We start from the raw sequence: 72,089 nt of genomic DNA on the forward strand, positions 1-72,089 counted from the left end.
AGAGACAACTCCTGGAGAAATCATACTGTAGTTTTACAGAGTAGTGAGCAAGAAAGAAAAGTGAGTGGAGAGAGTGTGTGTGTATACACACATACTAACGTGAATGTGTGTGTGTATGTGTGCATATATATATATATATATATATTAGTGTATGTGTATAGAGTGTTTATGTGTATGTAAGTGTGCTTGTGTGTGTGTATGTTTGTGTATGTGTTTGTGTTGTATAAATGTGTGCATAGTGTGTGATGTTTGTTAACATCTGTCTATATGTGTTTGGAAAGTTGTGTATGTGTATACATGTATAGTTTATGAATGTGTGCATATATTTGCATGTGAATATGTATTGAGATGTGTGTGTGTATTTATGTGATGTATGTATGTTTATGAATGTCCATATGTACTTATGTGTGTGTGGCGTGCTGTATGTATGTGTATATGTGAATATATATGTACATATTATATGTTTGTGGTGTGTATGCATGTGTGTATATATTATATGTGCATATGTGTGTAGTGAGTGCACGTATGATGTTCACATATATGAAGGGCATATGTGTGGAAGTGAATGTGTGTGCGGTATGTATCAATCTGTGTATATATGTTCATATGTGCAAGTGGATATGTGGATATGTATTATATGTGCTTGTGTATGTATATGAGCATATGTGTATATGTTTGTAAGCATCTGTGTACAGATGAAAAAACATGTACAAAGGCCTTAAATAAGAAAGAACATAAAATATTTGTGGAAATGTCCACAGTATAAAGGAGGCTTCCACTGATTCACAAATACACTGAGGTTTTTGCCAGGACTGTCGACAGCCTGCAGACAACTTAGAGTATGGCACACATGCAGTTCTAGTGGGGAAGCATGACAGAAAACAGATGCACTAAGATAATCTAAGGTGTTTATAGGTGTATTCAGTAATGGAGCAGTGACAAAGCCATTTAAGAGCAGAGCTGCTGGGCCCATCTTGTCAGGGAGCTTCTTTCTGAAGTAACATTTGTGCTGAGGTCTACAGACTGAGGAGCAGCAGCCATGGGCAGGTTTGGGAGAGCAAGAATATGGAACGAAGATGTCACCATGAGCTTTGAAAGTGCTTAGAAGTTCAGGCCACAGCTGCAGTGATGGGATAAACAGTGGAGACTTTAGGGAGGTGTGACCTTGTGTGTTTTAGTGTAGAAATGATTGATTTTGGTTTTGGTTGGTTGGGTTTTTGTTTTGTTTTGTTTTGTTTTGTTTTGTTTTTGTTTGCTGTGAGACACAGTGTACTGGATGGATCTCAATGATGAGGAAGGGTTTGACTCTAAAAAAACTCTTGAAAAGCAGAACTGATATGCTTGTTGGTTGAAATGTGGAGGGGGTGAGAAAGAGAAGGGACAGAGAGAAGGCTTGTTTTGTCCTACTTTGTACACCAGGAGACAGGTGAGCTCTTTCTCTTTCTCAGATATGGTGGGTTGGAGGTATCAATCGTTCTTCAAGAGGTGCTTCTAGAAAACAAAAAAAAGCCAGAGACAGAAGTCTGCATCTCAGGAGAAAGGTCTGGTTTAGGCATTTAGACTTGGGAAATCTCAGTACAGATAAATGAAGCCCAGAAAATGTGTGAATCATATAAACAGGGCCTTGGATACAGCCCAGAGGAAAGATGGGTGGCAGTTACTTGGAGGATGATGACTTCTCATATCTAACATTGTACCCACTAGGTGTCCTTTAAACCAGTGGTTTGCAACCTCCCCAATGCTAAAACCCTTTAATACAGTTCCTCATATTGTAGTGACCAACCATAAAATTATTTTGTTGCTACTTCATAACTGTAATTTTGTTACTGTTATGCATTGCAGCATAAATATCTGATATGCAGGATATCTGATTGGTGAAGCCAAAGGGGTTGTAACTCACATGTAGACAACCGCTGCTCTAAACACTCCTGTAACAATATTTGATGATATTCATCCTGTAAGAGTTACTGACTACAAGCACAAACGTGTCTTTTGTTAGACAGGGTAAAACAAACATACATAATTTTTAACGTGTGTTTTGTGTAAGAACCAAAGGTTGTGAATGGTGTCAGAGAAGCCAAGGATACACATTTTCCTCACACAGTGGTTAAAGGGTAATGTCTTTATGACAAATATTAGCCAGATGTTGGGGAGCAAATTGTGAATGAGCTTCCTTTCCTGAGTCTAAGAAGTTCATGAATTCTGCTGGCATCATAAGGGAAATAATAATAATAAAACTTAGATACATGGATAGATATTTAAGGAGATTCTGGAGATCGAAGTATATTAGACTTTTTGTCCCTTGACAGATACTTGGGAGAAATAATTTAAAAGGGAGAAAGATCTATTCCGGCTCCAGTTTCAGGCCATGACCAGTGGCTGGGCAGCTGTTTCTACATGGAAGCAGCAGGCATACATTCTGCAGGTCACTGGTTTGAAGGCTGACCCCTGCTGTGACAGTACTCACCAAGATGGTCCTATGGCTATTGTCCAGCAGACACTAGCATCTTCCACTGACTTCTTCTACTAAGCTCGGGGCCATCTTTCCTTCCTAGGGAGTGCATTCAGAGGAGGGGTTATCTGTCTTCAGTACCTGGTTCATTTGATAAGAGATCCAAACTTAGCAATGGAATTACTTCAATTCCTCCCAAGTCCTAGGCCTGTTCTTTACACCATCCTGTGCAGAAGCTCGGGACACACATAACTGGCAGCTGACACTTTTTGTTCTAAGACATTAAGCAACAGGGCAACTGCACATTTTACACACTACAAAAATGACTCTGAAGATTTTACAGTTCCCTTCTAAAACAGGTTTGAGAGTGGGTTCCACCAGCCCTTCTAAGGTTCACACATTTTGTAAGCACTGAAGCCATACACTGGGGGCAGGATTTTCTCCTAGCCCCGACCTTTTGAAAGCTGACCAGATCCCCCCGCCCCCCATCACCATACAAATCCTTATTACCAAGTAATGCCAATGAACCTCAAAAATCTGGAGCAAGCCAATGAGATTAGTACATTTTAAAAAAAATAATTCTAATTCATTACCATAAAAACGAGCGTCCCCTCTGCCACAGCCTGCAATTCTCCCTGACACTCAACTGATGGATCCGCAGACCTGTGCTTTAAAAGCAGGAGATGCTCGACTTCCTCTTTGATCTGATCTCCCCCTATTTAATAGACAATTACAGGCTTTTTAAATTCCAAAGGTTCAGAGACAGCAAATAATCACCAGTAGCAATTTTAGGATAAAGCCGATCTAAATGAGTTCGGTTAAATTATACAACATCAAATAGTGGCTTTTTTTTTTTTTAATTTTAAATAAGGACAGCTAACCAAAACCCCCAAACAATAGTTAAGCGGCCTCAGATTCCTCCTGACAGACTCCTGTTAAACTTCTGACCTGTTTGTGAAAATCCGCACAAGCATCTACCAAAGGGATGCTCACATGATTGCAAACTTCTGTTCTAAGGGCACTAAATAAATTATTTCCTTAAGATCATATGGCAGATCTATAATTAATTAAACTCGCCATGATATTATCACAAAATAATTTAGCTTTTTCTAAAAAAAAAAAAAAAAAAGGTAAATGTAATTTGCCGATCTGGTATTTAGAAGAATGCTTTGCCCAAAATCAATTCCTTTAGCTTCCAGAGAATAGAAACTAGAGGCAATCTCATTTTAATTATATCTCTTTATTGCTAACAAAGGAATGATTTATGCAATTAAATTAACTGGCTAGAAAATTATTCTCAGCTGGGCTGTCCTAATTCTTTGCTTTCTGAATTGCGGGCTCTTACACTTTGCTGTGTAGATTAATTTCTCTGATATGCAAACAATGCCTCCTGTGTTCACCTCTTCCATTTTTCTATTCAAAAATCTCCTTTTCTTTTTTGCCAACGACATGAGTAATATTTGTTGAACTGCTGGGCTTTTTGACTAGCTGGTGCTCTCCTCCCCCCTCTCTTAATGTTAAAAAGATGGAAAAGATCTTTTCTTTTCCAATCTCATTATTCCAGAACAGAGCGAGATTTGAGGGTTCCTTATCTATGGTGCCGGGACGGCAGTAGGAACATGGGAAAATTGCAAAAATGTCAGAGTGCAAAACTCGAAAGCCATTTCAGCAGCCCCAGGAGTTATAAATTAGCCAACGCTTGCAGGGTCGTCTTATTAGTTCCCCCTCCTCCTTCGCCTACACCACAGCCTCTTTCCACACCTCAAGTCCCTCTCTGTCTGCCCTAGTTATTTCCTACAAAGTCCAAACAGGAGAAGAACATACTGTATTATCTGAAGCCCTGCATCAAAACTTATGGAGTGACGTTACTGAGTGAGAAAGGTGGGGGAAGGTCATAAAGGAATTCAGAGAGAAAGTTCAAGTGCTTGAAGATCCCGGGGACTATTTTGGATAGAAAGGTCTTATAAAAATTATCTCTGTTTCTTTATTTGTGAATTAAAGACAGAATGATGGCAGTTGAGGAACTGGTGGCAGTGTGTATGTAGACTGAATTTACTCAGTTGTTTATTTAAATCTCCCTGCGGACTTTGTGATTTGCTCATTTTTGATAGAATTAGGCCAGGGTCTATAAAATGAATGACAAAGGTCAAGACCGTGACTGAGGAGAAGTTTGGTAATTTTTTTTTCTAATAATATACTTGTTCATTCACACGGTGTGTGTCTTAGGGTTTCTATTGCTAGGAAGAGACACCGTGACCATGGCAACTCTTAGAAGGAAAACCTTTACTTGGAGCTGCTTTATGGTTCAGAGGACTAGTCCATTATCATCATGGTGGGAAGCATGGTGGCACGCAGGCAGACACGTGGTGGCACGCAGGCAGACACGTGGTGGCACGCAGGCAGACACGTGGTGGCACGCAGGCAGACACATGGTGGCACGCTGGAGCGGTAGCTGAGAGTTCTGCATCTGGGTCTACAGACAGCAGGAAGAGAACTGTGAGCCTCTAGGCTGGATTTAAGCTTCTGAGCTCTCAAAGCCCCCTAGTGATTCACTTCCTCTAACAAAGCCACACCTCCTAATAGTGCCACTCCCGATGAACTTATGGGGCCTTTTTATTCAAACCACCACCGTGTGCCTCCCACTAGGCTTTGTCATCTACCACTAACCATAGCCTCCCTGTGTAAAGGGCAGAGCAGTAAGTACCTCCCACTTGTAGGACATATGGTTTTGTCACAACTAGGCCGATGTGACACATTCACTAGCACAGATAAAGACATAAGCAAATACGTGTGCCAGGGTTGAAATAAAACTTTATTTGTAAAGTCGGTACGAGGCTGTTCAGCCGTGGTATGTAGGTAATCACCACCCGTATTCACCTTTACGAGCTTTTATGTTGCCTGAAGAAGAGAGACACGGAAATGGAAGGTAAAAGTAAAAGTAGGGTTTTAAGGGCCTGGGAAGAGCAATGACAAGTAATTTGTCTAATGGAGCTCATGATCCAGTGGATTGGAATGTTTTATCAATACATGCCTGTGTGTATACGTGTACCTATGAATATGAGTGTGCTTGCGTGTGCATGTATATGTGTGTGCAGGCACATGTGGGTCATAGTGTGAGTGAGAATGACAGCGTCTAGGGGTTAGGTCTTCCCTTCTTCCATGTGGATCCTAGGGACTGAACTCCAGTTGTTAACTTTACCACAAGCGCCCTTAACCACTGAGCCATCCTGTTGTCCCCATGTATTCCTTCATACGTTAAATAATAGGATGTGAATAAGTCACTATATTTGGAGTAGACATTAGTAAAGGAAATGTATATTTGTGAAGGAAAATCTTTTCATTCAATCGTTATGTATAGATTTTGATCACTACATATGTCAACCAAATGTCGAAAGTCAAACTAAAGAGTCTGGTTGACATTCTGAATATTTACTTCCAAGAGAAATATTTAACTAACCAACCCCAGGTTAAATATATCACACAGCTTTTATTGCACTCAAACTAGTGCTGGCGACAATGGTGTGCTTGAATATCAGTTCGGGTGCAGCTTTTAGTTAGATTGTTAGGATTTCTAGACCAGAATGCTATGGACTGTGCTTAAAAATCTTCAGACATTCACCTCTCACTACATATATACTCCTCTGGAAAAAGAGAGAGCAAGGAATTACTGCAGCTCGAAAAACTTGGGAAAACCTCACAGTCAATACATAGACGTCTGGGCTGTGATATGCAGCCCTCTTCTACAACAACAAGGTCCAGCCTCACAGGACAATGAGCTGCGACCAAGACTCTGAGGCTGTATGTCTCCTATGTTGATGGAATCAGGGCTATCTTGTAGGGTCAACTTCTTTATGACTGTAGTCACCTTTGAGAGGAAAGTCAACTGTTGTGGGTATAGCCCACAGATATTAAATCATTGGAACTACTGTATATTAGTCTTGATTCCTTGAAGAAAAATTGCAGAGAGCCAAGATATATTGGGCAAGGAGATTGGTAGTAATTCCCAGAAAGCCACAATAGAAATGAGAGTGGGAAAGACGCACATTTATTCTCATGCGAGAGCCAAAGCACGGCAGTCAGACTGGACTTTCCAAAATTTTTCAGATTTATATTTCTGGAGTTACACAGGGTTCCCTGTTCAGGCAACGGGCTACTAAATTCTGAAAATGTGGGCAGCAAATGTCTGTTTGGTTTTTATTAAAAAAATCAAGAGAAAGATCTTGTTTGGAAGCAACTCACGGCATTCTAAGAAATGCTTGAACCAATTACGGAACTATCTCATCAAAGGTCATAAGGTCCAGTTTTAAGCAGGCTGGAATGCCAGCTATGTAGTTCAGAGCAGAATTAACTGGGGCACTGGCAATCATCTGAATTTTTTTAGACGAGTAAACCAACTGGGTACCACTAAGAGCCTCCCAAAGCCAACGTTCCCCATCTGTTCCACAGGAGATAATGGGTCTTCTACTAGTCACCACTGTGATAGCAGCACACAGGTGTAACATTCCAGTCAGGGAGGAGGCAGGTCGCAAGAAAGACACAGTGCCTTGGAGTGCTCATGGAAGTAACCAATCAAAGGAGCAGGACCCCTGACTCACGGTGGCCAAGCTGTGTTCATCTGAACCATCCAATACAGGAGTGGGGAGGATGGTGGACAACCCCACAGGCACTCCTAAGGGATTCAATTCTCAATAATGGCCATGGTTAAGATGTGGTTTGTTTGTGCCCTTCTAAGGGGCCATACTAGAACTGTAGTCCCTAGTATAGCGATGTCGACAGGTTTAAGGTGATTAGGTTATTTGGGGCGTCACCTTTGGGAGGGATCCATGGAGTTCTTGGGCAGGGAGCCATCCTAGTTCTGAGTGTGATGTTGAAAAGTGGCAATCTGTTTGGTCGGTCCCTCTCCACACTTGGGTTTCCTAATTTACCATGTGCCTTCTTATGCACGTGCTTCTGCCGCTGTGACGTAATCTACCATGAGGCCCTCCGCTGAAGCCAAGCGAAGGCTGATGCTAGTTATTAGAACTCCCAGGACTATGTGAAAAAAAAAATCAAACCTCTTTTCTTTATAATTTACCTACCCTCATATATTTTATTACAGCAACAACAACAAAGACGGAGCAATGCAGAACTCCATGCCTTTTCATGGTTCCCTCCCACATTGCACGAGGGATGGGTATGTGATCCACAAGGCATTGTGGAAGTGACATATCATTTCTAAGGTTGGGTTACAATCTGTGCAGATCCATTCTGCACACGCTTCCTCTTGCTTTTCCACCATTATATCTCTCTCTCATATATATCCAGCCATTTTTTTCTCAAGGGGCAGACAGCTCCCCAAGGAAGCCTGGGTGGTAAGGAACCAAGGCTTCCCAGTAACATTCACAGGAGTGGAGACTTCTTGCCAAAAGCGACTCAGTTGAGTCATCTCAGAAGCAGAGCTCCTTCACCACAGCAAGCTGTCAGGGACTGAAGCCCTGGCAGACAGAGTAGCTGCCATCTCATGGAAGCCCCTACACCAGCATCCACTCCATGAAACTGCTTATGGATTCTTTTTGCCTCGAGAATTCTGTGCAATAATAAATACAACTTTTGTTTTAAGCAACTAAGAATTGGAATGGTTTGTTATAGAGAACTGGATTACTATTACAGGGATTTGGGCAGAAATGAAGACCAAGAATAATTGGATTCATAGTCTTTATAGTGTTAATAGTATCCATAGATATTCCTTGACAGCAATGATTATATCTATCTATCTATCTATCTATCTATCTATCTATCTATCTATCTATCTATCTATCAATCTATCTATCTATCATCTATCTATCTATCTATCTATCTAGTATGTAAGTATCATGTGTGACACATATGTTCATAGTATGCATAGTATATGTTCACTTGTGTGTGTGGGCACACCCTGCGCATGATCTGAAGCCAGAGGGCATCAAAGGTCTTCTTCGATCACTTAGTTACCGCCAAGAGCCTCTCTGAGCCAAAGGTTCCCCTCTGTTCCACATGAGATATTGAGTCTACTACTAGCCTTTATTATTCCTTTCATTAAATGTCTCTACCCAAATCTGGAGCTTGATTTCGTTTTCAAGCAGGTGACCATCCAACTCCAGCAATCCTATGTCTACCCTACCCAGTGCTGAGATTACAGGGCCCCATGGGATCTTGCACAGGCAGTCACATGGTGTCGAGATTCTAACTGCACTCTTAATGGCTGAGCCATCTCTCTCCAGTCCCAGGAATTACCTTTTGGCCTCAACTTCTAATGTATTAGGACTGGCCCTGTGCATAGAAATATCTTAGTAAATGGTCACCGAGTCATTGAGTGGAGAACAGGCCTAAATCTGACAGAGGAATAAAGAAAGCCCAACCACAGACATGGGGGAGGAGTGGAGCAACATGAAGCTTTGTATAAGGTGTATACTTAAAAAAGGACATGGTTCTGGTTTTCACTGACTAAAGGGAAGAGTTCCTGTAAAGGGGAACATTCAGGGCTTAAGTCGGGGCTGTGAAGTAAGAAACCTTTTAAATCATCTTTAACAGAGAAGATGGGAGAGCCCAGAGAGGGACACCTAATACACATTCGAATATGAAAGCTTTCCTGACTTACTATCGGATACGTTTGCGCCTTGCTCCTATTACATGCTAAGTCCCACCATCTTGAGAGATGAACTCACCTTGGTTGTGGGGGAATCTGACTTCCTGACGCAGTGCAACTGTTCTCTGAGAACATCTGTAAGACCATGCCTCTGTAGCTTTCCCTACAGCAATAGCCTTCCAAGATGGCTGTAAGCACTACAGTGTCGCAGGAGTCCTTCCTTCTTTGCCCAGTGATACCCCACACAGCAATAAATGAGCGTGAGGGGCCCTACAGGTGGGTCATGATCATGGCTGCCACTTTTTTTTTTTCTGGTTAGATTCTTTTTCCTTTCAGACTGCAAAAGCGCAAATAACATCTGCCACAGCTGCTCATGTCGCCTCTGTTTCTTGGGTTCCACTAGCAATGGCAGCCATTTACAGAGGGCTGAGTAGTTCATCATCTGCTTTAACCTCTGCAAAAGCACTGCGACGCTGCAACTGGTAAAAGACCCGAGTAGCATTCTGTTTGGACCTCGGTTGGTGAAGCCGATTTGCAATGGGAATGCAGGATTGTCTCCCAAAAGTTCACTCTCCACTACTGCAATAAACACCTCAGAACAGAACGTGTGAAGGTTCGGGATGCCTCGTGGCTCATTTTACAGGCATCCTGTGTCTTGCAGGGCAAAGAGATGCAAAGACAAGGCCAATGGCGGGAGATAATGAGGACCATGTCTTGCTACTGCAAGACCCAGGTACCTTCTAGCTGCCTGAAGAATGTTAGAAACGGAGGCAACCAGTTTGCAGGTTGACAAGATTGTCAGGTGACCTGGAAGCATATCAGTTTTAGAAGTCCTGCCATCAATCTGTGGCGACAGCCCCACCTCAGCGAGCATGCTTCTCTAGTATCGTGCTGCTCTAATGGGAACCCTGGAGCTGGCTGCTTCACCTGGGAACAACTTGACTGCAACGCAAACCCTGGAGCCCACTGCTGCAGTGAAACACCATGACCCAAAAGCAAGTTGGGGAGGAAAGGGATTATTTGGTTTACACTTCCGACATTGGAGGAAGTCAGGACAGGAACTGAAGCAGGGCAGGAACCTGGAGGCAGGAGCTGATGCACAGGCTATAGAGCGTGCTGCCTACTGGCTTGCTCAGCCTGCCTTCTTATAGAAGCCCATGGATGGTCCCATTCACCTGGGCTGGGACCTCCCCCGACTGACCATTAATTGAGGGAAGGCCCTTACGGCTCGATCTCACGGAAGCACGTGCTCCACTGAGGCTGCGTTCTCTCCGATGACTCTAGCTTGTGTCAACTTGACGCACAAACCCAGCAGGTAATCCACCCAAACCTACCTACTCCAACAGGCTGGATCTAGGTGATTCTAATGAATTCTAAGGTTTGAAGATTCAGACTTAAGGGCCAGGGCAATCCTCACACCTCAGTTCACCCGACAAACAGTCCACAGTGATATCCTCTCCTGTGGAGCCAAGCAGTTTGCAGCCCCATGAGCTGGTGAAATTGAATCACCTGTCCTCTGTTCTTTGTATTAAAAATTCAGCGCCACCCTACCCGGAAAATAGCTTCTTTGGACTCTTGTGTCAATGTGGGTCGTGCAGACGAGAATCTTTCAACACATATTCATTCATTCATTCATTCATTCATTCATTCATTCATTCATTCCTTCATCTAGGACCTGGTGTAAAAGGACTGTCACGGAGGTAGTGCCGTACACGGAAAGGTGAAACTGGCTCCCAGAGATACCTAGTAAGTTTGATCCTAACAGTACTGGCTGCCGGTTGAGTGTTAGCGTGTGACAGTTATGTCCCAAAAGCCCATCCATCCTTGCATGCTTGACACAGATCTGCTATTGCCATCTCATTAAAAAGGAGTGTGAAGATGGTAGTTCATGCTCTAACCATATAGGTGTTTCTTTTTAAAAGCAATCTCTGAGAATAATTATTAAAACCACTCTGGGGTTGGGGACAATGGCTCAGTCACTGAAGTGCCCACAGTGCGAATCTGAGTTTGGATCTCTAGAGCCTATGTGTTGCTGTTTATTATTATTATTATTATTATTATTATTTTATTTATTTATTTATTTATTTATTTATTTATTTATTTATTTATTTATTTATTTATTGCCAGGGAGACAGAGCCATGGTGGTCAGCTCATGAGGAGTGACACTTGCAGATGACCTCTGGCTTCCAAATGCACACGAGAACACACACCTGCACAAACATGTAAACACATGCATGCACACAGACTTGCCCCCACATGAACTGCCCCCCCAAACACATGCACACACACACACACACACACACACACACACACACACACACTCTAAAATCTCTTTGCTTTACCTATAGAATAAACTTGCTTTCAAGGGGGGAACTAGATCCTATAGACCCCAGAGCCCTGCACCCGATGGGGTGGCAAGTTTAACAACTTCAAACTGATTTCTGCACACCCTCAGGTTGGAAACTATGGTATTACCAGGCTGTACTGCCGCAAACACTGCTCCTTAAATGTGGATAGCTCTGGTCTCGGAATGGCTTAGCATCAAGGATTTGTGGAGAGAATTATTTGGACAGGATTGAGTATTTTAGAGACATTTTTGTGCTTGCAGAAAGAGTAGATTTGAAGAAACTCTTGGTGGTGAAGGTTGATGGTATTACCAGGAGAAAAAAAAAATCCAAAGCAAACAAAGCTATCAGTCTGAGCCATGGATACCAGGTCTATATTCTGTCTATATTCAGTCCCTAAGACACTTGGTCATTGCACGGAGTTTCAGGTTCTCATAGGAAAATTCAGTTTTTAGAGTTGTATGAAATCTGAGTTAGAAACTCTGAACCACTTATAATCACTTAGGTAATTTTAGAGATAGACACTAGGGTCAGAATTAAGACCTCCTGGTAAGAGTTATCCTTTTAGCAAAAATACTCAGCTACTATTTAGAACCTATTTCAACTAGGCAGAGTCCGAGTTCCCTCTGTCACCTTTGGACTTCGAGTTGTCACTGTCACTTTAAAACTTTCGGCTCTTGCTTTTCCAACCTGAGAATCCACAGCTATTTTCGCCTTGGTTATGCAAGCCGTGTTGTGCCCCCTGGTGGCAATCTGGATAGGAAGATGGGAAGCATATTTCAATCAGGGGGAGCGTGCCGACTTAATTGAAAAAGGTGGCAGGCCTGAATTTGAAATGGAATTTCATATCAAACTTTTCTGTTCTTACTAAAAAGAAACACCCAGAGAAACTCAAACCGATGTATTAACTTCAGCCTGCGTAGGTGCATATTTCAACTCCCTGGCTTTGTCACAAAATGGATTAGCTTCCTGAAATATGTCAGTTCAACGTGAAATTAAATATTTGATCCATCCAGCTAAGGAGCTGAGCTCACAGAAGACGACTGCAGTCTGGCGGTACAGCCTTCCTTTCCTCGGCCATCGGGGCGGCACGTGCCACAGACACGATGGCACCTGCTTCTTCAGGGTATGCAATTCCCGTATTATAAAACTGTTCAGGCACCAACAATGTCATTTTCAAGACGGCTCGAGGAAAATCTCTAAATTTTAGAATTTATTCTTCAGTCAGAAGGGCCAAATGGATTTGAGTAGATTATGCTGAGGGCCTTTGATTAAATTTTAACTATTTGGAGGCAGAAAAGAATGATTAAAGATAGTCACCAGGAAATGTATTTGGTAGGAGGACGTCAGAGTTCTCCTGCTAAAGTGATGAGCCTACTTCTGTGGCTGTATTATTTAGACACACACATAGACAGACTCACACACACATCCGCACACATGAAGAAAAGAAAAAGAAAATAGATTCTTTCTTAAACACTAAAATATGAGCATGTATACAAAAACAATGATTCGAAATTTGAAATGCTTAAACACTAGTCCCAAGCCTCCAGAAAAATGTGCAGCCATGTTGAAAATGTATATAAGAAAATACACAAAACGATACAAATGATAGCAAAAGTAGAAAAACATTAAACAAAGGGAGCGGGTGAGATTGCTGGGCAGGCAGAGGTGCTTGTCACCAAGCCTGCACGTGTGTCCTTGGTCTCCCTTGGTGGGAGAAGAGGATCAACTCCAGAGAGTTGCTCTCTGCCCTTCTCTCTCTCTCTCTCTCTCTCTCTCTCTCTCTCTCTCTCTCTCTCACACACACACACACACACACACACACACACACACACCCCTTCCTCCCACATACAAGTGAACAAATGTTATTAAAATTTTAGGGGCTGTGGAGATGACTCAGTGGATGAGAGACCTTACTGTTCTTGCAGAGGACCTCAATTTAGTTCCCGGCACCCACACTAGCAGCTCACAACCACCTGTAACTCCAGTTCCAGGCATCGCACACCTCTGATCTCTGGAGGCACCTGTACTCACATGCACACATCCATATATGTCTCTTGTCCCCAACTAGGTTGGTAAGGACAAGCACACCGGAAAGACTCCAAGTGTGAACGCTCTGAGCTAGCGGTTTTCAATGGTGGTGCCAGCTAGCAAGGGCCGCTGTGTGTCTTTCAAAAGTTTACCAGAGTCCTTGGATCCTGAGAGTTCTCTATGACATTCTGCCAGGACAGTTTGAGAAGCCAAGATATACTGCCCAAGGCCACAGTGAGGCTAAGCTCCTGTAACAAAGTCCTCAAGATAATAAGATTATAAAGAAGGGAGAGCTGTTTTGGTTCACTTTGAATTTTCTGTTCACAACTGTCTTATTTCTACCTGAATCATGCCAGTTGCATCAACGAAAAAATGAAACTCTACAAACTTAGTTTTTTAAATAATTACATTAGAAAATGTGGTATATCAGGATTATTCCAATTTTGGTGCCAGTTCAAATTTTTGCTATATAAGACTTGAGATCATCATAATTCTCTACCTACACAGCAGCAGTAAAATATCTAGGGAAGGCTGAATGAGTACGAGTCAAATGAGCGTGTAATCAAGATGTGGAGGGCACAATCAGGCTCAAGGATACAATGTCAACAAAGAAACAACATCCAGGACAATGTAGGAAAACCCACAGACGTCAGTAACTATTTGTTTATTCCAACCAGCACATACAAAAGGAGACAGAGTAGGGACATAAAAGCTGTACACGTCACTTTAACTGTAGCAGAAGCCTACATAGTACATGGTACATTAGAGCCTAGGGAGGCAAGTCAGTGTAGCCTGCAAGGCCCTGAGTTGTATCCCCATCACCAAGAAAAAAACACAGGGAGCACACGGTCATAAAAGGACAGAGAACCAATGGTACCCACGCTAGTTAGCTGATACTGCGGTCCTTCTATTAGCTTCAATATAACTACTCCAAACAGAAAGCGAAAGGCCGTTTTCGGGTGGCTGTTGATCAGGGTGGCATTTTGAACATCCTCCTCTTCAGCTCGGCAGTCTTCCCTCCTATTCTAGTGCAGCACTCCTCCGTTGTCTTCTCGATGCCCTCATGGTACTTCTCCAAAGCACTTTTCAAGTCTACCAAGATTTCCTACGGACAAATGATGAAGAGTCACTCCATGTGACAGCCAAGCCTAACCCGAGTTGAAAACATTCCAATGATCACTCATATTATTCTACTACACGGCTGGAAGAGCTTAGCTCCTTCCTACGCAGGACCAACGACTACAGCTGAGATAAACTATGAACCACCTAGGAAACAAGCCTCTGAAAGCGTTTACTTCTCAAATCCTGTCAGAACAATCAGGTCATCGGCGACTGGCTTGTGTGAACGCCAGGTTAAGCAATCAGCACAGTCAAAGGCTACAGATCAACTTAAGCTCCGCGCTCTACTAGGTAACAGGAAGGCTGAGTAAGTCGGGCAGAAAGAGATCACTTTCCAGAAACATCAAAACCAAGTGCAGTTAAAAAAGGAAATACAATCTGCAAATACACACCAAGCATTTCAGTACATGAAAAGCAATGTTCTTCTCCTGAGAATAAACACACTTCCAAGGAGGAACTAGTCACACAGCAGAGGCAGGGTAAATGGAACAGGAAGCCCAAACCTAGCAGCACAGCACCAGAAGCAAACACATGGCCATCGCCCTGAGCACACCCTTGGGTGTTAAAGGAGACGGGATATAGCCTTCTCAATACTATATATTTTAGAATATCTTAGTAAATGTCTACACACAAGTGGAAGTTTATAACAGTTCATGACAGCTGGCATATAGAGTATAACTGTGAAGTCATACACTTCTAAAGTCAAAGCAGAGGGCTGGGATGTAAGGAAAACCCACGTCCAGCCCAGTGCTGTTCAATACAGAAGTACTAGCCACATGGTGCTAGTTAAAAGTACAAGGATTTAAGATTATAATCCTAAAGCCATTAGCTCCTCTGGTGCACTAGTCTCAGGGCACAGTGCCTATCGAGCCAGACTGGAAAGGTGTAATACAGGATTCCAGAAATGTTTCATGTGAGTGTTGGTCTGATATTCTCATTTTTGAAATTTGAGAAATTTAAAATTTTATAATATCCATGGACTTTTACACCCAACATCATCCATTGATTCCAGAAGTATTTTAATCCATGGATCAAAAAATATATTGTTGGAAACCAGCCACAGTGGCAACTGGATCTCTGTGAGTTCGAGGCCAGCCTGGTCTACAAGAGTGAGTTCCAGGACAGCCAGAGCTACACAGAGGAACCCTGTCTCAAACACACTGTTGGTATTTCCCCTTCCACTCTGGTATCGTTGTGTTCTATTGCCCTACCAGCTCTCTCCCCTAAAGCTTCTTTTTTCCCTCTCATGGACTCTGTTCTAGTCCCTGCTATCTACACACACTCACTCCACATAAGTACACACATTTAACACTTGGAATGTGGTGTTTGTTGTTCTGGGCCTGGATCACCTCACTCAATATAGTGTTTTCCACTAAACTTATACTCTTACAAGTTCCATTTTATTTATGGACGAATAACAACGCACTGTGTACATGCACCACATTTTTACTGTCCGTTACTTTGTAGGTGGACATCTAGTATGATTCTTGGTGACTTCAACAGAGTAAGCATGAGCATGAATAAGCAAGTGTCAACTACAGTAACAGCCTGTTTTACATATGACCAGTACCACACAAAGGGCTGCTGTGTAAGCCTGGTGACCTGAGTGGAAGAGTGGGCCAACTGTACAAAGCCGTCCTCTGGTCTCCAAGCATAGGCAAGGTACGCGCTCCCACACATCAGTAAAAATAAGAAAGAAGTAAACTCTTAGAGGCCTGCTTCCATCCATACTCTGGCCAGCTATTGATTGCAACCATTCTCTTAAAGCTCGTCATCCTGATTGGGTAATCCATCCATTGGGATGGCTTATAGTTTTAATTTGCATTTCCCTGATGGCTAAGGATACTGAACCCTTTTAAAAACATTTATTGGTGATTCATACTTCTTCTTTTGAGAGCTCTGTTCATTTGTTTTTGGCTTGTGGATTTTTTTTTCTTGTCCAATATTTTGAATTCCTCCTACGCTCTAGGTACCAGTCTACCAACAAAGTTAGGGTTTTCTCCGTTTCTGTGAGCTGTGTTTTGGTTGGTGGACAGATCCGCCCCTCTGTGGAAGGTCTCTGATCTCACAAGGTGGTATTTGTGGACAGTCGGTCTTATTCCCGAGCAAGCAGAATACCACACAAAAAGGCCTCGCCCTATGTGTGTATCTTGAAGTATTTTCTCTAGTTTTCTCTCTAGCACTTCCAGAACTCCATGTCTTAGGCAATGGTGTTTGGAGTTTGTTGTTGGTACTGGATGAGAGGCAAGGGTCTTATTTCAGTTTTCTACATGTGGATATACAGTTTTCTGTGCACCTTTGTTAATGTGGCTGACTTTTCCCCATGGACTATTTGTGGCATTTTTGTAAAGAAACCAGCTGGCTCTGGCTTCGAGCTCTGTGTCCAGCGTCTGCTTTGCTTACTGATCTGTGTGTGTGCGACAGTGCCACACTGGTTTTGTTGATTCTGCAGTGCGACATGAAGTCAGGTACACTTCCTATTGGACCCGAATGACGGAAATGATCTGCTCACCTAAACAGTCTTAGAGGCAGGGACAACGTCCTTGTCCTCAGCTTGACTCCTGAGCCAACTGGGACCCTGTACCCAGGGGTGCGTATGCTACTGTTAATACTGATTACAAACCTCAGGTAATCCATTCATTATAAACAAGAACATGAACGACAAAAGCATTACTTCAGAGAGATGACATGGGCACTGCTTAGTACACAACACAGGGATTTAAAACAGCAAAAGTGGGGTCGAGGAAGAAAGTTAGCATTTTGCTACAGTTCACACGACTTACAAAATTATGTTATGAATGTGTGAATAAAATGGGTCGGACATGAATAGTATCACTGAGGACAAAGAAATCATAAAATTAACTTTGTGAGTTTGACAGCCAGGGTTATCTTCAGCAAGTCTAAAATGTCAATTCCCTGTGATACAAAATGATGAGAAATATTAGAAATTACATCATCCCGAAATATATCAAATAGTCTAAAAGAAATTTATGAAGACACTGAATGGAAGAAATTAAATGTGAAGAGGGGTGAAGAAGAGGAAAGACAGGGACGATTTGGAACCTTATGTAATTTTGTTGTTACTGGCTGGAACAGGAAACAGATCTTTAATGCTGTCCAAGAAGAAGAGGAGCCTGAAGCTAGATGCAGGACCTACATGAGCAAAACTTTAAAGCAGGCAGTGGAGCCCTGGGTGACGAGCACACTGACAATCTACACCTTGCTTCTTTGTGAAGGGTGGCTATGACAAGGAGGAGAGAACTCTGACCAAACGTGGTGAGTCCACCCTCGCATGCACAGCCTTCCTTAGGCTTCTGAGGGTTAATGGACATGAGTGGGCTAGGTAAGAGAAGGACAGCATAGCAAGCCGCCCTATGGACCTAAGCTCTGACCACACATTGTGTGCTCTGGAGGAGTGCTACAGCACAGCCAGGGTCCACTGACACCATACAATAGGAATAATTAGTGCAGATGAGATTTAAACTGACCGTGGCATTTTGAGAATCTAGGCTGAAAGAAATACAATTAGGCCTGCAGGATGTTATACTAAGATCTTGAGTTGAGAGCAATCATTTCATCATAGTATGGTATGGGGAAAACCAACTTGGCAGAGCCACCCGTGAGGAAGATGTCGTCTTTAACTGATAATTTGAACATTAACAGAAGGTGAGACACTGTTGCTGACAACCCAGCCTCCGAAACAAGGCTCTGTGAACAGAAGCTCTGTGCTTCTGGGGCCACAAGAGTACTTGGGAAGACTGTGGTTAGTACTATATTCTACAAAGTAAATAATGACAGGTATGAATCAGTAACAATAACAGGATAACCAACAAATCTGAAAAGTAAGCATGTAAGGAGTGGCTGGACACCCGGGCTATTAAACCCAAGGGGAGACGTGAAGGCGGGCCATTGTCTTACAGGTCATTCCACAGGATGGGGCATGGAGTATTCCAGACGGCAGATACGAGCCCACTGGAGTACAGACACTGACTGTTTTAAATTCAGAATGAGAAATAACATTTTAACAACTACATCTGTAGTAGAACAGCTTGTGTGGTTATGAGCTCCATGCACAGAAAACAATTACAATTACACAGAGCCCATTGGTGGCTCTCAAATGCCATCCTATTCTAGAGATAAATAGACAACTCAATTAAGCTGTGGGACCCATTGTTTCAAATTTAATTCAATGTATTTGGAAGAGGACTTGTTCATTTCAAAATTCCTCACTGACCTGCAACACACAGCTAGCTTTAAGACACAGTACTCAGTGCCCTTTCAACTTTATAAGTATTTATGGAAAGTAGACGATACCCAAGGCCATTCTAGGAATGGTCTCACTTGCTGGGCTGAGTTTTAAAGCATGGCTGATTGCCAGGAAAGGTCTAATATTACTGGTGAGACACATGTGCACAGAGCTAACAGAAACATGAGATAGCTTGGGCAGCTTTTACGACTAACGAAGATAGCACAAATTCTAGCTAGTATCAGTTTGGATCTGCTAATAAATAACTCAACATCCACACCCGGAGCAAGCGCCAACAGTCTGGTCTACTTAAGGAGGTAGCACGGAGTGTCTCAGATCTTTCGTCTCAGGTCTTCACAGACTGTGTGGACAGTGAGGGGCAGTGGCAGCGAGGGTGCAGCTATCACACGTCAGGCAATCAGAGACAGGACGAAGGAGAGGAGTGAGAAGAGGCTTAGGAAAGCTGAACAAAGAGTGCGCCTACTTTTAGTAGCTTCTGGCAAAGTGTTTTTAGTGATATTACCTAAACAGCATGAGTAAAGCCCACCTACCTAACGACCTTTACTGAGCAACTAACTACTTTTGTCCTGAACAGTGATACTCTGTGATGGGTAAAAGGCAGGCAGGGACAAGGCACAGAAGATGCGCCCGCAGATATGCATTGCAGAGTGGTGCCGGGCATGGAGATTAAGGAAAGGGCCTGCGAGGGTAAGTTCCACTCTGAGAACTCAAACCCCTGTCACAGGCAGCGTCATCTACGCTTTAACCTCACGGACTCTATCTCCTGGGAGCACCCACCTGAGACTTCAGTTTCTCCCGTTTTTCGGCGTCTCTTAGCTGCTGAATCCCAGATTTAATCTTGTGGATGTCTTGATTAATGGCGGTTACTTGCTCGCAGACAGCATCTCTTTTTTCTTGAACTTTATTGCAATCTCTAAAAGGGAACAGAGACACCTGACGTAACCTCTCTTAACCATTTTAAAAACCAACGACTGATAGTGACCCTGGAGCCATTATGTGTCAGTATTTGTTCAATAAGCTCAGAACCCTTCCAGGTATTAAAGCAACTGGACAAATTCACGGAACCCCACATGCTGTGGTACACTGTACTTACACCACGGCATGGTGAGCTACCCCATTCGAGAATGATTCTTTTTGTTCCCTGTGTAGAGCTGAAGATCAAAGCCAGAGCCTGGCACACGCTAGGCAAATGCTCAATCACCACGTTACACTCCAGCCCTCACAACCCACTCTTTAAAATGAAGGCTTGGCTTCAGTGCCTCAGTGTGCACATCCAGACACTGTGAGTGGGGAAGTGCATTAGTACAACTTTTCAGCACATGTGGCAAGAAATAGACAATCCCAGCTTCTGTCGTTTGCTTTCATATACATGGAAGTACTCAACAGTCCCAAGGCCACACTAAAGGGCTGACATCCTAGACATCTGTGGCACATATTCTAAAGGCACATTCCAAAGATTGACAAGGAGACTACTGGTGAAATAGCTTACACACTTCACAAGAACTTAGTAACACATTCATGTTTAACTGAATAATAGGAAGATTTTTTTTTTCTAATGCACTTTTTTCCCCCTAGGTCACTATGTCTGAAGTGCACTGAAATAAATACTAGTGTCCCGATCCCTTCAAAGATTACCATGAAGGAATTGGAACTGTCTCAAAAGGCATCAAACAGAAAAACACCAACCAACCAACCAATCAACAGATAAATGAAAAACCTGTGCTTCTATCGCCACATACAGACAGAATTATACATATCTCAGTCACTAAAACAGAATTCTTTTTTGAAAACATAAAGGAAATCGGAAAAAAAAAAAGCAGAAGAAAAATTAGTGATTTTAAGTTACAGAATTATTCCTCTTCCATGCTGGCCTAAGATTGAGACTGTCAGGCAAACATTAAGCTCATATTTCCTAAAGAAAGCCTTTGAACGTAGCCATGCATCTAGACCAGAACTTCGCTCGACAGTGCAGAGTCAGTTTGTGACAATTATGGAAGGCAATAAAAACAATTATTGGAAATTATGGAAATAAAAACAACTATTTAGAATAAAAATAAACAGCTAGATGATAGACAGACAGACCGACAGATAAAGAAAACACAGTGGTTTTGAAAGCTTTGCTGAGAGCTTTTCTTGGTGGCACCCTCGGCCCCCACACTGCAATCGGTCATACTCAATCATGGTCCGCTTGTACTGTTTCACATCCTCCTGCTTCTTGTTCATTTTGAACTGCATGGTAGCAAGTCTCTCCTTCTTCAGAGTCATCAGTCTTATGAGGGAGTTCTCCTCAGTCTTCAGTTTCTTTAGTTCTGATGAATCACTATCAATCTGGCCCTCCAGATTCAGGCTCTGTGTTTTATGAAGAATATTTAAAGTCAACACAACCAGACAGGATTTACTATTTAAAAAAGAAAAGAAAGGTTTCTAGAGTGAGATAGAGATTAAAACACAGTTATGAAATGGAGTTAAGTCTTCTGGCTCGGAAAGCTCAGTAGAGAAACACAACTGTACCAGGGGAAAGAGACTGGCCAGCAAAGAGGAGCTTCCCTGCTGGTCTACTAGGACTGACGAATGACAGGCACACAACAGCCCTCTCTTTTGCCCCCTCTATCTCTCTCTCTCCCATTCCCCTTCTCTTCCCCTTTCTCAAAAACAACAAACTTTTACTGTAATGTTGGTGATCCTGGAAGTGGCTGAATTAAGATCTGAAAATGGTTTCAAGCTTCCGAGACACCAAGATGACAGTGCTACCTCTCGTACCCAGAGGACGAGCTTTACCTCTCCATTAACCCGAGGTGCAATGTTAGGAACTAAGCTGGGACTTTATACCACTCATGATGAGTGATCACATGTTAGGATGAGCTAAAATACTCATTACTAAATTCCAAAAAACATAAACCACCATGCATTATGTTAATCTGTTACCTTCATCTGAAGGTTACAGTATGTCTTGACACCCCAGTGCTTGGGGGAAGATGCCTGACTCGTCAGCACAAGTTTAGATTTTCTTAGGAAGGTAGTAAACAAGATGAAAGTGACTCCAATGACGTAACCGCCCATCACACGTGACAAAATACTGCCCAATACAAACCTCCTTTAAGATACTGCTTAGTTTCTCCCTATTATCTGCAAGGTCCTGTGATTTCTTTTGATATAACTGCACCTCCAGCTGACAGGAAGGCAAGCAATCCACAGAATCTCTATAGATATCATACTTCTCCATCACTTCTTCCTTTGGGAGGTAAAAAAAAAAAGAGCAGTTTAATACTCTTATGAAACCACAAGGTCGATTCATTTGCTCTTCAATAATTTCAGTAGCATTTGCTACCGAAAGCTCAGGAACACACAGCAATTAATAAGTTCCTAGGTCAGGAGCAAGGTGCCACTCCCAACACATGTCAGACATATGACACATTTACTTACTTATTTAATGTGCATGTGTGCTTTGTTGCATATGTCTAGGCATCGTGTGCACACCTAGTGCAGGAGACTAGACAAGGACACTGGATTCTCTAGACTGGAGTTACAGGCATTTGTGAGCCCCGATGCAAGCAGTGAGAATACAACCATCTCCTCTTGAAGAGCTGCCAGTGCTCTTTAACGGTTGAGCCATCTCTCAATTATGCTTTTTAAACTCAAAAAATCCCTAATAAAAAAGCTGCCACTACTTCACCAGCTGACAATTCACTGTAATTTTTCGAAGATTCTCCATGTGGAGGGAAAGGGCTCACTGTGGCTGGGTAGAGCTTAGATGCAAATGCTTTTCTAGAGCCTACGACACCCTGTGGCTCGAGTCTAAGCATCACCAAAACAATCCGAAGGTTTGCTCTCTTAGTTCTCAAACTACTTCTGAATACTACAGGGAAGTCATGTTATCTATTATAATATTTCTGTTTGTTTAAGTACTATTATTAACACCTAGTTCTTTAAAAAGGTAAACTCCTTTTAAAATTACAGAAGAAATATATATTCCCTATAACCACACACCAATGCAGACATTTTTCCTTCTCCTGACTAGGCTGCTACCTGCCTTATCTTACTACACAGTTAAATTTCTCCTGATCAAAGACCTAATCGTATTGCTCAATTTCCATTTCTTTCTCTAAGTGGATTTATGAACACCCTTTGTACATAACAGGTCAAACCCCTTTGCCTGCAGGTCTTTATTTGCTTCCTGTTGCTGTGGTGAAGACTAGGACCGAAACCAAGCTGGACTGTCTGGGGAGATGGCTCAGTGGTAAGAACACTAGCTCTTCCAGGACCTGGGTTCAATTCTCAGTACCCACACAGTGATCTCGGCTGTCTGTAACTTCAGTCACTGAGGATCTGATACCCGCCTCTTTTGGCTTCCAAAGGTACTAGCAGCACATGATATACATATATGCATACATGCATACATGCAGGTAAAATATCCATACACATAAAATAAAAATAGATAAAATTAAAAGCAAAGTAGGAAGGAAAGGGTTTATTTAGCTTACATCTTGGAAGTTATCATGAAGGAAGTCAGGGCAGAAACTCACATCAGAAACCTGGAGGCAGGCCCAGAAGCGGAGGCCAGGGAGCACCGCTTATGGCTTAGGCTTGCTTAGGCTGCTTCCTTATACAACCCAGGACCCAATCTTGTCCAGGGTGGCACCGCACACAGTGAGTTGGGCCCTCCCAATCCATTATTAATCAAGAAATTACCCACAGATTTGCCTCCAGGCCAACCTGATGGAGGTCAAGTTTTCAGTTGAGAATCTCTCTTCCCAGATATGTTTAATGGCAAGTTGACACAGACCAACCAGAGCACTTCACAGGCACAGAAAATGTGTTTTAGCAGGTCTTTTCTCTGAGCTTTGGGTTTTCATGTTAACGTAAAGACATTTTCTCTGTAATCTAAGCCCTCAGGAGGCTGAGACAGGAGAATCAGGAGTTCCAGGTTAGTTGGGCTACAAAGTCGGGCTGTGGGGGTGGGTATGTGTGTTCCATTTGGGCAAAGATTATATAAATGTTCTAACTCTGTGAAGAATTTAAGTGTCTAATTCACAGAAGGATTTCTTTTCAGAAACAGTCCAGCTGTTTTCTCCTAGAGGAACAGCTAACTAAACAGAATCCTTCTTAATAGAGGGTGGGTTCAGACCCAGGACCTCCTCACTCTGAGCAAGCATGCTACCGCTTAGTTAGACACCCAGGTCCACCAGAACTGGTTTTAAATAAGCCAGCCATTCCATAAATTCTCAAATCTCTTGCTGCACTCCCGTTTTGGTTCTGGTGGTTTTTTCTTTATTATTAGTGACAATTTTTATTATCAGGAATCACCTGGATAACAGGATAGAAATTCTTTATACTGATAGGTTTAAAACCTTGTTTGAACAGAGAAGCCAAGCTGTCTGCCCACCTCATCTAATTTTGTCCCACCCCATCTCAGTCCACCCCTCAAAGCAGCCCCTGGCCTAGAACACATCTCTTCTGCCTTGAACAGTCAGATACTACGACAAATTTCCACTGCCTTTCCTATCCAATTCCTCCAAATACCAACTGAATTCTCTCATTTTGTTTTTTTTTTTTTAATGCTTATTTTTAAACTGATTTAACTTCTCTACAGAGGTTTTATATTTGAAACAAAACCCATCAGGAGAAAAAAAAAAGGTTTCTCCTAGTGCCCTGTGCTCACCAACACACGTCATGAATTCATATTCCACGTTGTATTTTTAGTTATTTTTTGTAAAATTGTGTAGTATGTATAATCCTTTCTCCTATAGCACTGCATGGTGACTCTCCCCATGCAGTCACCGCATCTCCACTAGATCACCAGGCCGAGGCCTCAGAGCGGCAGTGGGAGTCCAGGGCTGTCCTGAACTTGCATTCTTCCCGTCCACCCCCCCACACATCACAGACGAGCATGGACACTCAAGAGAGAAGTCTGCACAGACACTAAATAATTCACAGAGCACACACGGCAAAGGCGACTGACCCTGGCACTGCGGAGCTTCTGGACGGTGTCCTTCATCTTCTCTTTATAGTTCTTCAGCTTCTCTGGAGAATCCACAATTTTGCTTTTCAAACTGTCTTGAACTTCTTTCAAAGAAACTACTGACAACTTTAGCTCATTCTGTTGAGAAATGTTTTTCCAATCAGGTAAGACAATGAAATTACCATTTCAATAATAGAACTTCGGCTCATGCCTGTTGTAGCAGGTGAACTGACTTCTACTTACCACAGCCTGCTTCATTCCTCAGAGTGGCACACGATGCCCTCGGTGGCATTTCTGAGACCAGTATGGTCCTCCTAAGACACTGGAGCATTCATCCCATTCCTAACAACATCACGGACCCCTGAAAACTCTCCCCATTTCCTCTCGTGCCTTGTAAACACAAGTACTTACTAAAATTATGTAGTTGACGGCTTTACACTACCATGTGACCTAGCTGGAGTGCTGAAAAGGTACTTTGTTCTCCTGGTACCCAGAGTAATAGCACTTAAGGTGTGTGTGCAACACAAGAGGACAGGAGGAAGCTAAGATCCCGCAACATGGCTGAGAAAAGGAGGCCTTTCTCCACATTTGAAATCCCTCTGTGTGTGATTTTAGTATTTTATGACAAAATATATTATTATATGTAAGGCTTGTATAATTCTTCTAAAAATTTTAACTTAAAAAAATGTTCTTAGTGGGGAGCGGGTGATTTAGCTCAGTGGTAGAGCACTTGCTTAGCAAGTACAAGGCCCTGGGTTTGGTCCTCAGCTCCAGGCGGGAAAAAAGACACCCCCCCCCCGACCTTTTCTTTAAAAAAAGAAAAATGTTCTCGAGCTGTAAAATAGCTCATAGGTAAGGTTGCTGGGCTCCCTGAACAAACAGCACATCCAGCACCCAAGAGAACAGTGACATTAAAACTGTCACTAAACAATTTAAAAATACACATATAAAAACAGAAAGCCTACAAACAGCTTAATTTACAAAATAAGACTCACAAAGATAGTCAAAAATCACTAGATTAAAAGAAGTCAAATTAAAAGGCGATTTTCCCCATAGAATAGTGAGAAAAGTTTTAAAAATGAAAAAACTGAAAACATTTATTTTTAGCAAGAGTGTAGAAAAATGGACACACCTGTATTTTGTTACTAAAAATAGAAATTAGCATCCTTCTAAATGTGAGTTTGGCAACAGGAGCCGACATTAAATGTGCATTTCCTCTAATCCTCATATCCTGAGTTAGTATTTTAGTATAGGCTGATGAAGAAATGTATACATTTACAGCATATACATAGCTACAAAAGTCAGAAGCAACAGAAAGAGAGGGAAAAGACGTATAATAGAAATCATCCACACGCATCCGACTGTATTTTGCAGTCATCGGCGAGATGCAGCTGTCCTGAAGCTCCTGATAACGAACCACACTGCAGTATTAAGGACATGCGTGAGCCTGAGACTCACTGAGGATAATATTCGTGTAAAATTACACAGATAGGTGCACAGTAGAAATAACCCACTATATACACATATCTATATCTATTCATCTCTATCTACATATAAATAGATAGTAGATAGGTATGTATCCGATTGTATGGTTCACTTTGGGTCCTTTCTGCTTTCTTCATATATTTCTGAATGTCAGTCTTGTTGTTTTCTTTCATAATAGTTTCTGTATTTAAGTTGAACAAAAAGTTAAAACTTTGTTTCCTTTTTGAGGGGAAAGCTGACAAGCAACACACAGATAACTGCACACAGCTAAAACACTGCAGTACCCTCAGATGTTAAATGCCAGGGAGCAGAGAAGATACTTACAACATGCTTGGTTTTCTCTGAAAAATCTGATTTCATTTTGGTATATCTCTCCTGCAGCAGTGTCTAAGAGAAAAGACAACTGTGTTATAATGATTCAAAACATGGAATTAAACCACTAGCTACTTCTTCATGTGATAAGAAGAGGAGGAATTTCTTTCCTCAGTAAGAAGTCTGAAAGTCCCTTTCCTCGTCTGGTATGAGCCTTGTTAATGGAATAAGGAACACCTTGGACAGCGAAGGCCGCCCATCAGTGTACCTGTGAGGGGCATTCTGGAGACAAGTAGCTCACCAGGGACTCTGACCTAAGGACAGACAGTCTAACCTACTGATGGGCCACAACCTGAACATGTCCTCAGGAGGCAGCAGCGCTCCTTCCCTCCTCCCAGCTTCCTGTCCGCACGCTATAAACTACTCTGTGATGCTTCTGCTCCATGGTGGACTGAACCCTTTGCAACTGTGAGCCAGAATCAGTCTTCCCTTTGTTTATGCCAATACATTTAGTAATGATAATGAAAAAACTAAAATACAAAAAATCCCTGAACAGTCTGTCCTAACACCACTGTAGCATTAATATGAAAATTGAATAAAAATGTCTTAAATAATAATCATTAACTTATTAGGTCTGTGTGTGGCATCTGAGCAGCACAAAAATTCAGACATCTTAGAGTCAGTTGAGACCCAAAAGTTATCATTTCCTCTCACTGATATGCACTTTTTTAATAACAAATTCTCAAACTCCAGCTTCCCAGCTTCCCAGGGAACAATGAGCTAACACTGAAGCTGGGAACTCTCCTGACTAGTGCCGGCTAATGCTGAACACTACCTTCCTATCAACAGTAACTGGCCCGATGCCCCTGAAGGGTTTGCTGCAGTCCCAGGGTACCACAGCCTCACGGCAGAACCAAACCCAAGAACGTGCTCAAGCATTCTCTGCGTCCAGAATGCACACAGCACATTGTTTCTTCAGCAACTGAAGCCATGATTTTCCCAGTGGGGTGCACCAACACGGCACACGTCAGCAGTCGCACGGCACACGTCAGCAGTCGCGCAGATACCGTTTTCTGTCTGAAGTCTTGATTCAGCAAGTGCTGCAGCTCCTGGATGTCATCCTTCAGCTGTTTGAACTCTTCTTGCTCCTCCACAGGAACCGAACTAAACACAATAAGACAGGCCAAAGATCTTGTGAATTCCTAAATTTTGCAAGGTACGAGCAAAACCTATGCCTCTGAACACTAAGTGACGGGTCTGACTTTGTTTCTGAGTTATGCTTTCAAGACAACCATTTAATAGATGACCCCCATCTTCTACTGAAAGAAAACTAATCAGATGAGAGCGTCCAATTTTCTACCATCTAAAGAGGCCCGTGCACACACCTCAGCCACTGTTACTCCTAGAATGACCACAGTATTCTCTTGTGCAATGCTAACTTCCCTAACTCGGTCCTGGCTCTCAGCACCACACACTTCCCAGTCCAGGTCAGCTACTCCCCACTACCATCCTTCCATCGGCACCTACATATCTAAGACTCTTTCGCACGAAGGTTGAAGCTTACTTTAGACTATCAAAGATATTAGCAGCTTTGATTCTGCCTTTGCCTATGATTCTGTAAGGTTATCTTTTATCCTCTCTGTAGGAAGTCCTCGCATACTAGGGTCCCCACATGAGTTCTGTCACCAGCGCCGTAATCCTTTCCCATCACACACTGCACACATTCCCTCCCAACTGTCAATTTCTTATGATTTAGCTTGTGATTGTTTTCTATCATGCTAAATTATAGTATGTGTCTCTTGCTATCAGTCTCTTTGCTCACTGTTGCCTACAGAGGCAATTTTACCAGAGACCTTAAACAGACAGCCTCAAAGACATCATCAGAGTAGAAGTAGACAAATAAAATCTGACTGCTTGAAATCAGTGCAGACTGTCCTCAATCTATGATGGCTCCACAGAGCAATTTAATTACTACAGCACAGAACGGTACCCACGCAGTACAAACTACTGCAAAGTTTGATCTTTCTAAGACGCAAGTGATGGCGGTAATGCTGGGGCCCAGGCTGTAGCTCCCAGTGGGAGAGTGAATAATCCCTCCCCACAGGACAAAGCTCTGCTGTGCTAGCATATTTGGGGTACTAATGAGAAAGTACCCCTGAGAACCACTGCAGAGATAGGGAGGGAAACCCTAGCTTTGTCTTTAAAAACAGGGACTGAAATACCCTGCCGTTTCTCCAGGAAGATGGCGAGAGTCGGTGAGGACAGTGTCATCTACCACTGACTACTTGGTTTGCCCCTAGCCCTGTATTCACCCCTGGCCCCTGCTGTGTTCATCTCACCTAGAAAGCCCCCACTTACTTGAGTTTTTCCAGTTTCATCAATGCTTCCTGGTGTGCATTGCTTAACTGCTGTATTTTGTCCACAGAGGATTTCTATGAATATAATTTAATCCCACATTAGCATGTTTTAACAGACAATGCATTAAAAAAAACCTACAATACAGACTGCAAAATATTTACTTATAGCAAGTTTAGGGCCCGGCCCTTAGAACTATTTGGTCTGCAACCATAAGAGCTTGAGTTTGAATTCACAGCACATAAAAATCTGGGTATGATGCAGATGCCTATAACCCCACACTGGTGAGCACACACAGGTGAGTCCAGAGAGCCCTCTGGTTAGTCAGATTAGCCAATATAGCAAGCTTTTGTTCCAAAGAGAGACCTCGTGTCAAAGCAACAAGGTGGAGGAGAGGGCAGTAGGAGAAGCCATCTGCTGTCCTCGCTCTGCCTCCGCCCACACGGCACAGCATGTACCTGCACAGGCATGCACCCACACACTCAGGTGCACGTACCACACACATCCAACCCCTACCCAACACACAACAGTAAGCTTCAGTAGATGGGCAGTTATGACAAATGAGTTGAGAACAGCTTTTTTCTGTGTTTGAAATGCTGGAGAGTAAACTCAGTCTTGTGCATGTTAGGTACAACCTCTGAGCACATTCCCAAGAATTTCTTTACCTGACACAAATGTTGAGTCCTAGAATGGCTAGACACTCTGTTAGATGCCAACAAGTCTCAAGAAGAGAGTCTTTTGGTCCTGAACATCCACAGTTCTCTCTCAGAGCCGTAAGTCATGAATAAAAAGCCGTGAAGTAACTTACTAAAGCACTGAGTGTAACAGAGTCTGTGACATCCACCAGCACCAACACACAGTGGCAGGAACGACAGTCACTTGGGCTTCTCAGAAATGAAATGTCTGTGTTGTATCTTTTAAAAATGAGAGTAAGTAGATAAATAAAAGTGTGTGTGTGTGTGTGTGTGTGTGTGTGTGTGTGTGTGTAAGCTTTGGGGACTGTCAGGTTCAGAAGTACAAGCTTAGCCGGATTTGAACTAAGAAGTCTTTATTAGTTCCGGGTGGCTGCTGCATCTTAGGTCAGACTGACTGCTGTTCCCTGGTACTAAGAATGCTGGGCTTGCACCGTCAGAGCAATGGGAATGAAGCCCCTAATAATAGTTCATAGTCTTCACAAAGTCTGTAAGCTGCACAGTGAGAAAAGGTCTGCTAATGGGATAGCACTGACCTGCACCTTCTACTGTGGAGCTAGGCAGGAAGGATAACAGACAGTCCAACTTTGCTTAAAAATCAAACAAATCTCAAATATCTGTTATTTGAAGAACACTATGCATTTTGCAACCATCTAGAAAAAAAATTTTTCTAATGCAAGGAGTAATGTCTCAACTACAACATTAAAACAAAAACCTTCTCTGTTATCAAGAATATATGATTCCAAAGTATCGTCCCCAATTAAAGTCTACCTTATATAAATATAAAACCAAATTAAATTGTAACAAGCATGTAACAACTGGATCTATGACAAATTTTTAAAATAGCTAATTCACGTATGAGATTGTTGATCTGAGGTGTATCAACAAATATACTAGAATCTTACATTTTGCAAAAGAAATTCTTCATACTTCTCCAGGCATGTTTCTCTGAAGTGAATAAAGTTGATAATGCCACTTAAAAAACGACTTGTCCGGTTTACTTCTAAAATAGAAAATAAAACTATCAACCACTGAAACAATGGAATGTAAAACTATCATTTCTTCCCCTAGGACTTTGCTTAAAGGATATAAAATCATATACTTTACCAAAGTGCAGAATGTCTGTGTAACTTAGACTGGAACTGCCCTTGTTTTTAGAAAGGAGGGAAAGAGGAGGGAGGGAAGAGAGGGGTGCAGGGGAAGCAAACTAGTTTTGGTTATACAGAAGTGCAGAGACCATAGCCCTCTAAACTCAACACAGAAAGAACAAATACAAATACAGCAAAACCTTTGGACAGCAGAGGACATGCAGTGTGTAAGAGAGACCTCCTTCAGAGTTGAAGACGGGAGTCCCGTGAACGCACCCACCGTAAGCAGAGAATACCAACAAAATTCTCGGGCCTTACAGAGTCGAGAAGATGAGAATTTGCAGTTGGAGAGACCACAGCAACTAGAATTGGTGAGACTAAGAACTCCCAGAGGACAGGCTGTGAAAAGTTACATCACTCTGGAGGTCTTGAAGAATCTGATTCTAATTGGTATGTGAACACAAAGAAACTACTAAGGCTAAGACAGTAACCAGAAATATGTAAAGCAATAAGCAAAAGCATCCAGCATTAAATAGCATAAGATTTGCAATCTAAGAAAAATAAAAAGCAAAACTAGAACAATGTGATCTATAAAAAGAAAAAAATATCAAAATTACTCGAAATAGCACCAATGGCAAATCGGGTCATGGAATGCCCATCTGCTCAAAAACATCAAGTCTTATGAGGGCAAAAGACTGTTCCTTAAAATACCCAAATCCAACTCTAAAGGCTGAAAAAGAAGGTATCTAAATAAAAATTATGCCAGAAAGGATAACAATAGCACATTGAACCTAAAGATGAGAGGGTCAGTGGAGTAGAAGAAACTAGTGGGATGGAAGCCAGCAGGGGGAGCAGCAGGGCCGCCTGTGAGCAGAGGCCAGCAGGGGGAGCAGCAGGGCAACCTGTGAGCAGAGGCCAGCAGGGGGAGCAGCAGGGCCACCTGTGAGCAGAGGCCAGCAGGGGGAGCAGCAGGGCCGCCTGTGAGCAGAGGCCAGCAGGGAGAGCAGCAGGGCCACCTGTAAGCAGAGGCCAGCAGGGGGAGCAGCAGGGCCACCTGTGAGCAGAGGCCAGCAGGGAGAGCAGCAGGGCCACCTGTGAGCAGAGGCCAGCAGGGAGAGCAGCAGGGCCACCTGTGAGCAGAGGCCAGCAGGGGGAGCAGCAGGGCCACCTGTGAGCAGAGGTGGATCAACAGCTTCCCAGGTCTGTAATGAAATCCCACAAAAAGGTGGAACAACTACTACTTTTTATCGGACAGGAGAGTACTGTCCAGATCTTATAAAAACTATAAACGATGAGGAAAACAAACAACAACAAAAATTCCACAGAAACCCACAGAACACTCAAGAAGTCATGATAAAATTTAAACGCAAACACAAGAAGATAAAACAGACACATTAAATGGAATAAAGATAAAGAATAAGAGTGGGTTTCTTTTCAGAATATAACGCAGCAATAAAACTTTCCCTTCCTGTTTCAAGGGGTTCTATTATTGCTCTTCCTTGTAGATTCTGCTTCCAACAGTGTTAGCACACCTTTCGGAAACCAGAAAGCTGTCAGCTTACTTAGACTGCCATACTTAGGAACATTAGATTTTAAAACTGAATGTGAAGCAGACACAGCGGGACACACTAGGGACTGAACACTCACAGCCAGAAGATTTCACTGTTTAGGTGAGCCTGGGTCACATAGTAAGACCCTGACTATAAATACAGCCAGAGGGACAGCTCAGAGGCTAAGAGCACTGGCTGCTCTTGCAGGGGACCCAAGTTAGGTTCCCAGCACCCACGTGGTACTCGCAACCACATGTAGCTCCAGGTCCAGGGATCCAACAACTTCTCCTGGCCTACATGGGGACTATGCATACACATGGAATATAGAATACACAAAAGGAAACACTCCCATACAACACACATAAAAATAAGTAAACCTTCTTTCAAAGCTGTGTTTCCTTTAAATCTAGAGTGGAAATAGCTAAATATTGTAGGAAACAAAAAGATTACAAGTAAATTTAAGCCCAATCATACCAATAACACTTAGCACAAATGAGCACTCCAGTTAAAAGGCAGTGAGATGAAAGTAATAAATTCACGGAAGACTTTAAGATCTCAATACAGCAACTGAGAAGGAATACCACTGGTCCAAACATGTGGCGTGTCCTACTGCGTGACAAAGTGTAAATGCATGCTGTGCAAGGGAACACTGCAAGCCATGTGGATGCACACTGGATCCCACACTTGGAACCTGTGCACCGTATTAATCACCAGACCTCACGTAGAGCAGCAGATTATGATGCTGTGTCCTCTGCAGTATGACATGTAGGTCTACTCCACAGAGGGGAAGAGCATCAGAAACCACAAAGGAAGTGAAGAGGGGCAATTCAACAAAGAAGCAACAGCATGGGCTCCAGACATCCAGCTCACACATGGAGATACAGGGCCAGCCCAGCTGCAAATCAGCAGATGAACGAGTGTCCTCTGCCTGATTTCAAGTTTCATCATCAGGCAGGATGCTTGGTCTAAAGACGCTTGGTGCTAGGAAACTGGATATCCAGATAGAACTAAGCCAGAGCCTAGCGAATAGCAAGCCCAGAAAGACATCCAACTGATGTCTTACATACTATGTAAGGATTCTGTAGTTCTCCATCCTCTCTTAGACCCTCTCTCCCAGCGTCTGTGTGGTGAGTGGCACTTTCATTGGGAATAAGGCATGTGCGCTAACACATGTGCTTGCTGCTGCTGTACTGTCTGTGGGATGTGACAACTGCAGAATGCAAGCACAAACCACCACTGCAATAACACAGAGCCCTCACTATACTAACACGCTCTCGAGTTCCAGTCAATGGTTCTCCTCCACGAAGGCTCACGGTTACTAATGCTTTCTCTCTCCTACATGTCACATGATTATGTAGTCTTTTCAGATGGTTCCCCGTTCCATTACAGTGTGCACTTGTGTTTTCTCATGGATTGATAGCTCATTTCCATTTAGTACTATGTAATGTTCCAGTCAGGATGTAGTCTAGCTATACACTGCCGCACTGAAAGCCATGACAGTTTCTGAGGTTTAGAAACTATGCTATACGCAGCTCTGTGTGTGGCTTATGTGAACAGTTGGGATCCCTTTGGATAGATACGGAGGAGCCCAGCTCCTGGATCATACAGAAGAACAAGCTTCGTTTTGTTAGACACCGACAACCTAGTTGCATCCCTGCACACTGCCACTAGCAAAGGGCTCAGGTGCCCACTGTCCCAAGTCTGAAGCATGACGGCCTCAGACTGTCATGCCTTTGTGCTTGCTGTCTATGGTAGTATGTCATCTGATTTTTTTTTAATATAAAGTATCACAGTAATTTCATGGGGAAAGGGTAATGCTTCAACAACACACACATGCACTCACATGCAAAAGGGAAAATATGAACAGTGACTCACACCATATACAATAATAAAACATTAAACAATCAAAGCCAGACAATATCCCCCAAGCACTCAGAGGCAAACCTCAGCAACTTAGATCAAGCTAAGTCTTAATAAGACCTACACTTTTTAAAGAAAATCAATTAAAATATTCAAAATCAAAATTTATTTCACTCTTTAAAAGATAAGTATAGAATGGAAAAGGCAAATAACTAAAAGAAAATGCCTGCATAATCGCTGGTAATTTATTCAAAATTACCTAAGTTTCAATAAACCAATAGGCAAGGTGCTGGAGAGATGGCTCAGTGGTCAAGAGCACTGGTCTTCCTGAGGACTCAGTTTGATTCCCAGCCCCCACATGGCAGCTCACAACCATTGTAATTCCAGTTCCCAGGGATCTGACCCCCTTTCCTCAACTCTGTGGGCAACGCACACATACAGTATACAGATGTACATGCAGGCAAAATGTCAACACATAGACTCTTTTAAGTTCATTAAAAAATAGATGATTTGAAAAGAATTTTACCAAAAAAGATCTATCATAGTAGGTAAGTGCATGAACATATGCTCATTTTTATTAGTCATCATGGAACTATAGACTAAAACCACGACATACCCTGCAGAACAGTGAAAACAATGCTCAAGCCAAGGTGGAGCCGGCCCCATGGGACTACTCTGTCCTGCTGATGGGGACACAGGCACTTTGGAGAAGAGTTTGGTAACTTAAAGAGCTAGGCATGTGCTTACCACACGAACTAGGATTTATACAGAGAAATGAGATTACATCCGCAGAGACCAGAAATATGAGTATTCACAGTTGCTTTGCCAACAATGGCCAAACAGTAGAAACAATTCAAATGCCTATCATGAATAAATTGTGCCATACACTTACATGAGAATACCACAAGAGAAAAAGAAACAAGGGCCCAATGAATTTAGTTAATAAAAATAAATTTCAAAAGCATTGTTTAAGGAAGCCAGACAGAAAAGATTGTACTATATGACTTTATTATGTTATGACTAATGAAAAACCAAAGTGTAGAATAAACATCAATGATATCAGAGAGTGGTAGCCACAGGGGACTGACTGCAAAGGGACGTAGGAAACTTCTGAGACTCAATTAGAGCAGTGTAATTATCAGTGGTTCAAAATAAACTCTTCACAGTAAAGAGCAATTGCTAATTTGATAACTCTGGCCAGATTCACTCACCATTCAACATCACACCCGCACGACATTTGTATCTGGACTCCCAACTCATAAATGAGACCTTGCGATTGTACTGCCTTAGTGACAAGCTCGGGACTGGACCAGCTCACCCTTGTTCTTCTCTCTGCTCTCACATCTTTAACAGCCAGCACTCAGCCCTGCACCTGGGCTCTGCACACTCAAGCCTCAGCTCAACCTCTCTCTCGTCTTGGCCTTCTGTGGAAGTAGCTCAGTCTGCCCACTGGAAGCTGCTGCTCACCAGGCAGGCAGGAAATAGCTGTGTCCCTAGTGGGGCTGGTGCTTGCCACATTTCTTAGACGAAGTTCATTGAGTCTTAAGAGCATCCATCACATTTGATAGGGCAATATCAACCCAGATAGAAAGCAATCTCCCAAAATTTTGGAAGCATGTAAAACATGTGAAGCTTAAGAAAAATTAACTTCAGAAAGCAGCTTTCTGTAGATCTATAAAATATAAGAAATTAACTTTCTAAAAGATTTTTAATATAATTTCCTTTTATATTTATTGGCAGAAAGGGAAAATGATGAAGGACTGAGATGTACTTACTTGGATAAAGAATATCGGCGATCTCAAAGTCATTCACCCGGCAAATGGGCATAAATGAGTCCCTTCAGGATGCAGAACAGAGACCAGGGGTGTTAGATACTTATTTTCAGCATATTTCTGAAGATACTTCTCAGTGTTCTAGGGTCAAGTGAGGTCAAAGCCCCCTACAGTGCACAGTCCTGCAGCTGACGTCTGCTTCTACAGTGCATGAGCATTTGTGCAACGACTACTTCCTGCATGCTATATAAACATTCACGCAGTATCTTAGATTCTACTTAGCAGCGCATATTCAGGATACAAAGCTAACAATTCCATACTCAAGGCATCTTAGAATGTCATGTCAGAGCATCCCGAGAGATGTCAGTATGGAAGGTGAAAAAAGTCGTCCTTACTCACAGGTGGAAGAACAAATTGCTGACGGTAAGAAGCCCTCCATTATATGTGGATACATGACTTCTATGTTCACGGCATCTGAATGAAATAAATCATGAAGTAAAGTCACAAGTCAGTCGACCAAATGAGAAGCACCTTGAGCTATAAGAAAACTTAATCACAGGATCTGATCAAACGATAGTACTTCATTACAGGAAATCTGGAGACAACATGACTTGTAGTGCACAGCTAGAGTCAGCAGTAATATGTGATGTTTGGTTCCGGATGAGCACTTAGTGAAGATTTTTAAATGAATGCAAATAACATTCACTCCATGCTGTACTCTCTCTATTGCTCTCTTTCAACCTTTACGACCCTGCTTCAGAGGGACATCTGTTTGTAAAGAAACTAAAGCCTTGCGAAGCTCCACAGCAAGCAGAGGCATCTAATCACAAGCCAAGAGTGACAGCAGGTATCTATAACAATCCACAGGAAGGACAGCCTGGGCTAATGAAACTGTTAAGGAAAAGAAAAGAAAAGAAGAATCCCAATGGCATCCCACAGAAGTTATATCTTCATGGATCCTCGGACAATGACTTGATAATTTCATCACAAATATAATCAATCAAAAGAATGGTATTTCTTACCAGACTATCTGGTTTGCTTTATTTCAATTACTTTAATCTTACTGCCTATCCTCCATTTTAATCTTAGTGACCGCCCTACAAAAAAATGTGTTTTTCTGAAGTCTTAGCAGGTGTTCAGTAGAGTCTCTCACCTCCATATCTGCAAACACACTGTATAGAGACAGTAATTCCCAAGTGGTGTCAGGTCTTTCATTATAGTTTCTACCTTACTAACGATTCTCATGAATGATACTCTTTGCCTAAAAGTGTAGGATGATGTCATACAGGTGAAGGCAGGTACAAGATAGAATGAGGCCTGTCATTGGACAAGGAGGAAGGATGGGAGGGGGAAAAGTTTTAGAAAGATAAGGTGACCAGAGAGAGAGAGAGAGGAGCGGAGAGAACATGGAGGCGGATGTTAAGATCCCTCTCTGCACATTTACAGGTTGTTATGAATATTCTTAAGGGATGGATGTGCACAGGGCTTTGTATGTCTAGATGGGCAAACTCTATGTTAAATAGGTAGGCAATTATATCTTATTAATTGGGTCAGAAGTTATTGTGTTGTGTGTTCTTTCATGTGGCGATTTAAGTTCAAGGTGGCTGGAGAGACTAGGCCACCACGGAATTGGGATGTACATTTCTGATATGGTGGCACCTGCCTTGGGAATGACGGGTAGAGAGATTGTTGCCGCTCAGAGAGAAGCTATCAGCAGTGTGATATGGGATAGAGCAAAGCAGGTGAGAGGCTTTGCTGACTGAGGTGAAGATTATCTACCACATATCTTGGGGCACCACGGTGCCAGACCTAGTGCAGGGTAAAAGACAGCATTATATTTTTTATAATTTTACAGCAATATAAAAGTCCTTCGTAAGTGAGATCAACTTTAGATTTATTGGAAATAAAGCCAAGCAACCCTCAACCTTTTGGGCAGCATGCACTGTGAAGAGAACTGCTGTAACAACAAAAGCAGAACACTGATTGACCTCTTAACTCACCATGTAGAAATGCTCCAGCCGGACCCCGTACACTAACTGTAAGGCTCTCATGTAAATCATGTACAGGACCTCAGGCTACAACAGAAGAACAACTGTCAAGGTCTAATGCAGAGAGCTGTCATAACCCTCATCCTCACCCAATGCTTCAGTATCAATGAATGCAATAAAAAGAATGTGAGGGGAAAAAAATCACCTGGTTTCCCTCAAAATACTTTATAATTACTCCAAATTTTAAGGCACTGTGTGGTACAATCACTTTCTTCATATGTAATGAATAACTAAGGGAATTGGTCACTTCGGAATGAGAATTAATCTATCAAATCCAGCCCAATCAATCCAGCCACCCCAGCAGGGAGACAGGTGAGTCTTCAGAACTGACAGGAACATGGAAATGCTGGAACACTCGGAGCTTTATCTATTTTTAAAGAAAGATCACGGGGACTCTCCTGGTGCTGCTGCAGATGAAAGGTCATCTCAGATTTCCAATTAGTTGCAGCACTTGGAATACTGGCTATTAAATTAATGGAGAAATAACTTGATTTAAAAACCTTATCATCTAAGTCAGTGGATCCCAAATGCTGGCCTGAGAAGTTGTCTAATGTGAACTCAAGTTTATTGGGTGAACAGAAAGGCCTGAGATACACTGAAAACACTGTAATATTACCCAGCGCTGTATAATTCACCTTACAGGTCTGATATGTACTCTGAGGCCATTCCTTCCATTATAAGAACTGAAGTGCTCTGAGATAAACAAGCTTGCAGTCTGCATGATAAAAGAAGGCTTCCTATTTTATAACTCCAAGGCCAACATCGGAAACTGGAGGGAGACTTTGGGATTTTGCTATGACATACGAATAGCTCATTTTTGCATTTAATAACCAGACACATAAAGAATAACACCTGTCAAAATAAACCAGTCCCCACCTGGGGCATAATGTAAGAAAATTAATCTGCACGCTTCCGAAGAAGATGGTCTGGAAGCATGTGTGTGCAGGAAACCGTTTGGAATAAATCCTGTCAAGCTCCCCAATAAATGATACCCTCATACCACACTCCAGTAATAAAAAATTTAATATACTTTAATATATCTATGGTTTAAAGCCCTTTTTTTCTTTAAGGAAAACAACCATATTAAAGAACCGAGTTCCCAACGGGAATGTAGAAGGTGCCCCACATATAATCTTAATGTTATTTTAAAATTATGCCAGGTGAGAGATTTCTTTCTAGATTAAAAATGACTGGCCTACAACAAACGTAAGGGCACATGCCTCTGTTCCCACACTACAAACCTAGTAGCTCACTCTGCTCTTCAGTATCAGTAGCTACAGGCAAAGACAAGCACAGTTTACCTTTGGGTTTGGAAGAAAATCGCTCTTAGAGAGATTTTTGCCATCCGCTCCAGTTAACAGTTTATTGCGAATATGAACTACAATCTCAGCTATGTTGTATCTGGGGAAGGACAGAGTTTCCATTATGGTAGTCTCCTCCTAGTTTGAAAAGGAAAAGAGAAAGATAAGGAACACACACAATCAATGGTTCTTACTATCTGGAATCTTAACAGAAAACAACGACTGAGCTATGCTTGTTCTGATTACAGTAGTGTTATCATTAAATATCTGAGCAAGGTAAAGAATTTTAAGCCAGGCATGGAAATGCACACCAGTGATCCCAACACTTAGGATGTAGAAGTAGGAGGACCAGAGACTCAAGGTAATAATTATATGTAAAATTCTAGGCCAGCTTGGGCTACATGAGACTGTCCTCTGTCTCAAAACCAAACAAAAAAAGATGCATTTTATTCATACATACGTACAAACACAATGAAATAGATAGTGTCTTAACCTAAAATAAGTTTTATAGCAAAGTAACAGTCATTTTCTGTTAATTTTCCTCATGTCTTCTTCCATAAGAGATAGAGGCTTTGAGTTGACACACAATAGGAAAATTATGTTATTGTCTTTGTACACAAGAGCCAAGGCATTTAACATTCTTAGCTAAGAACTGTCTCTCAAAGCTCAAGGCGGGCAGTATCGGCAGCAGAAGGCAGATACAAGCAATACTGACACAAGGTAGAAAATAAAATTGGATCTTATTTGATTGCACTGTACTTATCCTCAGTACACACTGTTCACATTAGATGGCTAATACAATTTAAGATGCTAGCAGGCGAGCTGGGAAAAAAGGAGAGGAAGAGGGGGAGAGGGCAGCCTTCATTTAAAGCACAAATCCCTTTCAGCAGAGCAAAAACAGCAAAAGCTCATTTGTCCTCATGTATAACAGAGATAACAGAGTATTCCTACTGGTGTCCTCTTAAAATAGTACCTGTCGTAATTCTATCTCCCTTATACATCCCGGGGCATGATTAGCAATGTTTGGAGATATTTTTAGTTGTCAGAACAAAAAATCCAATTGCTAGAGGCCAGGCATTCTGACAAATTCCCTAGAATGTTCGGTGGTCTCTCACTGCAGTGCTGTCTGTCCATACATTACTTCCCAGTATGGGCAGAGACCGGGCAGGAACATACTCAATTCTGCAAGCAAACTGAAATGGCTTATGGCTTACAAGTTTTGAAGTCTACTTTAGGCTCTTGCTGTTTCTCAGAAGAGGTATGCTGTCTTAGTCAGGGTTCCTGCACAAACATCATGACCAAGAAGCTTCCACATTGCTGTTCATTACCAAAGGAAGTCAGGACTGGAACTCAAGAAGGTCAGGAGGCAGGAGCTGATGCAGAGGCCATGGTTTGCTCAGCTTGCTTTCTTATAGAACACAAGACTACCAGCCCAGGGATGGGCACCACCCACAGTGGGTCCTCCCCACCCTTGATCACTAGTTGAGAAAATGCATTACAGCTGGGTCTTATGGAGGCATTTCCTTAATAGAGGCTCCTTTCTCTGTGATTAACTCACGCTGGCACACAGAACCAGCCAGTACATATGCCTAGAAAGAAGCTCCAGCAGAGCTCTTGCCTCTCCTCCCAGTAACTGGAAAATGCTACTGGCTGTCAGATAATGCCCCGATTCTGCTTGAACCCTTCAAAACGCCAAAGATCCAGGAACTCTAAAGGCCATTTCTTTCTACTGTAGTGTGGCTCTAGTACTTAAAAGACTCTTCCCTACACCACTGAGAAACGCCGCTGCCCCCGCACTTCTGATCCTATTTTCATCCCAGCAACTGCACAGAATGCACGAAATCCCTACTTAACAGGGCACTGCTTTCAAAAGCAATGTGAAGAAAAAAAAAAGTAGCGACTTCCCTTCTAAGCTTCTCTTGTAATTACAAGATTACTTCCATACATGGGACCATTCCTTTATGACACTTTGGAGACCTTATCGTCCGTGAGCGAGACGGATATACCTTCTTCTAGTCATGCCAACCAAAGTCAGTCTAATTTGTACCTAAAATGGGAGTGGTTTCTGGCAAGCATCAAGCTGGCAATAATTATGTAGTAGACACCACTAGGTGTCCTAGCATTACGTTCTAACACCATCCTTAGGTCAATGTCAGCAGCCACAGGCTGAGGCTTTAATGTTCATCCTGCTCCCCTTGGACGGGATGCTCACAGGTTGTTTTACTTAAGCTTCTGACAGCCTACCCACGGCACTCTACTGTCCCTACCATACCCTCCATAGATTCGATTCATCTGGGAGAGCAGCTCAGGCATAAGGAAATGCCTACTACTGGTTTACTACGGAAGATATTATGAGGGATGAACACCGGATGAAGAGGCAACCAGGGCCAAGGATGAAGGAGGGACTTGCAACCTAGAGGAACCATAATGTGTGTATCTATCCCAGAGTTACTCGAAATCAACCCTTTAGGGTTTTTTGTTTTGTTTTTGTTTTGTTTTTTTTTGGGGGGGTCCTTTTTTTTTTAAAAAAACAAAACAAAACAAGTTTTATCCCTATAGGTATGACCAATTTCATCAATGCTGACAGTTTCAAGGATCAGAGAACAGGGACCAAATGGCCAAGTCCACAGGACTGCCCTAGTCTTCTAGTAAAGCAACCAGACGCTGCCAAGCAACAGCTAACCAGAAACATACAAAACTCCACTTATCACCGTAAGGATTCCAAGGATTTCCGGATCTGTAGCCAAAGAATTGGACAATGACAAAATGTATATTTCACGATATCAAACTGTCCTACTGACGTTACTACTCCTGAAATATTATTTTGTCAATATCTTCCTTTGTATTAGTCTATGTTTGCGGGTAGGCAGGTACATGTAAAAACCAAAGGCAGTCTCCAGTTTTGTTTCTCAGGTGCCACCCACCCATCTTTCTTCCCTTTGATAAACGGTTCTTGGTTTAATCAAGAGATAGTGACGCAATGGAGATACATAAAAAATCGTCAAGCATTTATCCAAACATGTCCCACAGACAGCACTCTTGTGACTCACGCCTGTAATTTCAACACTTGGGAGATGGAAGCAGTAGCATTAGGAGTTCAAGACTAGCCTCAGGAGCATAGAGAAGGTTCGAGACCAATCCGAGATAGATGAGACCCTCGTCTCAAATCAACACACAAGTTTTTAAGTTAGCGAGCCCTTGGCTTGCACCCGGTCCTCCTGCGCTTGCTCGCTCGCTCGCACTCACCTGCAGTCCCAGTAGCTCACCAAAGAGCAGTTACAAACCGAGCAAACTCCTAAAATCCACCGGCCGTTGTCACTTTTCAAACCAGCCGCCTTTCTCTGCGAGGCCCGCCCCTTTCCGCACAGCGCGCTTCCTTTGCGACGGATGCCTGGAAAGCTCAAAAGACCTAAGGTGGGTGTGGCTTGACGAGTTGCGCAGCATGCCGGGCTCCAGGTCAACGGAACCATTGTACAGGGAGTTGCTTCTAGTCGGAAGCCCGACTCCGCCTGTCCGGGAAGCGCAGCAGTTAATGGGAGGAGTTCCGGTGGGTGTTTACCCTGTTGTCCCAGACTTTGGAACTTTGCCTTCAGCATCCCAGTTAGCGAAAAGACAGTTTCAAGCCCCTTCTATTGGGCTCAGAGAGTAACAGGGGATGGAGGATGTGTGATTCTCAAATTAATCAAAGGCATTATAGAGAATCCAGGAGTAAAAGTAACGATGTCACTATTTGATAAGCTTTGATGGGGTCAAATTCTGACCCCATTGGATATTTGTACACATCATTTCACCTAAGGTTCCTGAAAGCTTGGGGGCGCAGACGCGAATGGATGGATAGACATTGTTAAATTTAAATCTTAAATTTACTCATTTTGAGGAGTCAGTATAGGGTAATAATCCAAAAGCACAAACGTACAGGAACATGATTCTACACTATCCAAACATCTCATGAGAGGAATCACTAGTTCATCTCACTTTGTGGCTTGCTGACATTACACGTTACAAAGAATATAAAGAACTTTCTATTCACGAATGTTATAATATCCTTTGAATATCTTTACTACTTGATTTTGAATAAATAGGCAAGATGTTTAATTGTTATATTCTTGAGCTAATGTTATAGGACATAATTTCATATAAATAATTGGAACACGACTACACTGAAAATACAGTACAATTTAACAAGGAAAATTCTGGCGAGGTAGTTGTATAAACCAGTATATTCACTGGGTGGCGCTGCTGTATTGATTTTAACATTACTGAGAATTTCATTCCAGTTCGTTTTACGTAAGTAATCAGAACTACAGTGATAAACATCGTACACAATGTTCTGGATTTTTTGTTAAAAAAAATTCTAAATTTATGGGCTTTAAAGTGCATGTTCAGAGTCCTGGCTCAAGAAGAAAAATAGCATTGAATTCAAGTAGTTGTCTGTACTTTATTTCACTTTAATCGTTTTAACTTGTTAATCTGTTTGCCTCTTCAGCCACATTAATCTTTAAGAAAGAATTTGAAAATTGAGCTATACATTTGAAATACTTTATGTAGTACTAGTCTGAAGCTATAAAACACCTAACCTTTGCTGTTTGGGATGAACTCTGAATAAATGCAAGGAAACCGACCTGGCATTGTTCTAACCGCTTAAAATATGTTTCTCACCTTCATATGAAGTTATATCATTTTAGTGCAGTTTATATAGACACCCTTCTGAATCATCAGTCAAACAGATTTAATACCATGAAAATATTTGTTCAGTGTGATTATTAATTCAAATTTTATGTTCTAGTAAATTTCCAGTACTGACTTTACGATAGCCTGTGGTGTTTATAGTATTTCAAGGGAGCTGACAAGAATTTCTCAGGGAAAAAATGTTGAAATTAATATATTCTTCAAACCATGGTTGGTTGCTTGCCTCTAATATCAGAACTCCACAGGGAGAGGCAGGGCAGATCTCTGTGATTTTGAGGCCAAGCCTGGTCTACATAGTATCAACCTGTTCTACATGGTGAGCTACAAACTATCTATCTATCTATCTATCTATCTATCTATCTATCTATCTATCTATCTATCTATCTATCTGTGTGTGTATTCAAAACAACAAAAAAGAATAGAAAGTTAATATATTCTAATTTTCAAAATGAACTCTTTATGTCAGAAGTAGTTGTACATGCCCATAATCCTAGCACCCTAGGTAGAAGAAGGGGTCATACAAGTTTGAAGTCAGCATGCTCAAGAGCATGTGCTGGGAGACCCTGTCCCAAAGTAACAACAATAAAGTAATTAATTATGACATACATTTTCGGAGTGTGCCTTATCTAGGGTCTTACAGAAAGAGTATAAATGTACTATAAGTGAGAGTAATACAATACTTTACACTTAGGCAAGCCTATTGGTCCTAGAGGTAGACAGTCTAAGGTCAAAATGCCAGGAAATCTAGTATCTGGTGTGAGCTCCTCCCTGGTTCATGGTTGGCCTTTGGCAGGGGTGTGATCACATGATGGAAGGGCAAATGGCTTTCCCCCTCATCTCAATAATGAAGACTTTACCCTCAGGAGGTGATTATTTTTCAAAGAACCCATCTCCTTGTCTGACCACCTTGGGAATTGGGATTCAAACATGAATTTGGGGAAGACACATCATAGAAATAGTTATAAAATGAAATCAGGAATAGCAGAAATCAGAATTGACTCAAGGGACAGAGAGGTTTTTTTTGTTGTTTTGTTTTGTTTTGTTTGTTTGTTTGTTTTTTGTCATCCTGCTCTCTCCATTCATGTGGTGGATTATTTTATGATAATTACCACTCTTGTCTAAACCGAATCTTCTAATATAAATATACCCTTAGAAGAAAATTATTACTAAGTTCTCAACATCTTTTTATAACTCAAAAAACAAGACCAAATGCATGCCTTTCTAAATACTAAGTAAAAAAAATGTGATTTCGTTGTTTTTAAATCAAAGGTTTTGCTTGAAAAATACCATATGAATGATGGCAATGGTAAAATCTATGTAAATTCAAAATCAATACGTGAATATTGTTACATTGCAATATTTCCATTTATGGGGGCCGGAAAGGTGGCTCAGTGGCTAAAAACACTTGCTGCTGCTTTTCTAGAGGACCTCAGTTTGGTTCCCATGTTCATTTAGGTGGCCCACAAAATCTGTAACTCCAGCTCCAGAGAATTTCATGCTTCTGGCCTCTTCAAAGAAGTCAAGATGGGGAGATATCTTTAAAGATAAAGTGGAGATGATTCCATTAGATATTTCAAGAAATAAACTTACTTTGGTGAGGATAATTCATCTGACTGGCATCATTCCAGGATTGAATAGACAGTTGCTAGGGAAATAGTTTTTTAGAAGTACTTGTTTTCCTATAAAGTTTTGTTGGCCTCTGGGAAAGTTGTGTTTCTAGTATTGTGTGACATTTTAATGCACGAAAACCCTGCACCCTGGCTTTACCTTGTTAGAGTTGATACAAGCGACTGCATTTCAATTTTGACAACTTGAATAGCTGTGCTACTTAGATTGTTTGTCAACTTGACAGATGCTAAAGTCATCTGGGAATAGGGAATCTCAACTGAGAAAATACCTCATCACACTGACCTGTACGCAAACCTATGGGGGCATTTTCTTGACTAATGATTGATGCTTAGGGAAGTGCTTAGCCCAATGCAGACAGTGCCACCCCTGGGCAGGTTGTTCTGACTTGTACAAGAACACACACGGAGCAAGCCGTGAGGAGCAAGCCACTTTACAGATTTTCCCATGACCTCTATGTCAGCTTCCTGCCTTCAGCTTCTACTAGGACTTCTCTTCATGATAGATTGTGTTCTAGACATGCGAGCCAAATGAACCCTTTACTCCCCAAGTTGTTTTCAGTCATGGTGTTTTTTTCCTAACAATAGAAAGCAAGCTAGGACAATATTCCTCCTGTTTTCCCTCCTTTCACAGATGGTATCCATACATCTTTATAACAGAACCTTCTCCCCTCAATAGCCTATTTATAATAAACACACAAAATACCCAGACCTTTCAAGGGTGTCGATGCAACAACCATAGCTCTTGACTCATAGGGAATAAAAGAGTTTATTCTTTAATCAAATATGAGTGAACAATGGCCCAAGGACCTAGATCCAGCACTATCCCACATAACACATTCCACCATAAAAGCATCGGTTTCATATTGACAGAGTAAAAGAAGGTCATAAAGTATTTTCCATGCACATTGGTTGGACATCCAATGGGCAGTTTGCAGCAAAGCCAGAAAAGTCTGTTATGGGTCTCCATATTATGACTTTCTTAGCTTTGCAGTTGGTGGAAAAATAATGCTATGCTAAGTTAACATATTCTAAAAGGTTTTTTCTAATAATCACAAAGATTTTAGGTCATGAACTGAGGTAGAAAATGAAGGGTGATTAAGTTATTTAAGACAAACCTGGGTAATTTGGCTCTGAATCTAAAATAGTTCAGCTCTTCATAATCACAAATTTCTAATATGGGTGTGGAGCTCACAAGTTCACAGTGAGCTCTGTCATTCCAGCACTTGGGGAAGGGAAGGCTGGAGGATTGGAAGTTTATGGTACCTTTGGTACCCAGCAAGTTTGAGGCGATTCTAAGCTACATGTGATTATGTCTTAAAACAAATTAAAAGATAAAGTGGCTTCCAAACAGTTAGTCATTCTTGTAGAATCTTTACCTTAGGTGTGCTTTATTCTGGAGACGTTACAGACTTGGGAAGGTGGATGACTTGATACCTTAATCTTATCAGATTCCTGTGTTGTTCAGGGGACCGATTTCCTTCCTTCTTGTTTGGACTGCCATCTTGCGAGAACATTTTGTGCTTTCTAAAGTGTTTCTATGTTCGTTATTACTAACTTTCATTTTCTGTATTCTCCATGTCTGCCTTAAACTTGTAATCAGAGGATGACCTTTGGCTGCTGGTGGACAAGACCTCCACCCAGCCTAGAACTACTTGGATGTGCAGGGCTGGAATATTTTATATTCAGAGCCAAATTTTCTTGGTTTATCTTAAATATCCTTAGTAGACCCTCATCGTGCACCTCAGTTCATGTCGTAAAATCCCCATGACTGTCAGATAAAGCATCCTCTACTTTAGGACATACTTTAGGTCATTCTTAAGAGAAAGAATAAAGTTATGGGCTCTCCCACTCTTTTCTTTTGTCTTAAACATATAACAGCTTTGGCAATTTGTTCATTTTACTTCCTTCTGGCTCTATTCATTAGCAAGACTCCCTCTTAGGGTTTTCTCTGAAATCATGTGAAGCAAAGACATAATGCATTCCACCATGCAGGTGAATGTCCTCATGAAAACCATTTTTTTCCATTGGCTGAGGAATTCTTGGGGTTTTGTTTGTTTGCTTGCTTGCTTGCTTTTGCGTGAGGAAATTGTTTTTATTTTTGTTTGTTTTATATCATTTTTATTTGTATGCCTGTCTGTCTGGCTGTGGATGAGTGTCCATGAGAACCAGAAGAGTATGCCATCTCCCCTGAGGATGTGAGGCAGTTGCGAGTTGCCTGACTGGTGGGAGCTGAGCTGTAATCACTTTCAAGAGCAACGTGCACTCTTTACTGCCACACATCTCCCCAGTTCCTACTTGAGGGCTCTCAGTCACAGTAACTCTGATTCAGCTTCACGGGAACAAGCCTGCCAACCTACAAATGTCCCTATCCTGACAATGAATTATTTATTTCTTTTCTGACATAGCCTCAGCAAGCAGACACACAATCATGTGAGACATGAGTATATTTCACCCCTTTTATGTTGTTATTGTAGCTTTGGCAGAAATCATAGGAGCAGACCACATAGATGGAAGGCTAAGATCTTCAAACGAACCCTCTAACCAGCCAGAAATGGCAGGTATCACAAAGAGTTTGCACTGTAAATGTAGAGGTAGATTAAGCTAGGCTAGCCAGCTGGTAAGCCTCAGAGATCAGTGTGTCTTCACCTCCCAAGCACTGGAATTACATGCATGTGCCACCACGCCTGGATTGTTATGTGTGAGCTGCAGGTGGAACTCACATCCTCATGATTACGTGGAGATCATTTTACCAACTGAGTTGTTTCCACAGCCCCATACCTGGTACTAAACGCAGCTCTTGGCTAGGTCTTGGTGCTGAATCCTGGGACATTATCCCCACTTACTTTAGAAGCCAAGGTTATCTCGCCTTGCATTGCATTCTAGAAATTTCTTAAGGTTTTTTTCTCTCTCATTCTCTGCAAGGGACCAAATTGGGGGAAAAATCATTGAACTGGAAAATATGGAGGACCAATCCTGGTAATAATACTTGCAATCACAGCACTGAGAAACAGATGGAGGAATGTGGGAAGTTCACAGCTGGCCACGGTCCACCAGTTTTCTAGGTTTTCCATTACATCGACAACAATCTAAATGGCTTAAATAACATTTATCTGTGGTCCCAGAGCTAAGAAGTCCTGAATCAGCAGATGTAATACTAACTCCTGAGAACTCTCAGAATGATTCTTTTCCATGTTCGCCATCTTCTCGTGAGTTTCTGGCAACCTTTGATATTCTTTTGTTAATAGACAAGCCACCTCGATTTCTGCCCTTATCTTCCTATAGGATTCTCTCATGTGTGTCTGTGTCTAAATTTCCCCTTTTATAGAGGCATCAATCATGTTAGATATGGACCACCCTAATGACTTTATGCTAAAGACCCTAATGGCAAATATTATCACACATTGATGTTTAAAGGTTAGGACTCTCCAACATGTCTCTTGGAGGAGGACACAGTACAACCCATAGACATGATTTGCACTATCATAAGCCCTTAGCTGAATCTCTAAATTGCCTAGTGGTTCAAGGCAGGACAAATGTACCAGCCTCCCTCAGAAAAATCACTAGATTTCTCTCTCTGTCTTTAATTGGGCACTAATTACTTATTGACATGCTGAATACATGTGCTTCATTTTATGTTTCTTAGAAATAGCTCTATAAAAACACTGTCTGGATATGTTCAAAGAGAACAAACAGAAATTAATTGCATTAGTGCCACTTCAGCCTTTGCACATTAAAGTTTCCAACAGAAATGGATCTCCCTCAAACTACTTAGCCATCAGAGCCTGTGAATTCTAAAGCCATAAGCTGTAACAGAACGTTAGAACAGAATAACAGTTTAGAAACAGGTCAAATATGTTCCCAAGTCTCAAAAGGGTGATAACATGTCACCTTACTGATACCGATATTTAAGATGTGTAACTAGCTATTAACGTTGGTTACAGAGTTATTTCCATGCCAGCATTAGGAGGGTCCCATATGATTCAGTTTTGTAGCACCATGCAGTGATCGAAGACCAGTATCCACAGTTACGAACAGATGGTTGAAAACAAAGTCAAGGAGTATTCTACTCAAGAGAAGCTTAATAGGTAGAGATGTCAACAGAAGATGTCCCTGTCTTCTTACTCCTTGTTTATCTTCCAGGTCTTGAGGCTCACTGCAGAGCTCCTGCAAGAGCACAGTAGAAGATGCTGAGGAGGGCTTCCCAAAGAATCTGGGAGAAGAGCGAGTTTATAGGCAAGGAGGAGTGCATCACTCTACTTTAGATATTCTGAAGGCAGAGACTTTCCAGTATGGCTTACTCTTAGGGCCCCAAATCATCAAAATAAAGAGGATGGACTTTGTGTTGTCTACCTTTAAAATACATGATGAGGTTTATTGAAAAAGATAGAATACTTTGAAGAGAATGAATCATTCCTAAGGCTCCCCATGAATGCTTGCAGCTTAGGGTACAATGCAAAATCCCTAATGCAGTGTGTGAAGCCACAGGACCAAGAGAGTGACCCCCTGCCCCAATGCAGAGTCTAGCAGTACCCTTGGGGGGGGGAGGCAGAGCTGGAGTGAGGATCCTTTGAAAAGTAAACGTCTCCCCAAGAAACTGAGCACTCCGTTCTGACAGAGACCAATACCAACAGAACCATCGAAATTGAAGAGAGCCACCAAAAGCTGAAATCTCATAATACTAACACTTTAAACCAGTGTGTGGCTGCTTTCATACAGTGGCTCTGCTCTGAATGCCTCTTCTCCCTGCCCCCAACTTTACAGGGAAGAAAAAGACTGAAAAAGAGCAATGGACCCTGTGCCACACACACACACACACACACACACACACACACACACACACACACACACACACACACACACAGCCTCATGCAGGCCTGGAACGCACCACGTGACCCAAGCTGGCCTCCACTCTAGCCTCCCTCTTGCTTCAGCATTCCGATGCTGGGATGAGCTGCCCTGGATTCATCGCACGCAGTGTGATCAGACTTGAAAGCTCTTGTAATCCAAAACATTCTTATTGGCTACTCCCAGTGTTTTACTCTCCAATCCTTAAATAATCAATGCACTAACCATTAAAAAAATCCAGAGATCCTCCCAGTTAAATAAAACTAACACAAACACTTATTTTAAAATTTATTCTTATCACCTCTTAGACATTACAATGGCATCAGCAGTACAAATGCAAAAAGAGGCATTTTGTGTATGTGTGCAATTATAAACACCTGAGCCACTGTACTGTACTAACGGGCCTAGGAAGTGTGCTGTCTCCCAGGAGGAAGGGACTAACCTCAAGACATCAGTAGAATCTTTACAGAAGACATGAATGGCATTTGAGCCAGTCTTTCAGGAAGGAGGGCTATTGGATCCATGCCAGCCTTTAATAATTTGTTCAGACTGGTTCATGAGGTTGCTTATCCACATAATTGTCAGGAGCCATCATAGAGGAGCTAAAAACTAGCAGGTGACCTTCCTGAGAGATGGGTCTGCCTTGGATTAAAATCTACAACAGCTCTGGTAGGCAAGGTGCAGGAGAGATCCATTTTAGGAAAGCTTCCTGCTATTAATTAATATGTTATTAATATGCCTTTCCTGTTATTACTAAATATATAGCTATAGGAATTAGCCCATCTTTTTGAGCAGATCTCTGCAGATCTATGAAAATATACTATCTTGTAGTAATACTATATAGACAAATAGATAATTATTCTATAGAATTCCTGATTTGATTCAAACAATTTTATAGGAGGAAAATTTTTAGAGATGTTCTTACTTGATAGAAAGATCTAATAATGTTAGCATCAAGAATAGAAAGTGCCCACTCCTCAGAATAGTAAGTAAAGTCTGCATAATAGGAAATATAATGAGGTTTCATAATCACACCCATAAGAGAAATAGAATTTGGGGCAATTTTGTGTTCAAGGAAAAACATTCAGGCCCAAGGATATAGTCACAAGAGTGCACTGTGATAAGAAAAGGCCATGGGAAAACTGTTGCTTTGAACTTTTAATGAGTATATTATGATGAAACACTGCTTCCAACTTAATATCAACATCCTTGTGTAACTCCAATTTTATGTAACAATTTATCTCTGAGGTAATTTTCTAAAGACCTTTTTGGCTAAGAAGGTACAAAGGACCAGAGGGGGAAAAAATAAAGTTATTGGTTTTTTGGTTGAATGGTTTGACTTGAGGAGCTTTGCCCCATCCATCCATCCATCCATCCATCCATCCATCCAAATGTCTATGTCTGTTTGTCTATATGCTTGTGTGTAGGGTATATGTGAATATGTGTAAGCATTCATGAATAATTGTGGAGTTGATTGTGACAGTCAGACCCAGCCAGGGTGTGGGAGTATGAATGATTGCATGTATATGTGTCTGTGCATATTTGGCTGTATACAACATCTTAATCCTTTTCCTTTCCGTCCTCTCTGGCTCACAAAGAGTTAACCCGCCAGGCCAGCAAAGGGCTTCTGTCTGTCTGGTCAGAAAAAAAGGAGCACTAGCAATAAATCCTTTCACTAATTCCCTGCTGCTAAACAGTACGTGTTAATTGCCAGATATTAATGCTTATTAAAGCGCAAGTAATAAAGAGTTAAATTTTTAGAACTTAATGAAGCACAGCACAAAAAAAGAATTAAGTAAAGCACAGAGAGTTATAATGTTTAATAAAGCAGAGAGTTAGAGTAAAGAAGTCAGTGCTTTTTAACCATAGAATAAGCAAGAAGGTTTTTAGAATCTTTTAGAAGTTATTAGCAAGAGTTCGAGAGCTAGAGGGCCAGAGACCACCCGTCTCTAAAGCAATGTCCGATGCTGTGTCCCATTTCAAGCCCATTCCAGGCCAGGCAGGCTCCCAGTGCATAATAAGTAGATGATGCAAGGAAGAGGTTGGAGAGAAGATCCTCGCTGAGCATCCTGGGAAAGTAGCAGGGGTCATGGGAGAGAACCACTGCTGGAAGTAGAGAACCGAGATAGTGACCAAGTCCTCTTGCCAAGTCTGCTTTCCCTGCTCATCAACCATCCCAGAGCCTTTTAATATTCATGTCACACTTAGTAGGTAAAATTTAGCAGTGACCAAACGGTTTGGTACTGACTATGAAGGCATTACTATTCAAAACAACATATATGATGAATACGTGGAGAGTCCGTAGGCTAAGGTTTGATAGAGCCGAGGATGCTAGCCTCCGTGTGAGCACACAGAGAGGCCTTAAGCTTCTAGAGTTCTTCTGACAGGCTCCTGTTTGTTTTTTTTTTTTTAACAGTGATGAGGTGTGCAGTTGAATAGCAGCTAGTCTTGAGGTTTCAAGAAAGTCTTTGAAAAATCTTAAAAGAATTCAATTTCAAAACTAGATTTGGAGTGCATTACTGCTCTCATCATACCATCTGTAATAAACGATGATCTCGGACCCTTCGGTCTTTGATATGATGCCACCATTTCAGATTGGAAGTACACATTTGAACGGCATCCTTCAAAATACTATAGGTGTGTTGCCAGATAAAAATACAGGACTGGTGAGATTTCAATTGCAGATACAGAATGAAGGTTTTCAATACCATTATGTTCCATGTGGTATTTGAATTGTAAAATGTCAAAATATTATACTTGTGTGTTCTGCATTTGAAATTAAAATTTGACAATGCATTCCTAAACCTTTATCAGTCCTGTGTCCTCATTTCCATCTCAGCTTCCTTTGGAAGGTAGGTACCAGGAAATGAAACAGGAAGTCACCTCCAGATCTCCAGGGCCAAATGCAACTCACACGAATGAGGACTTTACAAGGTGAAAGGGATTCCTTTGCAAGAAATATACAGAGAGAGCTACAAAAGCAAGAGGAACCTCTCCACTGGGTTGAGAAAGAAAGGTTAAGACAGTATGTGGACGAGAGCAGGGGTTCACTCCAGAGAGTGCACGGCCTGAGAATGGAGGTGGGGAAGGTGGAAGACTGCTGCTATTCAGTTTGTCTCAGGCCTGTGTGGGTGAGGGACAGCAGCAAAGACTGGAAAGTTAAGACAGGCTCTAACCCAGGGAGCCCGGCCAGAGCTACAAGGATGGGGGATGGACGTCTTGATGCGTAAGGAGTCTGACTTGGTGATTTTTTTTGTTTCATGATGAAATTGCACACCACTATAACAAGGGTGAGGACCAAGATCACCCCTAAGGAAACTCAGGCCACTCGTGTTGTCTCTAACATACATCTCAAGAAATATATAAAGTAGAAGGGAAATATGATAAAGAAAAATCACCAACTTAGATGTAAAAACATCCCAAGTTCAAATCCCATGCCAACCTCCATGATGTCATTTTCTGTCTCTGAACTGCAATTAACCTTATACTTGAAAGAGACAAACAATGCTCTTGTTATGCCTGGAAATAAGGAGTAACTTTCGGCACACAGGGGAGGCTCACTACATAACCAGGTAAGTTACCATTTCACTTATTACTCGGTCCCTTTTAGCCACTAGAGAGTCTTTCTTTAGGTAAGGAATGTACTCTTTACAGGTACATAAAAACATTGTCTCAAAATAGTCTCATTCCTCTTTATAAAGAAAAGATGTTTAGGAGGTGAATGGAGCTCAGGAGTAGGTGTGAGTTCAGCATGCTGTGCCTGGGTGACATCCCAGCACCATAATGACAAAAAAAAACAAATGAAAACAAGGGGTTGAGGGGGCTGGGAGGGACAGAGGAGGAGGAGAGGGGAGCTTTGGAATGAAGAATACCTGTTTTTAACTAAAAACAAAACAAAAGCAGAAAACCAGAAGCAAATATTTAGAATATTGGGTCCAGATAATTTCCTTACATTGATTTGCTCAACACTAAAGATTTCCCTCCTAACTGGAAACCCTCACAATCAGAATAGAGGCCCCAAGAGGAACGTATGCCTTTACTTCATTCTGAAGGGAAACTCAGAACCACGACTTGATTATCTGCAGCCAGTAGGTGAATCAGAGTCTCACACATGCTGAGCATTTGATGAGTTTAGCAGAACGCTTGGACTCAGGATCTGGGAGAGCCAGAATGATGATAAGCATGGGATAATGATTCTTTGTAAAGACTCATTCTGGGATCTGGAGGGATAGTTCCATGGTTAAGATCACCTGCTGCTTTCCCAACTAGCCTGATTCCCATACGGTGATTCAGTCATCTATAACTCATGTTCCAGGGGATCTGATGCTCCCTTTTGGCCTCTGCAGGCACCGGACACACACAGCACACACATGATACATGCAGACAAACACACACACACACACACACACACACACACACACACACATGTACATAATATTCTGGATAACTGAAAGAGTTCCTGGTTTTCCTCCTGCCCCAAACTCCACCGCAGTCACCTCCATTTGTATAGAATAGGCTACAACAACGAAAAATGTCATCCAGTTACCCCAAAATGTTCTGTCTGAAATCACCAGGGCTTAAATTGTGTGTTTGTAGACAGTGTGCCTCCCTACTTTGGCATTTTTCATTCAAAAGTAAATTTCATTCTTCTCCTCAGCGTGTCTTGCTAAGGAGCAAGCGTGACAGGTTGGCAGCTGAGGAGGAAATTCCCTTCGCCTTTCCTTTCCCCACAGGCTTGAAGTTTGGTTATTCCAATGCAAGTAACTTGAGCTATGTCCTTGCTTGTCCTCACACTTTAGGCTCAAGGTCAGTAGACTTGGTTGGAGCACAGCTGCGATTCAGTAAGGTTCTCGGTTACTGCTATGGAGTAGGCGTATGGTTCTATCTGTCCCAGAAGACTGGATCTTCAGCTGTTTGCTTGGGTATCTTTTTTTTTTTTTGCACTGCTTCTTTCTTTGTTTTATTAATTCTGGATTTGTGTCTGTAGGGATCCTCAATGGACTATCATTGAGATAAAGATGTCCTTCCCCTCTTCGGGTATGAACTCCTCGAGACTCATGAATCCTGTTGAGGACTCTCACAGCTGTCGCTTGGTAGTGGGTAGAGCATCTTCAATCTTAAAATAGATGCTGAAGAGTAAGACTGTAACCTGGAGGACTGCTCAGGCACAGCAGTTGCCATTTTTAACCCAGTGATTTGCTTTAGGACTTTATGCTATGACCCAGCCGGGGCTCAAGTACCTAGAGACATTTTGAATGGCGAGTTAGATGAAATAACTGAAGGATGTGACATCTCAGAGCCTGGAGTTCCGATCAGGTTTATTCAAGACAGAAACATCTGGCTCTATGTCTGTAATCCATGAGCAGATGACTGCTTCAGAACTTGGTTCTGATTGGTGAGTGGCCTCTAGAACAAGAGGACTCTCTACCTTATCCAGATGCGAATGGCAAGGCCAGGCCTCCCAGTGTGTCTCCATGCCTTAGACCAGCATGGAACAGAAAACCTGAGTCACATCCTAGGAGGGAGTGGCCAGTCAGTGACCATCTCCCTCCGGTGTTCCTTTCTGCCCTTGGTAGAAAATGGAGGATTTCACTGTCTTCCTTATAAAACAAGGTAATGGAAGCTTTGGCAGATGGGGCTAGCATTGAAAGCTATAAACCAGGAAGGAGAACCTAATATTCTAAAGTAATATGTGATTTAAAAAAAATCGTGAGTCATTTTTTTTTGGAAAGGTCAATTTCTACCATTTCTGAAAATAGTAATAGTAATTTTTTTCCTCTTAAAACTCTGAGGCTACCATCAATAGGAAGAAACAGTGTTTTCCTATCCTTCATGTAAGAAAGAGTTACTTCGACTTAGTCAAAGGATAGCATGGCGATTTCTATTCAGGAACCACAGTACTGGTTTCTAGAAAACATAGAGCAGCAGTTTTTAGTTCTCATTTCATTCATTTTGTAGCTTTCCTCGGAGAAACTACCCAGTGTTTGTTTTTAGGTCCCTGCCACCACAGGAGGATACCTCACATGCAGTGATGTGGTTCAAGATTCACAATACACGGACACACACACCCTTCTAGTCTTTATGGTGACAATAATCCTGTATGGATGTTGTCTTCATTTACCAAAGAGGCATCTGGGATACACAGAAATGGAAGGCCCTTGATAATAAAACACTTACCTTGAAAGTGCAGTAGTGAGGTAAGACCAGTGAGTTCCACTGAAGACTTCACCCATTCACTGACAAAGGCCTCCTCATTATCCCCTCTTTCTGGTGTTACAGCCCCTCCGAGTTTACAAAAGATGTGCAAATATACAGAACTTTTAGGTTACCTTTTCTCAGCTCGGTCTTAGCAATTAAGGAAAGAGCGCTGGCCTTTTAGATACTAGAATAACTCTCCATAATAGTTCACCCTTCCCTAAGGCCTAACTGATGGTTCTTGGAGTTGTACAACTGAACTTTCGACTGAGATGTTTCATTCAAAAGTCCATCCCATATAGTTTTCTTTTGCATTCTTTCGGTGTTCAGCACAAGAAACAAAAGAGAAAACACTACTTACTGACTTACTAATTCTGGAATTTCAGAGGCAGGATTAAGGAAACCAATGGGCCATCCTCTTAACTGTGTGTCTCTATCATAGATTTTTTTTTCCTGCAAGCATCCAGGTACATAATTACCAACCTCACCAGACATAGTAGTCTCTTGGAATTTGATCATTGTTTGGTATGACTAGGTATCTTTGTAGCTATGTTTAAGCACGTTGTATCATTCTGCCCCTCCAAACAAGGGCAAAACACAATCCCAGTAGGCAAGGCTTAGTCGCCAAGTCCATCCATTAATCATGAAAAGCAGAGAAAGGAGACTTGATATGGTCTTATTGGAAGGACCATGATGGGTTGGCTTTAAACAGAGGAAGATGTTAGGCGGAGGTCAACATATTTTCATAATGGTCAAGGTATGCTCAACTTAATCACAGTCTAAGCTCTGCTTCTGCAAGGTGATATGCAGAAGTCCTTCTGCACTTGAGGGGACAGTCTGGTTCCCAAAAGTCTATTCCACCATGCAGGCTTGTGTTACTCCCTGAGTCATGACCCTTTACTGTGTCTCTGGAAATCCAAGATGACTCAAGAAGAAAGATTAAGGACAAAGATTTAATCTCTATACCCTCAGGGAAAATAGAGCAAAGACACCAAATTAAGGTGGAGATGTCAAGCTTTTAATGCTTCTTTTGGTTACCTTATGAGTGGGTCCAGGTGAGGAGGCAATGCCTTCTACCCCCATTTGGCTTTCATATTAGTTCTTTGTACAATGTGTTTGATCATATTTGCCCCCTCCTCTAACTCCCTCCAGATCTACCCACACTTCTATAACCCACACAACACTGTGTCTTTTCTTTTCCCCCCACCAAGTGCAATTGTGCTGTCCATATACTTTTGAATGGATGGCCTTCTGGTGGAATGCCATTGATTTACCAGGGGTCACATTATTTAAAAAACACAAAAACAAAAAACAAAAACCTGATTCTCTTGTGTGGAACTTTGTTCCCTGTCATGTCTGGAAAACACTGTTCCCTTGTCATCATTCACAACCGCGGGCTCTCAATAATATCTCCATCCCTTCATTGATGCTCTAAAAATGTTTTTCCCAATCAAAATAGCTTCTAGGTGTCGGTACATTTTTTTCAACCAAAATAGCTTCTGAGTGTCTGTTTCCAGGTAAGCAACATGTTTCCTCCTCTATCCTATGTTCTCCCCATTCCTTATACTCTGCGGAGTACATAAAAAGCACTGTTAAATCAATCACAAAAGAAATTAAAACTACAAACCTGTCATGGTGAGCAGTAGTGGAAATATGGATACATTTCTCTTCCAGATGAACAATCAAGTCTCCAAGCCAAGTCAGTATGGGTGATTGCTGGAAAAGGAGCATCTCAGGGTCCCACAGAGCAGCACAGGAATGCAAAGCCTGAGCAGGGTCATTTTTTGGAAAGAGGGCACGTCAGAGCCCAAAGGAGGCTAGCGAACACACATACATCTCCAACAAAGGAGCAACTTTTCAGAGACATTCTTGTATGTCTAAAATTTCTCAAAACAATTCATTCTTCCATCAGGGTTTACGAACCATCCAAAGCAGTATACATCTTGTCATTGTGGCTTTTGTACCTTCGTAGTAGGTTATGTTAATCACTTAGGTATTTTACCTGAACAGTTTTCTCTTTCCTTAAAAGTAAAAGCACAGATATGCATAGCTGTACCTTAAAAGAGTCAGCAAGATTGCCCACCAGAAATGCTTGCTGGCATGAACCTGATGGCCCATGTTCAATCCTGGGAGTTGGCCCTTTTGGAGGGACAATTATTTCTCTCTGTGTTTTTAGTTTTAAGACAAAATAGTAGGGAGAAAGAGTTTAGTGACTAACATATCTACCCCAAAGGTAAGCAGATAGCTACAAAAAGAAAAAATACTAGGGTGGGAGAGAGAACTGACTCCCAAAAGAAGCACTGTGGCAAACACACACAGAATCACAGAACAACTCACACACATATACATACATGAGCAGACACTCATATACACATACTCACTTAAAAACACACACTAATCATACACAAACTCACACACACTCAAATACATACACTCAAAAACACACAATACACACTCGAACACTCACATACACACAAATATATACATATGCACATATATGTACTCATGCACACACACACAAAGACATTCACGTGCATACACACAAAAATGTATATACACTCACATACATGTACACACTCTCACACAAAAACTCAGACATGCATACATACTCACACTCTCACACACACGAATCCTCCCAAACACATGCACACACTCACACACACATACACCCTCACACACACATACACACACAAACAAATAAATATTCTAAAAAAAATCTATCCAACAGACACATTTTAGGATATTGTATTATAGCATCCTGTGGTCAATATTTTGGTGATATGTCCTGAGACACCTTCATTCCCTTGTCTGAAACAAGATCTGGAGAGCTCAGAAACTAGCTCATTAGATTCTTCCGTAGCCCACTGAACTAGATGTTTGTGGAAAGTATGACTTACAAACTGGACTAACATATAAACCAAGTCAAGGAAATCCAGTAGAAGTTTCTAGATACTGGGATCAGCAACACTGAAGGTCAAGCATTGCTCTCGATGTATGTAGCATGTTCATAGCTGAGCCATTGTGATTTCTCTGTACATTTATCACGTAGCCCAGATTTGGATTGCCGAGATTCCCAAAAGACATCCTATGTATTCTCAGTGACTGAAAGGAAAAGGACAGGTGAAAGGTTTGAAGAGTCTTAGATATTAGAAAAACAGAGCAGCCAGTCCTGTTTATAGATAAACTTTGTTTATACAAAACTCCATCAAAGACACAATGAAAATTTTAAAAGTTCACTGTAGTTTTCAACTGAAACATTATTTTTCTCTCTACAGTCACCTCCATTTCTACCAGACAATTAATTTGCAGATTGAATTTCCAGTACTGTTTTCGTACCTTGAAACAAACAGCCCTTGTTTCAAGAATGTCTGGTAACACATGAAACTCAAGAAGGATGGCCAAAATGCGAACGCTTCACTCTTTCTTTAAAAGGGGAACAAGAATACCCTTGGCAGGGAATAGGGAGGCAAAGTTTAGAACAGAAGCAGAAGGAACACCCATTCAGAGCCTGCCCCACATGTGGCCCATACATATACAGCCACCAAACTAGATAAGATGGATGAAACAAGAAGTGCAGGCTGACAGGAACCGGATGTAGATCTCTCCTGAGAGACACAGCCAGAATACAGCAAATACATAAGCGAATGCCAGCAGCAAACCACTGAACTGAGAACGGGACCCCCATTGAAGGAATCAGAGAAAGGACTGGAAGAGCTTGAAGGGGCTCGAGACCCCATATGAACAACAATGCCAACCAAACAGAGCTTCCAGGGACTAAGCCACTACCCAAAGACTATACATGGACTGACCCTGGACTCTGACCTCATAGGTAGCAATGAATATCCTAGTAAGAGCACCAGTGGAAGGGGAAGCCCTGGGTACTGCTAAGACTGAACCCCCAGTGAACGTGATTGTTGGGGGGAGGGTGGTAATGGGGGGGAGGATGGGGAGGGGAAGCCCAGATAGAAGGGGAGAGGGAGGGGCTAGGGGGATGTTGGCCTGGAAACCGGGAAGGGGAATAGCAATAGAAATGTAAATAAGAAATACTCAAGTTAATAAAGATAAAAAAATAAATAAAAAGAATGTCTGGTAAATGCCTGAATTGGCAAATAGTTCCAAACCCTTTATACACCACATTTTACAATCTATGCCTAAATTCAATTTATAAATTTGGAACAATGAGATATTAACATCAATAACTAATAACAAAACAAAATATTTTTTACATAATCTGGAATTAAAGCCTCTCAAGGTTAGAAAGCCAAACACTTGCTATCAGTCATTATGGCGGGGCGACACTTTCTTTTTACTTTATTTTATGTCTACTTTACTTCTGTGAAAAAAGAAACAGTACTTTTTTTCTTTTTTTTATTAGATATTTTCTTTATTTACATTTCAACTGTTATCTCCTTTCCTGGTTTCACCTCAAGAACCCCATATCCCACCCCCTTCCCCTGGCTTCTCTGAGGGTGCTCCCCACCCACTTACCCACTCCCTCTTGCCTCCCTGCCCTGGCATTCCCCTCCACCGGAGCACTGAGCCTTCACAGGGCCAAGGGCCTCTCCTCCCATTGATGCCCAACAAGGCCCATCCCCTGCTCCATATGCAACTGGAGCTATGGGTTGCTCCATGTGTACTCTTGGGATGGTGGTTTAGTCCCTGGGAGCTCAGGGCATTTGGTTGGTAGATATTGTTGTTCTCCCTAAAAAGTGATGGATGAGACTGGAGAGATGACTCAGTTAAAGAGGACTTGCTGCGTTTTTGGAGTACTTGGGTTCAATTCTCGCCACCCACATGGTTTCAAGGGCTATGATGCCTTCTGACCTCTGGGGACACTGTACATAGAGTGTGCTACGCAGAAATATATGAAGTCAAAACACCAATATACACAAAATAAGTATGAAAATAAAAGGATTGTGGTGAGAAGGCCCAGGAGGTAAATGTGCTTGCTCGATACTAACAACTGGAGTGTGGGCCCCAGGACTCCTGTAAGTTGTCCTCTGATTTTTCTTTCTCTGTCTCTGTCTCTGTCTCTGTCTCTGTCTCTGTCTCTGTCTCTGTGTCTCTGTCTCTCTCTGTCTCTCTGTCTCTCTCTGTGTGTCTCTCTGTGTCTCACTTTGTCTCTCTCCTCTCTCTCTCTCTCTCTCTCTGAAATATAATGAAGCATTCAATATCAGCCAAGTATTCTTGTCTCTGAATGTAAAGACAGAGTAGAGTAGTGTATAACAAAATTCTTAAAAAATAACTAGGCAGTTGAAGGGCCAAAGTGTGAGGAGCTGTCCGAGGAGCTGTCCTCACATATGTGAGGAGCTGTCCTTACATACTCCATTACAAGATGGCACCAGCATCTGGCAGAACGCACCTAGTAAAAGGGCAACACGCAGGCGCCTGGTAACTTCCCTACTGAAGGGACACGTGCGTTATGGTGCGTCATCTGGCATAATTAGCGACCAGTCAGAGAGTGACACGTCCCTAGGCGAGGATAGTTTCCTATATAAGGGACGGTTATTCCTCACTCGGCATCTCCGCATTGTAAGCTTATGCTCTCCCTCTCAAAAGGCGAGTAAAGCTTTTTCTGTAGAAGGATCCTGTGTGTGCCGCGTCGTTCCTGCTGGCGAGAAGTAGCGGGACATCTGGTGCCAAAACCGGAAAGACCTGCGCCATCGTCAGCAACCGGAGATCCCTTGGCGACAAGGAGGATTCAGAACTACAGGTAGATATGTTCGGAGAGGCAGCCCTCTCTTGGACTTTGGTCTGGGGTTGTCACCGCCTTGGGAAGGATTTGTTGAGGCTATAGTATTTGTCCTGGGAGCCACCCTACTCTTTATGTTCTGTTTTCACCGTTTTCGCTGTTAAAAGGACGATCACAGCAGCTGAAGGCGCGTCTCAGTCTCTCGTATATAAGTGAGCTTCGCGCAGCTCCCTTTTACCTTCGATTTTGACTGTTGAGGAGCAAGGACACGATAAGGCCGACGTAGATAAGCGGCACCGTCCGGGGAGGCGCGTGTAAGACTCCCGTACATAAGAGAGCAGCGTGTCTGTCTCTACCCTTTCACCTCACGCCTTGTCAGACGGACGTAGATAAGCCGCTGGCGTTCCTGGCCCATCATGGGATCCTCACAGTCTGTGGTCACGGCCTTGGAAACAGTGTTAAAGCAGAGGGACATCAAAATTGGAGGAGGAACACTTAAAAACTTTGTGAAGGAGGTGGAGAGGGGTGGCGCCTTGGTTTGCCTGTTCAGGCTCGTTTACGATTGCCTCATGGAACAAACTTGGAAAAGACCTTGACAGAAAATTGGCGGAAGAGGATCTGCGCCTAGGGACCAAAGCTATATGGAAGCTGGTTAAGAATTGTTTAAAGGATGAAACGTGTAAGGCAGCAGTAATAGAAGGACAGGCCACTCTCGAGGTAGTCCGGGAAAGTCTGTCAGAAACCGAGCGTAGTGAGAGGTTGGCGCAAGGCAAGAAAAAAGGACGTCCTAAGAAAGAAAAAGGCCCTCCCGGTAAGTCCGCGGACAAGGGAGCGTTGACATTTTCAGATTCCAGCACTTCCTCCTCTACACATAAACCAGGAGGGGGAGCCAGCCTATACCCTGTGAAAGAGCTAGAAGCGCTGAACCTCGACAGTTCTGAAAGCTCTGAAAATAAAACCTTAGACTCAGAGGAGGAGGCCGAGCTAGATGAGGAAGCAGCTAAATATGAGGAGGAAAGACAGTATGTGCATGTATCTATAGACACATGTTCTGGCATTCTACATGCCACCCCACTTACAGGAGAAAAAACAACACATGTCATTCAGCACTGCCTTGAAGCATGGAGTGCTTGGGGAAAGCCAAAATGTGTAAAAACTGACAATGGCCCCGCCTACACATCTCAAAAATTCCGTCAGTTTGTGCTCAGATGCAGGTTACCCACCTGGACGGCCTGCCCTACAACCCTCAAGGACAGGGAATCATAGAGGCGTGCTCATCGGACGCTCAAATCATATTTAATAAAACAAAGAAGGGGAATTATGATAGAACTCCCCAACACCCCGAAAGTGGCCACTGCTCTGGCCCTTTTACCTTAAATTTTTAAATCTTGATGAAGCTGGACAAACAGCAGCTGAGCGACATTGCTCAGAGCCCAAGAGGACAAAAGAATTAGTCAAATGGAAGGATGTATTAACAAATGAATGGAAAGGCCTGGATCCTGTTTTAATAAGATCCAGGGGAGCTATCTGTGTTTTTCCACAGGACAATGAAAATCCCATATGGATCCCAGGGCGACTTACTCGGAGCATCACAGCAAGTGATCAAGAAGGACTGGGACTCCTGCACCTCCTCACTCTTCTTCCATGGATGCCAGCAACGGTGCAGGGCGAGCTACGATGGGGAATAATGTCAACCTTTCCACTCCCGATGCCGGTGATATACCACTAACAGGGATTTAAGGTTGGCCTATTTACCTAAGGATCCACAGGTTGAACGACTAAAAGAAAATAGGACTATTCCCCTTAAGGGCAGCCTTTGTTTTGGCATATTCAACAAAACGTCTTTTGATCTCCCTTGCATTATGTTATGTAATCAATCTTCTGCTTGGTTAAGGGAGGCCACATGGGGAACTGGTGAGGAGGACATTGTGGCTAACGCCACAGTTCTCTATGGTGGTGGCCTCACATTGCGTTAATGGTAGCTGCACTGATCTTACGCCCATGGCGATGCTACTTGGAGGAAAGGGCGAAAAGGGACGGTTGTCATTTTCCTGGACGGGGAACATCAAACCTGCTGCCTCTGTCTGGACAGCTACTCATATAAAATATCGCAGTAGTTACCCGCATGCCTCGCTTTATCCCGATCCCTGTTGATGCCCCGGGGACCATGACCTTATTTAGAGGAAAAAGAGATTTTGGTACTTCTGCAATTATTGCTGGCATTATTGCTACGACAGCAGTCGCTGCCTCGGTTACTGCCTCGGCATTGGCCTTGTCAAATTCAGTACAGACAACCCAAACTATCAATGATTTATCGGCCACCGTCTCTGTGGCTCGGGACAGACAGGCCTCGGCCAATACTCAGACATAGGGAGGCCTTATGCTTGTCAACCAATGTATAGATCTGGTCCGAGAGCAATTAGACATTCTATGGCAACTGGCCCAGCTTGGCTGTGAGCAAAAACTCCCAGGCCTTTGTGTCACCTCCATATAATATGACAAATTTACCCGAGCTGCTAATCTGTCTAAGAGTCTTTCACAGCATCTGTTACAGAATTGGACCTCGGAGTTTGAACAGACACTTCAGGAGCTGAGAGTGACCATCATTCAAGTAAATTCTACCTGACTGGACCTGTCTTTGACGGAGGGATTGTCGTCCTGGATCACCTCAGCAGTCTCTTATTTCAAGGAATGGGTGGGAGTGGGACTTTTTGGAGTGATCCTCTGCTGTGGATTAGTGTTACTCCTCTGGTTGCTTTGCAAATTGAGATCTCAAACAAGAAAGGACAAAGTAGTGATCGCCCAGGCGCTTGTAGCCCTTGAACAAGGAGCGTCAGCCGATATCTGGTTGACCATGCTCAAGCAACAGGTCGCCGGCTGGACAGCTCTTGCACTCCTAGAATCTCGGTTCATTGCACAGGATTAGAGTGTCCGGCTTGAGCAGCCCATGAAGGGTGACGAGCTTAGCATTGCAGGGAAGTTCTACCAACACGCCCTGAAGGCATGTCATATACATGAGGGTTTCTGCCCCATTTTTCCCTCCCTCGAAAAATGGCAGTCTGACGGGTCGGGAGTGCCCTGGGTCCCAACAACAGCCTAAGGGTATCTCTCTTGTACAGGTTCGCCAACTTTGTACGATAATATGACCTCTGGCTTCGCCCTCATATATCCGTATGTCCTGTTTGCTTAATAAAACAGAAAAGGGGTAGATGTGAGGTGTTGTCCGAAGACCAGTCCTCATAGATCTGAGGAGCTGTGCTAGGAGCTGTCCTCACAGATGTGAGCTGTCCTTACATACTCCATTACAAGATGGCACCAGCATCTGGCAGAATGCACCTAGTAAAAAGGGCAATACGCAGGCGCCTGGTAACTTCCCTACTCGAAGGGACACGTACGTTATGGTACGTCATCTGGCATAATTGGCAGCGACCAGTCAGAGTGTGACACGTCCTAGGTGAGGATAGTTTCCTATATAAGGGACGGTTATTCCTCACTCGGCGTCTCCACATTGTAAGCTCATGCTCTCCCTCTCAAGACGCAGTAAAGCTTTTTCTGTAGAAGGATCCTGTGTGTGCCGCGTCGTTCCTGCTGGCGAGACGTAGCGCGGGACACCAAAGTTATGTTTTATGTTTTAAATTATTATGCTTACAAGATTTATAAAACAAAAATTCCTTTAACCTGTAAGCCCCACTTGCCTAAGGACAGATGACTTCCTGGAACGCTGGGAACTATTATGCAAGATAGCAGGCCATGTGTTTTCACTTCTGCAGACACGTGCACAGGATGTGCTCGCTCATCTAGAGAGCTATGTAGGTACAAAGGACACCAGGTTCCCCACAACTGGACAAAAGTGGGAAGTCCATAGCCTTATTGTGTTTGCCTTTATAGTGTTTGACTAACATACTCCACAGCCATTCTCTGGGAATCCCAGGTATGAACACAGCTGATATTCATTGTCCTGGCCAACATTTAATAAAGCTTGCTTCATATTTTACTCATAAATTATGGTAGTGGTCTTATTTCCACCTGGGGATATTAAAAGTAGTATCAGCAAACTATTTTTTTGTCACGGGATCTGGAGACAGAGTAGATCACTGTATAACCTCCTTCAAAGGAGAGAGGAACAACTTGTGTCTAGCCACCAGGGAGCTCATGTGGTGTTTAGCTTTAAATTCTCAGGAGAAAGATGGCCCATCTGCCATCTAATAAAAATGAGGAAGATAATAGTTCTGACTTGTAATACTACTTTTAGAGTTAAACAAATTGGACCATGTAATTTGCTTAAAGCCAGGCCTAACGGGCAGGAATCATTTTGTGAATCACAGCTGTTATTTCATGAGTCCATCTGTTAAACTGGTACGTGGATGAAACAATGCCTGCACACATTACTCCTCCCAGTCCTCACAGACACATATGTATATGCATCAGCCAACAAAGGATAGTATGGTTCTAAAACAAGTAGCTGTCCATGTCTTGTTTTGTTTGTTTTCATTCATCCATCCATCCATTCATTCATTCATTCATTCACTTTACATCTCCGTCCCTCCTCTCCTCCTAGTCCCACCATTACAAATCCTCTCTGCATTACCTCTCTTTTTCTCCTCAGAGTGAGGGAATCCCCCTTGGGTACCATCCCTCCCTGGGACACCCGTTGCAATAGGCCTAAGTACATCCTTGCCCACTGAGACCCAACCAGGTGGTCTAGGTAGAGGAAAGGGATCCAATGGCAGGCAGCCTCATCAGACAGCCTCTGCTCCAACTGGTAGGAGACACACATGAAGAGTGAGCTGCACATCTGTTACAAATGTGTAGAAGGCCTAGGTCCAGCCCCTACATGCTCTTTGGTTGGTGGTTCAGTCTCTGTGAGCCCCCATAGGCATAGATTAGTTGACTCTGGGGTATCCTTGACCCCTCCAGCTCACTCAATTCTATCCTCCACTCATCCACCAGACCCCTGAGCACCACCTGATGCTTGGCTGTGGATTTTATATCTGTTTCTATCAGCTGCTAGATAAAACCTCTCAAGAGAGAGTTATGCTAGGTTTCTGTTTGCAAGCATAATGGAGTATCATTAACAGCGTCCAGGATTGGCTTTTTTACATGGGATGTGTTTCCAGTTGGGCCAGTCATTGGTTGGCCCTTCCCTCAATTGCTGCTCCATCTTTATCCCTATGTATCTTGTAGGCAGGACAAATTTTTGGTTGAAGGTTTTGTGGGTGGGTTGATATCCCCCTCCCTCCATTGGAATTCCCAACTGATCACAGGAGGTGGCCACTTCAGTCTCTATATTTCCTGCTGGTAGATGTCTTAGCTAGGGTCACCCCCACAGACTCCCCAGAGCCTCCCCACCCCAGGTCTCCAGCTAGCCCCACAGATGCCCCCACCCATTTCCATTCTCACTCCCAGCCTTCCCCTGCCTCTCCCCACCTCACCTTACACAAATACATTGTACAAAGTTTGCCATTTTTAGGACCGTTCTTATTATAAATGTTTCCAGTTGACTGGCAGCTCAGGGTATCAGATCTAACCTTTGCTCTGTGAAACTGTAAGAGAGAAATCAGGGAAAGCAGCTTTCATTACGCTTGAAATCCTATCTTGGTTTCTCAAAATAGGAAGTCGCAACACCTTCTGACATTGTTGAAAACTTCCTTTATGTGCATACAAACAACAGAATTCTCAGACTGATGGTCAGGTGAGAAGAAAATACAATGTTAATATAAGATTTGTTGTAGGAGAATAAATAAGCTTCTGCTAGCAACAAATGAAGGCATAATTCAATCATTCCAAAGAAAGATCTCTATAAATACATTGGGATGCCTGGCTTCATGAACAATAAATTTTAGGCGGCTCCTGGCAAGCCCTGTACAATGTTTTTTGTGAGACAGTTTAGAGTCACACTGAGCCGGAAGATAATGAAATTATATAATTAGAATTTTTTTTTTGTCAGGAAGAAGCCTAAAAGATCAATTAGCCAAACCATAGCATCTCACAGTATAAAAAAGAAATCAGAATCAGAAAGATTAAGCTTTCAAAGATCTTATTACCTTGAGTCACCATTGTCAAAGAAAAAGAAAGCAGTGATACTCGTTTAAGGGAGACATTGTTGAGGACCATGATGCTACATAGAGGGACTACTGATGTGGGTCCTTGCAGCTGGGGACAGTGGCCTTAATCTAAATACAGTATAGCTAGGCGGGGATTTATAGTAAGGAGTAGGTGGGGGAGGAGTGGAAACCTAAGGGGTATGGGAGATTATGAGTCAAACAAACCAAGGGGAATCTTGGTAAACAGTCTGTGGTGATCAGATAGTACTCTGGGGACAGCGAAACATAGAAATTCAGTCAGATTTCAAAGATGGGATTCCTGGCTAAAATGACTTAGTAGGGTTCTTCTACTGAAAGTGGATACAGGGAAGTACATGGATTAACCTGGTGGAAGACACACGGCCTGACTAAAGTTTGGCCAAGCACAGACTCTCTGATGCCAAAACTACAGTTGAATTCAGATTAACACAGATAGAGTAAGCACCCGCTGTTAAGGATCTGACTTTATATTTTACCACCTAATTAGAGAGTCTTACATTCATGTATCCCATGGTTTTACATTTCTAGTAAGAAAAAGACAAGGTTAAAAAACAAGTAAAATGTAAATAAGAAATACCCAAGTTAATAAAGATGAAAAAATAGTAAAAAAAAGTAAAATAACACTTGAGTACATAATTTTAAGTACGAAGATGCATAAATTCCCCTACATAGATACTCTAAAGCCCTTACAGAGGAAGGCTACAAGAATTGACCACACTCTGATATCTTTCAAGAAGATTCTAGAAAAGGTAAATGATTGGACAAAGACACAGGGTATTATGCGTATGGGAACAAACAACAAAAAAAAATGATCTGATATCTACCAAAAACCTTAATACATTTTCTAGATTGATTGATTTTCACTTAGGAGAGTAATCAGAAAACAGGGAGGGTCCATTTTAGGAATTCTAGCTACAGTGACAAACTAAAGACCCCCTCTGAGACATAATAGCCACGCAAAGGCAATCCACTCAATTCCGTAACATTCAGAGAAAACATGAAAGCGCTGTGCAGCACGAGACCATATGTGCAGAGCGGTTGTCAGCAGACCCCACCAGGACAGTTCCCCAGAGCTGCAGATAGAGAATGAGTTCTCTGTTAATCAGAATAATGTTAGAGGAGTCGTGTGAAGTGGGATACACAACGTCTCTCCAATCCAAAAGGCAGGAGGAAGCGGTGTGTGGGTACTTGCTCCAAAGGACTTAGAAGGGATTCTCAGAAACCCTGTCTTTGTAGTCCCCAGCTGTAACATGTAATCCACAGACCTGGACCAAACAAGTCCATTTCGAAGACCAGAGTGTGTAACCATTTTACTTGACATTTCCCACTGTATAAATTTATTTATGAAGTAAAATGCTCAGTCCTGGATCATCCTAGGATTCCTTAAGCCTGCCACTCAAGAGGACTGAAAACAGGACAGAAAGCATAAGAGAGATGAAGGAGGGACAGGTCAGGGCTGGGGAGTGTTTTTACCGGCACCATGTCCGAGGTAAGGATCTGTCGGAGACTAGAATACAGAGACTGTTCTTAGATTTGTTTTGACCCAGTTCTCTTCATAGAGGAACTGCCTGAGGAAGGCAAGGCAGAGGGAACCTGGGACAATCACAGTTTCAGTATGAGACATTAATTTTTCACTTAGAGGAAACAAACAAAAATGATGATGTTGTAAGAACAGTGAAACTGAAGATTTCATGAAAAAGAAGTCTGAGACAATAGGTCCATTTAGCTGAGGTAATGCCTCCATTTGACCCTTCCTTTTCCTCACAGGGATCTTATCCCCAACACTGCTTCCACACATAATAGATTTCCTCCTCAAAAATTTATAAATAGCACCGAGAATGTGTCTAATTACTATAGAAGTAAAAGTAAAAGGGACAATGGGTACTCTTTCCTCAGAAAAGCAGAAGGCATAAAAATTCAATTCGTATGTGGTCCTGCAGGTGTGAGCTAAAAAATAAAGAGACATTAAAGACAATGAAAGCTGGGCTTGCAGAGATTCAAGGAAAGAAAAGGAAAGGGACAAAGAAAACCTCATTCCTCATAAAGTTAAAAAAAAACCTCTACAATGTCTCTGAGTCACTTTTTAAAAATATGATTATTGATATGAAGAGCAGGCTTGGTAAAATACAGTCTTGCAAAACAAGAAAGAAGAAAGGAAAGGTAATTAGGGAGATTATTTTGAAGATTACATTAATGACATCTAATATGACTAATAACTAAGAAAAAAGAGGAACAGAAAATAGGGTAAAATAGTGGGTCAATTAATTTAGTATGTATAATATAACATATATATACTATAACATAAATAATGAATTCAAATATGTACATACATGCATGTGTGTATATACATGTGAAAACATTACTCATAGTAGCTCTTGTGTTTTTTCAAGGAAAACAAACACAAAGAACAATAGGGAAGTGACTAAGCTTGCAGGAAAGAGGGAAAGACAAAGACTTAATGGTGACATCTGGAACATGGACTGTCCATTCATAACATTACCCATATCCTGGTCAGATTGGAGGAGCCTATGAATAGCAAAGAGTGAGCTAGGCCTCACCCAATCACACATCATTGGTGGACAGAACTTACCAGAAGAGCGTGGGGAGGTTTGGTGGTCCACTGAAGTGAAGCAAGACCTGCAAACAACCCATCTGTGGAGTTCATTCTCCAAGTCTGACATGCGGTTGCTGACATGAACCAGCCCTCTGACAAACTAGAGATCTAACAATTCTACTCAGTGATGCCATTATCTAGAAAACCCCAGCATCAATCCCTACAAACTGAAGGGCCCAAGCACCCAAGACTGTCCCCGATTCAAATTCCAGTTGTAGATTCTAGGCCACCAGTGCTTGTGATCAACCAGCTATAACTTCAGAGTTCCCGAAGACCCTGTCTTCAGGATCAACAATCTGTTAGGTTGGCCTAAGGATCTAGATTTACCTACCAGTTTGTTACAAAGGGATCCAAGCTCAAAAGCTTCTGTACCGGGGGAATTGGGGTGTGTCCTCTCCTGACACATGGGTACATTCACCAAGCCAGATCTCTGGATTGCATTATTCAACACATTTTATAGACCTAAGCTCAGGCCTCTTGTCCCGCTCATTTCCCATGAATCGATGGATGAGGCTGAAAGTTCCAGTCTTCAAATTGCTTCAAATTGTCCTTTTGGATAACTAGCCCCACCTTAAGGTTTTCTAGAAACCATGTATCACCTCATTAGTGGACACTCAGCTGTGATCTCCAAGATGGGCTTTTTATGGATGGCAAAGGTATATTCTATACTAAGGGAAGTCCAAGGGTGTGGGCAGTCTGTGCTAGGCGTTATGGAAAAAAAAATTTTTAAGTATTACTCTCATCAACCCGCAAATAAGTCTATGAACAAAAATTGGGAAATTTGATTGGCTTCCGGGATTTAAGTTGATCTTTGGTTCAACACTTACGTTGTATAGCAAAAAGCAGTAAGGAGACAGCTTGAATATCCTATGGTGCGACCAACTGCCTTCTGGTCATATCTGAGACAGTCTCACAGGAGGAAATTTCACACCTGGTACTGTATAATCTTAATCAAAACCCCATGGCTGAGAGCTAGGTCCTAGGGTACTACAGGTTATTGCTATTTTGCTCAATGGTCATATATGTTTATACCCCTAGACCTGGGTTGCTCTTGTCACATTGATCAGAGAAGCTTCTTTCAGGCAGCGGGCAGCAGTTAGTA

At 42.3% G+C, this 72,089-nt stretch overlaps 1 protein-coding gene across 1 annotated transcript; it reads right to left on the reverse strand.

Moving 5' to 3' along the window:
* Positions 1-14,082: 14,082 nt before the first annotated feature.
* Positions 14,083-42,596, reverse strand: Nuf2 (NUF2 component of NDC80 kinetochore complex). The gene is given in 15 exon segments (XM_032915608.1): positions 14,083-14,538; positions 19,597-19,732; positions 20,993-21,168; positions 21,911-22,051; positions 24,779-24,916; positions 26,588-26,650; positions 27,643-27,739; positions 28,934-29,007; positions 30,528-30,625; positions 35,896-35,957; positions 36,292-36,313; positions 36,316-36,366; positions 37,889-37,967; positions 39,242-39,384; positions 42,488-42,596. Coding segments are annotated over 14 exon segments (1,395 nt in total). The 5' UTR covers positions 39,365-39,384; positions 42,488-42,596; the 3' UTR covers positions 14,083-14,403.
* Between the last annotated feature and the right edge of the window lie 29,493 nt (positions 42,597-72,089).

This window comes from Rattus rattus, chromosome 10, assembly GCF_011064425.1.
Source record: "Rattus rattus isolate New Zealand chromosome 10, Rrattus_CSIRO_v1, whole genome shotgun sequence".
In the NCBI taxonomy this organism is placed as follows: Eukaryota; Metazoa; Chordata; class Mammalia; order Rodentia; family Muridae; genus Rattus; species Rattus rattus.